The 72089-nt window shown below is 41.9% G+C and overlaps 1 protein-coding gene and 1 long non-coding RNA gene across 6 annotated transcripts; both read right to left on the reverse strand.

Annotated features, from left to right (window-relative positions):
- Window positions 1–1339: 1339 nt before the first annotated feature.
- Window positions 1340–30399, reverse strand: SLC25A30 (solute carrier family 25 member 30). Of its 5 annotated transcripts, none has more exons than XM_049853090.1 (11): window positions 30292–30396; window positions 20821–20951; window positions 19885–20004; window positions 18155–18302; window positions 14032–14126; window positions 13040–13125; window positions 9856–9951; window positions 9027–9151; window positions 7608–7746; window positions 5205–5285; window positions 1340–4253 (listed from the first exon to the last, which is right to left on the reverse strand). In XM_049853090.1, the coding sequence occupies exons 3-11, from the start codon at window positions 19946–19948 to the stop codon at window positions 4212–4214; spliced, it is 876 nt and encodes a 291-aa protein (XP_049709047.1). In that variant the 5' UTR covers window positions 19949–20004; window positions 20821–20951; window positions 30292–30396; the 3' UTR covers window positions 1340–4211. The 5 variants fall into 5 exon arrangements, with proteins under 5 accessions (XP_049709047.1, XP_049709045.1, XP_049709048.1 ...); XM_049853088.1 differs by having other exon boundaries at window positions 20821–21026; XM_049853091.1 differs by lacking the exon at window positions 20821–20951 and having other exon boundaries at window positions 30292–30399.
- A 30995-nt stretch (window positions 30400–61394) lies between these two features.
- On the reverse strand, window positions 61395–64385 carry LOC126058161 (uncharacterized). Its single transcript, XR_007513121.1, has 3 exons — window positions 64306–64385; window positions 63914–63950; window positions 61395–61472 (listed from the first exon to the last, which is right to left on the reverse strand). It is a non-coding gene; the product is annotated as an uncharacterized LOC126058161 (long non-coding RNA).
- Between the last annotated feature and the right edge of the window lie 7704 nt (window positions 64386–72089).

Consider the following 72089-nt stretch of genomic DNA (forward strand, 5'->3'; position numbering starts at 1 on the left):
TTCTTGGCAGCTGAGGAGAGCAAGATGGTGAATCTGTGCCGCTTTAGCTGATAGGGGACCTCCACTCCATAGCTGTCCTCACGATTCTCTGTTTCTTATTCCATTTGGTGCTTGGTTGAGTTCTTTATCCCTTCTTTTGACGCTTAGGATTCCTGGATTGACACTTGTCTGTTTTACTTAGTTTTTCGGGTCTTTGCTACGGAGGGACAGTGTGGTGCTTGTCTATAATGCCACGTTGGCTCCCTCCCCAATTATTTTTTACTGTGTTTAATTTAAATGTTAAGAAGATAGTCACTGTATAAACACAATGAAATACTACTCGGCCGTAAAGAGAAATGAAGTCCTGACGCATGCCACTACATGAGCTTTGAAAACATCATGCTGCGCAAAATCAGTCACAAAAGGTCAACTACTGCCTGATCTCATTTATATAAGCAAATATATAGAAACTAAAGATTCTTAGTGGTTGTCAGGGTGGGAGGGAGGGGGAAAGAGGAAGTTTTTGATTAGAGCATTGAGTTTATGTTAACAGTGGTGGAATGATTTAAAAAAGAATAGAGAAGGGTTGCAGAGCTTGAAGAATGTAATCAATGTTATTGAATTGTACATGCAGAAATTGTTGAGAGGTGTGTTTTGATACATACATTTTCAGACAATAAAATTAAAAAAAAAATAAGACAGGCACCTAGAAAACATTTTTAAGTGAAAAATTAAAGGAACTAGGTTTGCATTTAGTCCATTGGTTGTTTTCTGCCAACCAGCGGTGTCTTTGTCTGGTCTGTAGCTGGCCAAGAATCCCAGCATCTGCCTCTAGCCAACAGTAAACTTTAGGACTGAGTGACCTAGCTTGGCAGTTCACAGCAGTGATGTCATCACATTAATGTTCTGAATCCCCAGGCTGCCTTGACAAGCCAGCCCATGAATCAAGTGCCCTCGCCTGCACTGAGCTGGAGAGCAATTCCTATCATGGGAGGTCCCACAGGTCTGTGTGATAAAGATGATGACCCCAACAACTTCTCTATGCAGAGAAATGCCTGTTGCCACTTTCACCAACACTACTGCTACTCCAAGGAGCACTGGTACCACAACGGTTAAGTGATCAGCTGCTAACTGGAAGGTTGACAATTCAAACCTACCCAGCCGCTCCACAAGAGAAAGACCTGAAAATCTGCTTCTGTAAAGATTATAGCCAAGAAAACCTTATGGGGCAGTTCTACTTTGTCATATGGGGTTATTATGAGTTGGAATCAACTCAATGGCACCCAAAAACATTGCTACTACAGGCCTCTGGACTCTGCTCTGAGCTTAGTCTTTGTTTAAATGTTTCTATATATCTGAAATAACCACCAAACATTTTTTGTTATTATATATTACTCCAGTTTATTACATAAATGAAACAAGGTGTACACAACATATTCCAACACTGTTTAAATAAACAGTTCTACATATAAAGGCCTGTGAAAAACATATACTTTTTATATAACATATACTATCTCAAGTGTATGAATAAATATGGGGAACAGGAGCCTTTTTTATACCACAGATCAGCAACATTTAGCATCAGTGATTATACAAACCCATAAGCAAACAATAAAAACATTTTCTTCAACTTGGGTATAAAAACTAGAAACTCTTTTGCCATATTTAAGCAGTATCCAAAAAGGGTACTCCTGAAAAGAAGGCAACCAATTGTCCTAATTCCGCTGTCCCTTTGATAGAAGCCTCAAGAACTGTATGAACTCCTTTGGGAAGGAGAAAACAAAAGCAGATGAAGACTCTGTTCTATAGGGGGCTTAATAAATGAAGAATTGCTATATTTTTGTCTTAAAAATGTGCTCAAGTTTTAATTTCTTCTCATCTTGGTCTCAATATGTACATCATGTGAATAAATGGATATAATGAATATGGCCTGACAGTTACTCTTTACATGGTCTTTAAATGAACTTATTTCTACTCTTTCAGAAATTACAAGTACATTTAAAAAAGAAAATGTTTTCTACATTAAAACAAAACAAAACAAACAAAACAGTGGTTCATGAAAAGCAATTCTTTAAACTCAATGAACTCAAAAGTGAACGGCTGGCTATAGAAAGCCTTGACCCTGGGAAAGGAATGCTTGGTAAGAAAACACAATCTCTTGTCTCTGAACACGGGTTCAGTTTATCAGGGCTGAAGCCTGAATGAGCTCAGCTCTTGTGCATCACATGACCCTCCACTGCCATCAAGAGCAGGCCAGGATGACCTCCGGGATTTTCACCTTCGTCTTTTAGCAATGGAACACACGCCTGCCACCCCACCACCCTTCCTCCTTCCTTCCCCTTTTTAATGACTTTGTCTTAGCTCTTACTTTTGGAAATAAAATTCTGCTTCACAAAGTCTTTCAAAGGAAACATTAATAAAAAGAAGGCAAGGTGAAACTGACTGTGACGAAAACTGCCTGGTCCCTAAAAAGTCTGCATTCCTCCTATTCTGCCTCAATGGAAGAAGGTACCCCAAGGGCTAGTATTTTGCCCTGCACATTCTGTAGAAGTGGTCTGCCAGGGTGCCCCAGGGAGGGCATATTTAAATATTCTCACAGGGTAGAACTGAAGGACCCAAGCTAATACATTCACTTTCCTGTGGGTGTCCTCCACAAGTGTAAAGTTCAGGCCAAAACTAAAAACCAAATCAGTTGCCATCGAGCCAACTCTGACTCATGGTGACCCCATGTGTGTCTGAGTAGGCCTGTGCTCCACAGGATTTTCAATGGCTGAGTTTATGGAAGTAGGCGGCCAGGCCTTTTTTCCAAGGTGCCTCTGGGTGGACTTGAACCACTAACCTATTGGTTAGCAATGAGTGCATTAACTGTACTACCCAGCTACTAAGGGGTTCTCAGAGTCACCTTTTGTTTGAAAAGAATAGGATGAAGACAAGAAAGAGGGGGAACAATTTATCCTTACTGTCTTTAAAAGACAAAGAGAAATATGATGTATGTACTGTTACAAACAAGATAAAGAGGTGTACTAAAAGAAAGAGCTTTTAAAATTTCAATCATGTATTTTCCATCTAAACTAACTAGGAAGTCCAAAACAGGACATATTTTAACGTGACATGGCATGATCTAAAGTAAAGACTGAAAAGCTGGAAAAATCAACTCTTCAATTCACTAGCCACATTTTGACTGGCAAAACAAACTGAAACCTTAACTTACACGGTACTCTTGTCTTTCATCAAGGGCTTCCCTCACAATTACAGTGAGAGAACCATGATAATATGGCTCTCTTCTGTACATACAGTGTGTTCACGGGGGGTTATAGCTAGAAGACAGCCTGACATGGACACACCCTACAAGACAAGTGGCTGCATCAACATCATCAAAGAGGCGCAGCAGCCCGTCTTCTTCATTTGGGCCTCTATCCCAATATGTCATCATCCTCATTTTCTACGGAGCGAAAGAGATACAAGGAAGGCTAAGGAGCTTTGCTTAAAATCAGAGTGAATTACTAACATTACCTAAGGCAGAGCCCACACTCCTCGAAAACACCTGTGCCACCTTCCAAGCCAACAAATTACACCATGAGCTTATACATTAATACTGTGTAACAATTCCTCACAAAGGTCAAGTCTACAAAGGCTTAAAATCACTTATTATAAGTGAGAGATCCTGCCAAGATAGGAAGTTAAAACACAGTGCAATATTCCAAAGGTGGATTTCCTGTACTGCCTATACCAGTGGCTGGGAAGTCCAGGTCTTCACATGTGATGTTTCTTCAGCAGACTAGAAGCAAAAGCCCCAGATGGTCAGGGACAAAAATAGATTCTTGAAGGCTCCAACCCATGGTTCTGGTGAGCTTCTCCAGAGCAGTCTAAGAGTCTCTGCTAAGCACTGAGATGCACTGGGAGCTACTTTCCCCCGAAAAAACCGCCCACAGTTCCTGATTTTCTTGCAAAGTTTCTTGAGCAGAAACATGTATTTTGAAAGTTATCTTTGATGTCCAAGGGTACTTCAGTGGTAAAGACTAGCGTTTGGATGTTGCAGTTTATGTCATTAAACACTGGATGAGGCACGTCCAATGCCAACATAGCAACCTAAGCTAACCCAGTTGTCCTCTGTTGCTCACACCCAGGAATCTATGATGAGCCAAGCAGTGAGAAGCCGTGTGAACCACAGGAAGCTGTACTGTTTCGGAAGTTAGCATTTTCCAAGGGTATCTCATGCAGCCTGTGGCTTGTCACAAGTCCAATTTCTTCAACTGCTCGTATGTCACAAAGAACTGCAGGTATCGGTTAAGGCTGACAAAGAAAACGCCATCTTAACAACTCAAGCACATAAATACAAAGCTGCAAATAGCACTTCTGCTAGCAAGTACGTACGAACAGACCACGTGCCATGATCAAGGTTAAGTACGAGGGGATTCATGCTCAACCACTCCAAAGTATCTCCCCATAAGCCTTCCAGGTCAGCTTGGAATAGAAAGGTCAGAGCTGAGATACAAAAATCACCTAGCATCAGCTCCGTGACATGGCCTCTTCTAAGATGACAGCCACAGTGATTAGCTTTTGTGACTTCACTGGGGTAGGAAGAATTTACAGACAGCATTATGAGAGAGAGTTAACAAGCCCTGGGGAAACTATCCCCCAGGGTTTCTGCTAGGCAGACGCTCCTTGGGAGGAAGGAGAAGATAAAAACAAGCATGAGGGTGGTGAAAACCAAAAGCCCCTACTTCATAATTCTGCCTTTCCACGTCTGATAAACTGCTACTCCTTCCCTACCTCTCACAGTGGCACACGGGCAATAGTGCTGATCAGCCAAATAATCCTGGAGCTCAGCCCGGTTCATCCTGAGGCATCCTCTGACATCCCAGACACTGCTGCCAAGCCACACCCTTCCCACGGGTGGCTGGGGATAGGAAATCACTCCTGGTCTCTCTCTGAACTCACACAGACTAGGCCCTCAGCTTCTAGAACAGTCTAAAAATTATTTTTATGATAGCATTACCTTCCAATAGCACCATCATGGAGACAAGATTCACAGTGCTTAACACAGACTTTATATTTCCTAAAAAAAAAAAAAAGAAACTGGATAGACATTTCTCACAATCAGAGAAACTCAAAACAATAAGAACCTACTTCTAAATTATAGTTAATAACGTAAAAATTCATAAAAACAGTGTTCTTTTAACTACATTTTTTCTTTTCAGACCAACTACCACAGAAAAGGATACGATGATATTCCAAGGACCAAGTCTCAACCAATTTGGCCAAAACCCTTTATACAGAGCAAAAAACCCTTCATTCTTCCATGTCTGTTTTAAGAAGAAAAAATAAAACTTTACTTTCAAATTATGTCAAATACATTAATAATTAGTGGGCTAAACATAAAACTACCACATGACCCAACAATCCCAATCCTAGGTATATACCCAAAATAAAGCAGGCATGTAAATTTGTACACCAATGTTCATTGCAGCACTGTTCACAGCAGCCAAAAGGTGAAAAGAACCCAAATGTCCATCAATGAATAAATGGATAAACAAACCATGGTACAACAGGATATTTACTCCAGCATAAAGAAATGAAGTTCTGATACATGCTACATGGATAAACTTGAAAACATTATGCTGAGTAAAATAAGTCAGACAAGGACAAATATTAAATGATTCCCCTTATGTGAAATATCTAGAATAGGCAAGTATATAGAGACCAAAGTTTATTAGCAGTTTCCAGGGGTGGGAGAAAGGGGGAAAAGGGACATCTTAGCTTAGGAGGCACTGAAATTTCTCTTACTGGTGGTGGAATAATTTAGGAAGAGATAGTAGTGACGGCTACACAACCTGATGAACATAACCAATGTTACGTTCATGATGTTACATTTTGTTATGAATATTGTCACCACAATAAAATAATTTTTAAAATAATTTAATAACAATTTTTAAAAAATAGCAGTTGGACTGATTTATTCTTCTTGAAAATAAAATCCTGTTTGGAAGGACTCTCTAAGAAATCGTTGTGTGCTTTCTCCTTTTCAAAACAGGCGACTGAGAGCTTGACATAACTAACACCATGATGAACCCGTAAGTTCTGTTTTGCCTGCCTTCTCCTTTCTGCATACGTTTGTTTTGATGACTTTTAGTGACTTTGTTTTGCTCTGTCTGGCCACCTGTGACTTAGGACCCCCACAGGAAGAATCGAGCCCAGGTGTCTGGCATGTGTATCTTTAGCCCAATAAGGAGATGTCTGGCATATATCTCTTTAGTCTGATAAAGAGTCTCTTGTAACTATCTTGTAATGAATAACTCATATGGCCATGCCATCTGTGGGCTATAAAGACACTTCCATCCTTAGTAAAAATCATATATAAGCTCTAATGTAAAACTGCCTTTTGGGACTCCACAGAGACAGGCTGTGTTGCTGTCAGATTGCTCGTTGGTGTCACCTCCTAAATAAACTTTCTCTTTCTATCTGACTTGGAGTACATTTCATTGGCTCAACTGCTTCAGGGCACTGACCCTAATCAGGTAACAATTGGTCTGTCTCTTTTTTTGTTTTTTAAAGCTTCTGCATAGGTTGAAGACTAAGGCTCCATGCCAAATAACGCCACACAGAGTAGAACAGTGGTTGAAATTAGGCTTGATTCCAACTTTCATGCCATTTGGGTTCATAAATAGGTCTGAAAGAAGCAATGGTCATAAAGGTATACAGAGCACCAAGGTTTCATAAGATGTTGGATGGATAAAAATAACAAGTATCTTTGCTTCATTAAGCAAATATTTGAAGTCTGGAAAATGGAACCACAAAGGTGGTCCCAAATCACTGGCTGCTAGCAATCTAATGGGAAGACAGCCACAAGCTTTCACCCACTCATAAGCCGCAGCCCATTATTTAAGCTGAGAATTCCAGTAAGATCCATGAGGCCCTTTGAGAGAGACATCAGAATGAAGGATACTCATTCCAATTTGACTCCACAGGAAGGAGGTGGATTTTGGAAGGAGACACAGTTTTACTATGATCACAGTGATAATTTCATTACTCTTCAGAGCACAGCAAAGGTATAAAGAAAACAAATTTTCATTTCTAAATATTCACTGAGATTTTGTAGTTATAAAAGAGAACCCCAGTGTGGCAAGAATCGTGTACTGTATGTCCATCTCAAGGCTTTACAGCATCACTCATATTAGTTTTAAAAGCTCTCACCACTTAGATACTCTTAGGTAAAATCTATTTGTGGGGGAAGGGCTCATTGATTGAAGCAATCTGCTAGAACACTTAAGATCAAACAAAATAAGTTTCCTTATTTCATAACACTGTCCCTTATTATTATCAATAATAGTTACTAACTATTGAGGGCTTACTACATTCCAGGTGCTATGCTAACCACTTTACAGGCATTATCTCACTCTTCACAATGATCTGTGATGGAGGTGCTATTATTGTCCCCATTTTTAACTTATGAAGAAACTGAAGGACAGGGAGAATAAGTATCTTGACCAAAATCAATCAATTTATAAGTGACATATCCTTAGGTTTTTCTTACTCCAAAGTCTGTGTCCTTAAATTATTATGAGGGTAACACGGAAGCCAATGGACTATGAAAGGAACCATGAGCCTGCAAGGACATTCATCCTTACCTGTAATAAGCAATCCAGGGTACCTGTGGGGCCAGAACATCTACCGTCTCGAAGGACTCTCTGGTTCATCATGCGGGTTCTCACAACATCAATAGGGTTTGAGGCCAAGGCCCCCGCCAGACCACAGATGAAACTTGAGCTACAAAGATGATACCATTGGGCACATAAGCTACAACCACCACTACCAAAGGCAAGAAAGAGGCTCCTTCCAAACTATGTTAAAATACCACATGGAAAGACGAAATGAGTCAGGAGCAAGCTCCATATCTAGAAAGCTGCACAAACTTATTCAACACCAGCACTCTTCACACTGGCTAGAAATTTTAGCCACAACTAAGAATATTTTTGAGGTTCTGGAATGCCACAGAATTATGGAAACATGGAAGAAATGCCCTCTAAGGATGATCTATTCCATTTATCATAGGCACCAGGAGCCTGAGTGGCACAAGCAATTTCCGATCAGCTGTTAATCTAAAGGTTGACAGTTTAAAACCCACCCAAAGACTGTGAGGAAGAAAGGCCTGGGAAAGTGCTTCTGTAAAGTTTACAGCCAAGAAAACCCTATGAAGCATTCTTCTCTGCATACATGGGGTTGCCACGAGTTGGAATCAACTTGATAACGATGGGTCTGCTTTCTTTTTTTAGGTATCAGAGTAATTCTAGCTATATCCTAAGCATATTGTTCTCAAAGATCAGAAAAAAAAGACTTCCTCACTGTAATGCCCACCAGGGGTATAAACTTTCAGTCTCACAAGACTACTAGAGGCCACACTTGGTGCCAATTAACTTAAAACAGGGCTTCTCAACCTTGGTACTATTGGCATCTTGGACCAGATAGTTCATTGTCAGGGGTGGATCTGCATACGGTATGAAGGATGTTGAGTGGCATCCCTGGCCACTAGATGCCAGTAGGAAATCGCCCAAGCTGTGACAATCAAAACGGTCTCTGGACATTGCTATATGTCCCCTGGGGGACAAAACTGTCCCCACAATAAGTTAAATAAATTATGATATATTCATACAACATGATCATCTGTAGCTATTAAAAATAAATGACTAAATCTGTATGTACTAACATGAAAAGGTATTTGGACTGTATTATTAAATTTTAAAAAGTGAGAGAATGCAAAGCATGATCCTATTCGTGTAATAAAGTACATGTAATATACTTTTACAGACATATTCATATATGTATAGAAAATACCTGGAAGATACTTACATATGCTAAAAATGGTTATCTGTGTAAAAGGATAAGGACTTTTCCTTTTTCCTGGTATACTTCTTTATGGTGATTTGTCAAATATGAAAACATAATACTTTTATAATAAACTTTCTTTAAATTTCTAGAAATTTGTACCAAATTTCCACTTAACCTCATTCACACACAAAATAATAATTTTAAAAAAACTGCAAACATACAGGAAGTGGGTATATACAGTGTCTCCCATCAGGCCAGAGAGGATCAGATGCTTTTTGGTGATGTCATAGATAGGCAGCTCCACGCCAACAACAATGGCAGCCCTCTGAGCAGTAAGGGATACGCCCTGGGTGAAAATATTAATGAAAAAATGATTCAGATATTAGGTACTTTCTACAGAACACGCCCTGCAAATTTACAAAGCTTCAAATTCATGAACTATGAACAATTTTTATGTAGAGCAACATAGTGGTAAAGACTTGGGCTAGAGGCCAGAAGTTCCTGAGTCTAATTCTGGTTCTGGCACTAACCCTATGACCCTGGCCAGGACAAGTCACCTCTCAAGCCTCCGGTTTCCCTTTACAGACTGACGGATTGTGCTGAAATGACCTTTAGGGTCTATTCTATGAACTGATGAGTCACCAGAATCCTGGGCAGCAGCACTTCATCCCAGTGCTTGTCTACTAACACAGCCTTCATTTTAGAGCCATGGAACCAGAGAGATCAAAAATCCCATGGAACCATAACCCAGAAACCTTTCCCATAAGAATTAAAAAAAAGAAAAAGCAAGCAAACAAACAAAATTAAAAAACCACTCAACTATTCGTATATACAAATTATTCAAAAGGTACTTGACATCACGACTCAGTTCTTGTATTTCCATTTTGCAGACAAGGAAGACGTTATCTTTAAGAGCACATACTGTCACCTTCTCCCCTAATTCCGTTATGCCATTGGATTAAGATAAAAGGATGGAACCGGGAAAAATAAATTAAAAAAGGTAAGAAGGTAAGAAGCAATCAGTAGGTCGGATCCCTTTTCTCTGCTCACCTTCCACAGTCCTCTCGTTCCCTCTTGCTGGTAGATGTTCATGAAGTTGCCTATCATTCCTCCTTGAATGGTGCTGTTCTGGGCTTGCATTCGTATCTAGAGATTGTTTTAAAGACCAGCGTGAGAAGGAAATGAGCATGTTCCCCAATCCAGTATTCACCTCTGAAAACCATTCAATCAGTGCTTAATTATGATTAATGGAAAAAATTGTAAGTTAAGTATTACTACGATGCTAGCTTAAAATGTCCTCAGCAGGGCTGTGGGACCATGATCTCAGGGAACATCTAGCTCGGTTGGCATAACATATAAAGAATATGTTCTACATTCTACTTTGGTGAGTAGTGTCTGGGGTCTTAAAAGCCTGTGAGTGGCCATCTAAGATACTCTACTGGTCTCACCCCTTGGGAGCAAGGAAGAATGAAGAAAACTGAAGATACAAGGGAAAGATTAGTCCAAAGGAGTAATGAACCACATCTACCGTGGCCTCCACCAGACTGAGTCCAGAGCAATGAGATGGTGCCCAGCTTACCACCACTGATGGTTCTGACAGAGATCACAATAGAGGGTCCTGATAGCTGGAGAAAAATGTAGAACAAAATTCTAACTCAAAAAGAAAGACCAGACTTGCTGGCCTGACAGAGACTGGAGAAACCCTGACAGTATGGCCTCCGAGACCCTTTCAGCTCAGTAACGACGTCACTCCTGAGGTTCGCCCTTCAGTCAAAGATTGAACAGGCCCATAGAACAAAACAAGACCAATGGGGCGCACCAGCCCTGGGTCAGGGACCGGAAGACAGGAGGGGGCAGAAAAGCTAGTAATAGGGAACCCAGGGTTGAGAAGGAAGAGTGTTGACATGTCGTGGGGTTGTTAACCAATGTCATAGAACAATGTGTGTACTGTTTGATGAGAATCCAGTTTGTTCTGTAAACCTTCATCTACAGTATAATAATAATAAAAAAAGTCCTCAGCAGACCAAAAACAGGTAAGGATTGGTTCTTAGGAACTCTGGAGTCCTTAAAAAGCACCTAGCACACAGACCAGAGTCCTGTATATGGCAGTTCATTAACTGTCAAAAAAAAAATGATTTAAAAAAAAAATAGTCCTTTGAGAGGGAAAGAAAAGAGTGTATTTCCCTACAGGTTACTACATAGGAAAGAGAAAATGTTGGCAATTCTAAAGATTGTATATAATTAATAACAGCATTCGGTGTACTTGGCAGCACTAAGCATTTGCAAACGTAGTTCTTAAATTGGTTACTCTAAGTCACCACTATTTCCAGTCAGCTGAACCAAAAGGAATGCAGACGAGATGGCCACGAGATGGCCACGTGACGCCTGCTATGCTCCGTTACACCTGAACTTACTACCGAACTTCACAACGGCAGTGGACTCCACATGATCTGGATTCTGACATAAAAATAACATTTGATGTATCTCTTTGCAGTTTTCAGAATGAAAAGGGATTTCTCACCAAAAAATTAGTACCTTATTTTTGTTTAGGGCGTGTAGTTGAATAGTGTCCCCCAAAACCTCACATCCATCTGGAACCTCCGAATGTGACCTTATTTGGAAATCAAGTCTTTGCAGATTTTGACATGAAATCTAAACTCAATGTATGGTCTCCTTACAAGAAGCAACTGGAGAAGATGGAGGCAGAGACTGGGGTGGTGTGTCTACAAACCAAGGAAGGCCAAGGATTGCCAGCAGCCACCAGAAGCCAGGAGAAAGGCATGGGATGGTTTTCCCCTCAGAGCCTCCAGAAGGAGGCTGCCAATGCTTTGATTTCAGACTTCAAGCATCCAGAATGTTAGAGAATAAAATCCTGTTATTTTAAGCCACCAATTTTGTGGTAATTTCTTACAGCAGCCCTAGGAAACTAATCCAAGGAGCAAATGCATCACCTCTAACTTTTAAACCAAAAAAAAAACAAACCCGTTGTCACTGAGTCGGTTCCAGTTCACAGCGATGCCACGTGTTACAGAGTAGAACTGCTCCATAGGGTTTTCTTGGCTATAATCTTCACTGAAGTGCACCACTAGGCTTTTCTTCCACGGTGCCACTGGGTGGGTTCGAACCACCTACCTTTAGATTTAAAGTTAGGTGCAAACCATCTGTACCTCCTAGGGATCTCTTCAGACTTCTAAAAGGAACTGTTACTGCCATGCTAACGTTGGGAAATAAACCAAGACGTGGGAACTGCCTCTCCCTAAGCCCTGAGACATGCTGGAGACATTAATAGGAGCATGGATAGTTTTCTCTTGCTCTCCTACCCCAACCAGCATAGGGTAAAATTATGGCAAAAGTACCTGTGTTTCTTCTTCACAACACAGGCTACACCTTCACTGTGGTGTATGCATAACTGCAATGTACTTAACATGCTGAGTAACATTTCAGGGCTTCTCCAAATCCTCCATTAGACTAAAGGCTCCCTAAGGGCAGGGTCCTTGTCTTACTTTGCATTCCAAGCACCTAGTACACCAGATGATACAAGGTTACATAACGGGGGAAAGGGGAGGTAAAGAAATACCCGGAGAGGGTTAAAAAGTAACTCCTCCCCCATTTTTATTTTATAGAATGAGTTATACCCCTGCCTTACTCCAAAAAGGATTTAAGGAGGCTGTATTCCTTGTAGTCTCAATAAGGTCGCCTGATGTGTTACAGCTGGCTATAGCAGCCCATCCGTTTTCAGTGAAGCAATAAAATAAGAGATTTTTCAGTGAAAAAAGAAATTCAAATGTGCCTAAATCTAAACTATTTATTCCTGCTTAATTACCAGAAACCTGAGCTCTACTTTTGAGCTCATCTGTATCACTGGGAAAATCACCTAGTGGGTATATAAAAGTTACGGTCTTCACAGCATGTAAATTACAGATTCACATATACCTGAACCAAACCAATCCTGCTGCCACTGAGTTGATTCCAACTCATGATGATCCCATGGGTAGAACAGAGTAGAACTGCTCCAAAGGGTTTTATTGGCTATAATCTTTACAGAAACAGGTCACCAAGCTTTTCTTCTGCAGTGCTGCTGGGTGCGTTCAAACCGCCAACCTCTCTCTTAGTAGTCATGTGCAAACTGTGCCACCCAGTACACAGAAAATCTGCAGATTTTCATTATCTGAATATTGTTCTCAATAAAAAAATGTGGAAGGTAACTATATAAGATACAAACAGCACTGCTTACTTTTAAAACATCAGTTGGATTGGCAATGGCTGAGGATATGACTCCAGAGAGAATTCCACACACAACGTTAATCAACAGGGTTTCATCTGTAAACAAAGACATGTCATTATCTGCCCCAATATTTACAGAGTTTTCCTGTAAGTCATTCAAATACGTAATTTATTTACATGCCACTCGTTCAGCTTAAGATATTAAAGAAATTTATACTTTATGAATCAAGTAATTTAAAAAGGATTAGGAACTTTGCTAACTAAAGAGATTTTACTTAGAGAAATTGCTTGATACCTAAAAAGCATTGTGAATCATCAGACAAAGTGAGTAACCATCTATCATTTTATTCTTGTGTGTAAATTCAGACCATCCTAACCAAGATGAGACACATCTGCTAGGAGAATAAAAAAGACATGCTTCTGCAACTGGGAGAATCATTTGGCACAGGAAGTTTTAAAGCACATCTTATCTATTTCAAAATAAAATGAACACTATTGAAGTCCTTCCAAAGCATCTTAGCTCCTGCTCACCATTCTTATTTAACAGTGACTGGTGCCTGTTCCCTTGTAAAAAAGTAACAAAATTCTATGGATTAAAACAGAGTCACAGAACCAACCGGCAATAGAGTATTAGGACACAGAGTTGTTAATTCTAAGAAATGTACCCCTTGCTTTCCTGGAAAATAGGCAGTAATTCATATGACTTTAGGAACTTTTGAGTAGGAGAAAACTATAAAGATACATCCTCTAGTCTAGTTATTTTGGAAGTGAGGGCAACTATAATAAAGATTGTTCCCTGCAATCGTGACTTCCACCAGGTTCCCTACATTCAGCTGATGACTGACTTGCTTTAAGCACTGCTCGTTTTAGACCTGACACCCAGAGTTCTCAAGCAGTAGGTCGTCACAAATAAGCTGAAGAAAGTCTCATCCAAAACCACTTGAATAAAAAGGCCAACACCCCACCACCTGTCCACTAGAGGAAAAAGGATTCCCCACTCACCTTCTGGGCGTTCAACAAACAACCGCTTCAAGCTCTGGTAAGTGCCTATCTTGATTGTGCCATAAGAAGCCTGGCGTAACATTGCAGGGGCAATTCTGTCAAACCAATGTACAAAGGGACAAAAAAAACTCACTTAAAATCCTCTAGGAAACCCATACACAGAGATACAATCATGCATCTGCCTTTCACAATCAAACTATGCTAAAATACCCACTGCGGGCGAGTCAGTTCCAACTCAGTGACCCCAAAGGGTTTCCAAGGCTGTAATCTTTTATGGAAGGAGATTGCCACATCTTTCTCCTACAGAGCAGCTGGCGGGTTCGAACTGCTGGCCTTTTGGTTAGCAGCCAAGCACTTTAACCACCGTGCCACCAGGGTTCCTTATGCTAAATTACCAAAAACCCAAACGCATTGCTGTCGAGTTGATTCTGACTCATGACGACCCTACAGGACAGAGTGCCTCACAGGGTTTCCAAGTAGCAGATGGTGAATTCGAACTGCTGATCTTTTGGTTAGCAGCCGAGCTCTTAACCACTATGCCACAGGGTTCCTATGCTAAAATAAAAAATAAAAAACCACACCCACTACCATCGAGTCAATTACGACTCATAGTGACCCCATAGGATTTTCCCAAGGCTGTAAATCTCTACGGAAGCAGACTGCCACGTCTTTCCCCTGTGGTACCTCGGGGTGGTTTCGAACCTCCAACCTTTAGGTTAGCAGTCAACAGCTTTACCTACTGTGCTACAAGGTATCCTTATGCTAAAATAGTGCTCTTAAATTGCTAATCCAACAAAAACACAGGAGAGTTCAGTTAAATGTATGCAAATTATTAGTTCATTAAGTAAAAAATCAGCCCCTCTTATTTATGCTCAGTGAAAATGTAAATGAATATGGAGTTTAATATGCACCCCCCCCCCCCCAAAAAAAACCTGTTGTTGTTGGTTGAGTCGATTTGATTCTGACTCATAGTGACCCTATAGGACAGAGCAGAATTGCCCCCATAGGGTTTCCAAGGAGTGGCTGGTAGATTAGAACTGCTGACCTTTTGGTTAGCAGCCACTGCACCACCAGGGCCCCTCAATACTCCCATTCATGTTAAGATGAAAGAGCTTTCTCTTCTGAACGCAAAGCACTTCATGAAATCTGAAATCTGGCATCAGCACCAGCTAAGCATACTGCAAACACCTCTAATTCTTCCAGGGTTGCTCTGGAGCTCATCTCCTACCTCCTGGGTGGCCCTAATCCAGTTATCTCCTCTCCAGTTCCTTCCTCAATGCAATTCTGAACCAAGTTCAAAATCCAATAACCGGAAACACAAGCCTCCATCCCATATGTCCCTCCAGTGATGCCTGACCACCCCAAAACCGCCCTGTGGCATTTACACTCCCCAGCTCTCTGTCAGCACTTCCCACCTCCTCAGACTGTGATCTGGCCTCCCTTTACCTACTCCATTCACCAAAGTGACCAATCATCTTTGTCAATAAATTAAATGACACCTGTCAATTTGTATCTTATGTATTCTCTTTGAAATATGCACAACTGGCTACCCTCTGTCCTCCTCACTGCTGTCCCATAGGGTTTCCAAGGCTGTGATCTTTACAGAAGCAGACTGCTACATCTTTCTCCCACAGAGCGGCTGGTGGGTTCAAATTACAACCTTTCAGTTGGTAGCTGAGTGCTTAACCAGTGTGCCACCACAGCTCCTTATTGTAACATTACCCTCATTCATTTCTTCGCTTTCCTCTGCAGCAACTCTGGTGGTCCCTAAGATTCTATCCCACACTTTCTTCTCTCCTTTCTCAACACGCTCCCTGGAGGGCTCATCTACTCCCAGGGCTTCAACTGCTGCCCAGAGACAGATGACTCCTAAATCTGTCTCTGAGCCAAGGATGTATTCCCAAATCTTCTAGACTTCTCCATTTAAACGTCCCCCACACGCCTCCAGATCAAGTGGCCCAAACTGAACTCATTTTCTTCCCTCTCCAAGCAAGCAGCTTCCCCTCTTCTGTTTCCTAGACCAGGGAATGAATGACCATCCAGACACTGGCCAAAGCTAGAAACCTAAACACGAGCCTTGTCCCCTCCTTCCCCACTGTGTCCTACTATGTGAGGTTACTCAGTACTGTCGATCCTACCCTCTAAACAGCTTCCTAACTTGTCTCCCTCCTCTCTGTCCCCAAGACCAATACACAGTTCAGATCCTCGTCCTGGCTCTCTACACGAGAGTCCTGCTTCCAGTGTAATCTATCTTTAATTATTTCTCCATATGGCAGGCAGTCATCTTTTAACGATGGAAACCTCATCATGTCAGTCCCCCAACTTAAAACCCTTCTGTGGCTTATGTCCACAATAAGCACACACACACAAACCAAAACGAGCTGCCAACATGTTGACTCCAACTCATGGCAACCACATGTGTGTCAAAGTAAACTATATACCATAGGGTTTTCAATGACTGGTTTTTTTTTGGAAGTAGACTGTCAGGCCTTTCTTCTGAGGCACCTCTGGGTGGACTTGAACCTCTAACCTTTTGGTTAGCAGGCAGTGCATTAATTGTTTGCATCACCCAGGGACTCCTACCATAAGCACAGCAAATTTAAGTGTTACAGGTAGCCATGCAGACACCATAGTGAGTGAAGTGGGCTGGGTCTAACTACACACACATACACTATGTGAGTAGTAGAGGTCTTGGTAAACAGAGGAAGTATCCTCAACTCCAGCTGCTGTTGTCATACATGAATGCATGTGGACCTGGTGTGGAATTTTTTTGAGAAGATGAAACCCCAGATTTTTCACATGCAATTACACATTTTAAAATATTCGATCAATTGAAAAACAAAAACCTCTGGAGGTTGGAGAGCAGGCTCTGGGCCACCAGTTTGCAACCTCTGGTGTAGTGGATAAAATCAAGATGCTTAGCATGGCACAAGACTGTCCATGTCCCGAGTCCTTACCACCACTCCAGCTCCATCTCTTGCTCCTCACCAACCCCCATACTATATCTACGCAGAATTAAATTACTTGCAGTTCCTAAAATGTATCATGCTCTCTTACATGTGCTACTGGCTCTGAATGAAAACAGGTACCCTCTAACTTTACCTGGATAGAGCAGCTGAAAACCTCCCACCTCCCCTGTCCCCACAGTCTGGGCTTGATGCCCTGCCTCTCTAGACTCTGAAAGTGTGAAGTCCCTGTTCACACATCTGCAGCCCCCACTAAGCTACAGCTCCTTAAGGACAGTGTGCTGCTGAGTCTCCATCTATCCCCCAGATCTGTTCTCACCCGTCTCTGCCCAGCTCTGTGCCCTGAGAGGCTGATGCCTATGGACTATACCTACACACTGTATCACCCAGGCTCCCCTGCCAGCTGACTTCCAGGTGGACTCCACAGGGTGGAGACAGGAAGGAGGAGAGAGAAGTAGGGATTCATTTGCCAGCTCACTCCTTCCTGGGCTCTACCAAAGCCTCCTCTACAACTCCTGTTTGCGCTACGTGGGCTCTCCTGCCAGGCTCCCACCCTCAGTGGGCTCTGGTGACTCAAGTCCCTGCCCTGCCCCTTGGTCCTAGGGTTGACAACATTTCTCACTTTGTTAGTTTCTAGGTGCCTCAGCATCTTTCAACAGTTCCTTCATTTAAACCACCTGAGGAACCGTTTCCTGAGAGGCTCTGGTATAGGCAGAGTCTGATTCCCTTTCCCATCCAGCATCTATAGCACACGATTTCATTAAACGCTGAAGGAAAGAAAAGGAGTTCACTGCAGCTCTCGGCTATGGAGGACACTGTAGCATTTCCATTATGGCAAAAACATCAGCAATTCCGAATAGCTAAGGGGCAGGGCTATTTGCAGAGTGAAAAATTGAATTACGGGATATTTTAGAACAAATGTAATTCGTGCATTATTGACCATACTTAAGTATCATTAAGAACGTAGTTTCGCCAAAAACTTCCTACATAAAATACATATTTACAAATAAAGTTGAAAATAAAAGTGGAAAATCTACAATGCTGACTGTCCTTTTCCAATACACTTCAAATGTTTACTTTTTCTCTGTGAAGTCTGTCTTCAGTTGATACATCTGCAAGGGTCTACACTGAACTGTACTGCACAAAGGTCTACTCACCCTGAATACAGCGCTTTCAGCCCTTCTTCTCTGCCTATCCTCACCAATGCGTGCAACATGCCACGATACCTAATTTCTTTAAAGTTTGCATCGTTTGTCTGGCCTTGAATCTGGAGACGTGTCTTGGTTAAATCAATCGGAAATGTGCCTTAAAATTTTAAAGAAAGAAAAAAATTCATTTAATCAAACAGGAGTTCCACAAAATACAAGATACACAGTATTATATTACTGAGAAAACACTCAGGCTATAATATAAACCAAGAAACACAATTAAGAAACGGTAGCAGTATTTTTTTTTTTTTAATTATTTTTAGGAACCAAAAGATGAACAAAACTCAAAAAATACACACACATGCATTTTCCTATCTGTACTTTTAACATTTACACCCTGACTTATTCCCCACAGGATCTGAGTAGCCTACATTGCTGTCAATATTACCAATACATGGAGTGATTTATGCAAATGGAAAAGTCCATTAAAAAAAAGTTACTATTCTTTACATATGTGAAGGCTAAAACTGGAGGTTCAATATGAAGTAAAAAAGTTCACTTTCTAAATGATCCACATTTCTCACTTAAGAATGATTGATTTTATAGTCTAAAATTAAATCTGACACCTGCACCCATTGCCTTTGAGTAGATTCCAACTCTTAGAGACCCTACAGAACAGAGTAGAACTGCCCCACACAGTTTCCAAGGGGCAGCTGGTGGATTTGAACTGCCAACTTTTTGGTTAGCAGCCAAGCTCTTAACCATTAACGATGCAGCTAAAAATATTTAATATAGTACCTAATAAGACACCAAAAAGAAACTAAACCTGTTGCCACTGAGTCAATTCCAACTCATGGCTACCCTATGTGGTACAGAGAAGAACTGCTCCATAGGGTTGTCTTGGCTGTAATCTTAACAGACACAGACCATCAGGCCTTTCTTCCATGGTACCATTGGGCGGGTTCAAACTACCAACCTTTACATTAGCAGCTGAGTGCAAATTATTTGCACCACCTAGGGACCTAACAGGTAGCTCACTCAAATATATAAAGCCCATACTCAGAATGACATCAGTGGGAAACCCCACCAGCGGAGAACCTAAGCAGGTGGGTGGTTAACATGTCTCAACTCCTCCTCAGGGCGGCCGGTCCTCAGACAGCAGTGACTAGAGCCCTGGGAGCAAATCAGGCGTTCAGCCCAGCACCCGGCACTCAGTAGCTGCTCGATCAGTATCTGTCGAATGAATGAATCAAGAGGGGAATAAAGAGACAGCCAGGATCTGGTGTGCGACGCACCGGATGAGGAAGTCACAAACAGGACGTGGATAATGTCCATAAGCAGAAACACTGAATAATTACAGTCGGTCTACTCTGGCTTAAGGAAGACCCTTGAACACCTTAAAACCTTACGGCCAAATGTGTTAACTGCGGCCACACGAGGAAAAAGACAAGGCAAAAAGAGACTGATGCAATCCAAAAATGAATTATCAAACTTCTGTTTGATCCACAGGCTCAAATTTCTCTCCACTAAACTTTAAACCCTAAACTGCTAATAAGTAGACAAAATGACTGTTTTTGTCTTAAAAATATACCAAACAAGGAAAGAATTTGGAATTTTGAGATTAGGGTTTCACAGTGCACATTCTGTGCTGGCACCACACGCACACCAAATCCCAAAGTGTGACCTTAAATTTGAAACACCGTCACATGCAAAGTGACTCCAGCATGGACACAGCTTACCGCACTCGGCTGTGACGGAGGCCAGCCCTCCGTACACAAACGGCTTCCAGTTGGGGGCCGACATTCTCACCGACCTCCCTTCCCTGATTTACAGAAACATAGCCTCCAACAGCGTTTTTCCTGGACACAAAAGCAAGATATTGCAAAGCTGTAAATTCTCACACTGGTAGTTTCTTCTCTAAATTCCTTCATTACCCCCTGTAACAACGCCCCCCTCCACCCCCTGCTACAACGCCCCCTCCACCCCCATGACAATGCCCATTCACCCCGAGACATCGCCCCCCTCTACCCCCTGCAACAACGCCCCTCCACTCCCCCAACTGCATCCCCCTCCACCCCCTGCAACGATGCCCCCCTCCACCCGCTGCAACACCCCTTCCGCCTCCCGCAACAATGCTCCCTCTACCTTTGCAACAACACCCCCCTTCACCCTCTGCAACAATGCCCCCCTCTACACCCCACGCCCCCTTCTACACCCTACAAGCAACCTCCATCCCCTGTAACAATCCCCCTCCACCCCCTGCAACAACACCCCCTGCAACGACACCCCCCTCCACACCCTGCAACCTCCCTTCCATCCCTGCCACAATCCCCAAGGGGAGCCTTGCCTTGATAAGACAAAGAACCTCTAAGTCCTAAACCCCAAATCAGCAATTACTAATCTCGCAGGAAAAACTCCTTGCATAGTGATGGTGATAGTGCAGGGGCTGCTGTCCCTTCTGCACAGAGGAAGAAGGAAACATTTTATTTATATTTATTTACAAACACATACATATATTAAAAAAGGTTAGCAGCCGTTGCACTTAACCACTACACCACCAGTGTTTCCACATACATACATTTAAATATATATATATATATATATTTTATAGCCCTCACTTTATCAGCTGCCCTATTTTCATTCATGCCTTAAGAAGTAGTCCAGTATGCCGATACCTTGCTATGTGTGTATGTATTCAGTGTGGTGCAGCGGAGCCCGTTTTCCGGGTAGTCCATTTTATCTTACATCTGGTTCTTCCTCACCCAGTCAATATTTGCTGTTCTTTTGTCACTGTTGGAAAGAGTCCCTACAGGGGGACAGTGGAGGCTTGCATGTTGCTATGATGCTGAACAGGCTTCAGTGGAGCTTTCAGACTAAGAGACTAGGAAGAAAGGTCTGGTGATCTACGGCCAAAAATCAGCCAATGAAAACCCTATGGGTCACAATGGTCAGATCTACAACCAGTCACAGGGATGGTGCACAGCTGGGCAGCGTTTCCTTCCATCGTACCAAATCAGAGCAGCTAACAACAGGGGGCATCACACCCCTCAGGTACACTAAAGCAGGAAAATGATGCAAACCACTGAATTGTGTTCCCCCAAAAAGATTTATGGAAGGCTAACCCCTGGTACCTGTGAGGGTGGGCCCTAATCCAATCCAAGCAGAATTCTTAGAAAAAAGGAGAAGAAAGAGAGAGACAGAAGGATGGCCATGCAAAGATGCATCGACAAGCCCAGGGATATCAAGAGGCTACCACAAACTGGGAGAGACTTTGGGGAACACGCTGATTGGCCCACATACTGATTTGGACTACTAGCCTCCAGACCTGTGAGACGATAAATTTCTACTCTTGTAAGCCACCCGGTTTGTGGAATTTTGTTATGGCATACCTGGGAAATGAATATACAGTGTCATAAGGTAAAATGCAATCCAAAAATAAGTCCTAAAACTTCCATGTTGGTCAACAGGCTCAACTTTCTCCCCACTAATTAGCACAGTAAACTTTTATTCACACTCAATAAATGTAGTAGCTCTCTTCTCTTGCTCAAATTCGTTAGTAGTGGGGAGGCAGCACAGTGTGAAGGAAGGAGGCAGAAGCTGGGGTCAGAGCCACACCACTTCCTTCCTAGGGAAGCTGCTGCTAAACCTCAATCTAGGCTGTTTTCTTCGTCGGCATCATTGTCATCACAACAGCCAACACGATCAATTAGGGGTAGAGCCCATATCATTACGCTCAACGAAATGCCTAGCTTTTAGGCCTATTGTGTGGATTAAAAGGAGCCCAGCTGGTGCAGCGATTAAGTGCTCCGCTGCTAACCAAAAGAAAGGTCAGTGGTTCAAACCCACCAGCACTAGGCAGGAACAAGATGGGGCAGGCAGTCTGCTTCCGTAAAGATTTACAGCCTTGGAAACCCCATGGGGCAGCTCTACTGTGTCCTATAGGGAGGGTCACTACGAGTCACAATCGACTCAATGGCAGTGGGTTTGATTTTTGGTGGGGATTCGACATCACATATTTTAAAACCTAGCACAAAAAAGGCACTCCACAAATGTTGCCTTCCTTCTTCCTTTCCCTTAGTGGGTCCTCAGGCACTGTGGCACATATGCACCGTGGCATATACTCACACGCACGCCACAGCCCAGGACCTCCACGTGTTCTAAACCCGCTGCTGTCAAGTTGATTCCAAAGCATCGTGACCCTATAGGAACAGAGTAGAACTGCCCCACAGGGTTTCCGAGGCTGTACATCTTTACATAAGCAGACTACCACAACTTTCTCCGGCAGAGTGACTGTTGAGTTTGAACTGCAGAACTTTTGGTTAGCAGCCAAGCTCTTAACCACTGCACCACCAGGGCGCTTTCCCACGTGCACTAGATGTTCTGTAATTATGTGACTGGAGTTAATCTGACCTCATGCCCAGAGACAGGAAACATATACAAATTAATTCACTTTCATGTATATACCACTATCAACTAAAACTATGTTGTTTTAAAAGGAGATTCCTTATTACAGTCACCATGGCAGGCAATACACCCCATGTATTTGTTTTGCATGTTTCTGGGGATTTCACAAGTCTGCATTCCCAGGAGAGGTCCATCACGTCACCATTGCCCAGAATGTCTGCTCTCTACAAGGCAAGAGGGTTGTTCAAGAGAAGTCACAAGGACTCCATAGACGCTGAATACATCTACTGAGAGCTATGCCTAATTTAAGGGTATTAACCAAGATCAGAGTGGTCACAAATGAATAAGGCTGAAGGTTCCCTAAGCACAGATCTTGAAAATCGTCTCATGTTCTTACATACTTCAGTACTGAAGAACAAGCCCCTCTCTGCCTCCGCAAAAAACAAAAAACTCTCATCTCCCTATTGTCCCTAAAAACATTTAATACCTCTCCTTAACTAATTCTTTAAAAAAACAACAAAAAACACTCAGCTGCTGTTGAGTTGATTCCAAATCACGGCAACCCCTTGTGTGTCAGATAAGAATTGCACTCCATAGGGTTTTCAAGGCTGTAACCTTTCAGAAGCAGATCGCCCAGCCTTTCTTCCAAGGCACCTCCGAGTAGTCTCGAACTGCCAACCTTTCTGTAAGCAGTCAAGTGCTTACACATTTGTACCACCCAGGGACTCCTAATTCTTAGCCTCATTAAATTCATAGTTAATATAATGACTAACATGACAAGTTACAGATTATAAGAACACATTAATAATAAATCCAGTAATTCATTTATTGTCTACTACTACCTTCCTCAACCCATTTTTGGAATGTGCTGATTGCAAGTTAAAAAACAAAACAAAACCTACATCATAGTGCCATCTGGAGGTATTAGACCTTACCGTTAGAGCCCTGGTGGTGCAGTGGTTAAGAGCTAACAATCGCTAACCAAAAGATCGGTAGTTTGAATCCACCAGCCACTCCTTGGAAACCCTACTGGGCAGTTCTACTCTGTCCTGTATGTTTGCTATGAGTCAGAACAAACTCGACGGCAACAGTTTTTTTTTGTTTAGAGTTTACCATTACAGGTGATCTATATAAATAATTTCACTGGATCCCTTCCAACAAGTTTGGAGTAGGAGGACAGATAGTACCATTCCCATAAACAGACTAGGAAACCCAATCCCACACGGCTAATGGGAGAACTGGGCCTCTAACCTCAATTGTTCTGACTCCAACTGTAGGGATTTTTCTACTACAACCTGAGACTATACAGTATCAATAAGGAAGTGACGATGATTTTTAAAATAAAGAAATTGCAAGTAGATTGCAATGACTTAAGAGTCTCTACATTTTAATTAAGGAGAAAATATCAGTAAGCAGTTTCCAAAAGGTACTGCAGATAAGATGCATCTTACACACAATAAAAATGGGCTTAAATTAAGAAAAAAAATCTTGAGAAAAAAATAATATTCAACGGGAGGCGGTCAATCTAAATGGCACTGTTTTTTGCTTTTTTACAACACCTAGTATACAAAGGTAGTGCTTATATGATTCTTATTTTCTTAGGTATGATACCATACATGCAACAAGGCATCTATGTTGGACCCTTTTTTTTTTCCTCCAGTTGCCATTGAGTCAATTCCAACTCATGGCGACCCCATGTGTGTCAAAGTAGAACTGTACTCCATAGGGCTTTCAGTGGCTGATTTTTAGGAAGTAGATCCCCAAGCCTTCCTTCTGAGGTGCCTCTGGGTGGACTCGACCCTCCAATCTTTCAGTTACCAGATGAGCACGTTAACCGTTGTACCACTCACGGTTCCTTATTAGGAGTTCTTATCCTCACTGCAGAGCTCCTAAAGTGCAGACACCAGGGCCCCATCTATTGTAAGAGGATCTTAGGGACTCAGTCTAATTATCTACATTGTTATTGAAAATTAGTTATTTAAATAACTGACAGCCGATTCATGCAATGGAACAGGGTGCTGTCATTTAGATTCCTGTTTTCAGTAGATAATTCTGGATGATGACATTAGAGTTGTTTCTTCTTTTTATTCATCTTATTTCATAGTGATTTTTCTCTCTACAGTGTATATGTAAAATATACATACACACACACCATACACCCAAAAACATGAAGATTCCCAAAATGTAGTCAAAGATGTATGGGACATATGGAAGGGAAAGACCCCAGATAAATAACGCATTACTGAAAAAGAAGAACAAAGTGGGAGGCCTTACTTTATCTGATCTTAGAACCTATTATACCACCACAGTAGTCAAAACAGCCTGGTACTGTACAACAACAGATACACAGACCAATGGAACAGAATTGAGAATCCAGACATAAATCCATCCACATATGAGCAGCTGATACTTGACAAAGGCCCCAAAACAGTTAAATGGGGGAAAGACAGTCTTTTTAACAAATGGTGCTGGCATAACTGGATAAAACCAAAACCTGCAAAAAAAATCAAACAGGAACCATACCTCACACCATGCACAAAAATGAGCTCAAAATGGATCAAAGACCTAAATATAACATCTAAAACAATAAAGATCATGGAAGAAAAAATAGGGACAATGTTAGGAGCCCTAATACCTGGCATAAACAGTATACAAAACATTATTAAGAATGCAGAAGAGAAACTAGATAACTGGGAGCTCCTAAAAATCAAAGACCTATGCTCATCCAAAGACTTCGCCAAAAGAGTAAAAAGACTACCTACAGACTGGGAAAAAGTTTTTAGCTATGACATTTCCGATCAGTGTCTGATCTCTAAAATCTACATGATACTGCTGGTGGGAATGTAAAATGGTAGAATCACTTTGGAAATCAATTTGGCGCTTCCTTATAAAGCTAGAAATAGAACTACCATACGATCCAACAATCCCACTCCTTGGAATACATTCTAGAGAAATAAGAACCTTTACACAAACAGATATATGCACACCCATGTTTATGGCAGTACTGTTTACAATAACAGAAACACGAAAACAACCAAGGTGCCCATCAACGGATGAATGGATAAATTATGGTATATTCGCACAATGGAATACTATGCATTGATAAAGAACAGTGAGGAATCTGTGGAACATTTCATAACATGGAGGAACCTGGAAGGCATTATGCTGAGTGAAATTAGTCAGATGCAAAAGGACAAATATTGTATAAGACCACTATTATAAGAACTTGAGAAATAGTTCAAACTGAGAAGAAAACATTCTTTTGTGGTTACGAGAGGAGGGAGGGTAGGAGAGTGGGAGAGGGGTATTCACTAATTAGTTGGTAGATAAGAACTACTTTAGGTGAAGGGAAAGGCAACACACAATACAGGGGAGGTCAGCACAACCGGACTAAACCAAAAGCAAAGAAGTTTCCTGAATAAACTGCTTCAAAGGCCAGTGTAGCAAGGACAGGGATTTGGGGACCATGATTTCAGGGGTCATCTAAGTCAACTGGCATAATAAAATCTATTAAGAAAACATTCTGCATCCCTCTTTGAAGAGTGGCATCTGGGGTCTTAAATGCTAGCAAGCAGCCATCTAAGATGCATCAATTGGTCTCAACCCACCTGGATCAAAGAAGAATGAAGAACAACAAGGACACAAGGTAATTACGAGCCCAAGAGACAGAAAGGGCCACATGAACCAGAGACTACATCAGCCTGAAACCAGAAGAGCTAGATGGTGCCCGGCTACAACCAATGACTGCCCTGACAGCGAACACAACACAGAACCCCTGAGGGTGCAGGAGAGCAGTAGGATGCAGACCCCAAATTCTCATAAAAAGACCAGACTTAATGGTCTGACTGAGACTGGAAGGACCCCAGTGGTCATGGCCCCCAGACCTTCTGTTGGCCCAGGGCAGGAACCATTCCCGAAGCCAACTTATTAGACATGGATTGGACTGGACAATGGGTTGGAGAGGGATGCTGGTGAGGAGTGAGCTTCTTGGATCAGATGGACACTTGAGACTATGTTGGTACCTCCTTCCTAGAGAGAAGATGAGAGGGTAGAGGGGGTTAGAAGCTGGCGAAATGGACACGAAAAGAGAGAGTGGAGGGAGAGAGCGGGCTGTGTCATTAGGGGGAGAGTAATTAGGAGTATGTAGCAAGGTGTATATAAGTTTTTACGTGAGAGACTGACTTATTTGTAAACTTTCACTTAAAAAAAAAACTTTCACTTAGAGGACAATAAAAAAAATGTATGGGAAATGGGGTTCTAAATGGTTTTGAATTAAGTTTTTTTTTTTAAGATTATCATATGACCTAATACCATTCACAGATTAACATTCTAACTTCCTGTCACTGCTTTTATTTGTTTTGTTAGTTTCTTTTTCATGTGATTTGGCTACTTTTTCCCATCAATTTTGGTATTGGGTTTTTAGTTAATTAAAGGCCAGAAGCTCTGGGTTACACACCCATATGCAAATACTCACCTAGAGCTCAAATATGCGGAACTGCCTCCCGGTGGTTTGGAATCAGGAGCCCTGGTGGTGCAATGTTTAAGCCCTTGGCTGCTAACCCAAAGGAAAGGTCAATGGTTCAAACCCAACAGCCATTCCACAGAAGAAAGATGTGGCAGTCTGCTTCGGTAAAGATTTACAGCCTTGGAAACCCTATGGGGCAGCTCTACTCTGTTCTACCGGGTCCTTGTGAGTCAGAATTGACTTCATAGCAATGGGTGTAGTTTTTTTGGTTTTGGGTTTGAAATCACACACCCATTCCCTTCTAATTCAGATCCTGCCACAGTGAATTTGTCTTCTACAAATTAGTGTCCTCTCCTTATCAGTATCCCTGGTTAATCTATAAGAAAGTACTTTCTATTCAACTTCAAATTTTGAGAGGGTGAAAACGACTTTTGGGCTCTCCTCCTCCTCTTTCTGCATGCTAGAACTAGATCCCTGAGCAGTTAAGACTACCGGACCTTCCCACAGTTTACATTTGTTGAGCAAGAGGAAAACAGTTTGGCCTCAGGAGCTGGTCAAACAGCCAAACAAGAAAAGGTTCTGGCTAAGACTAGCATGGGGACCATGTACCCAGTAAGCTGTGCTGGGCAGAGCAACCTGTAACACGGCTTTAGTTATTTTAGGCTGACATCTCTGTTCAGTAAATTAAACTATTTCTTTGCATTTGGGCTCTCTTTTGAGGGATTCTCCTGACCCACATTCCTTAACTTCATACCACATTTCCTGGGAAAAATCCCAGTTCTATCTACTGAGGTGTATTTGGTCATACCCAGGGCAAGAGAGTCAGGGAGAGTGAAGTGTCCTTAGCAGTCAATAGTGTTTGGGTAACATCTCAGCCTGAGACTAGGAAAGGGATTAGGACTCTGCATAAATTCCAGAGGTGAGTGGCATAGAAGCGGCCCCTGGTCACTGACCACTGTACTCTCCTTTAGGTCATGCCCTCTAACAAAAAATAACCGTTGAGTCCGACTCATGGCAACCCCATATGTTGCAGAGAGGAACTGCACTCTGTAAAGCTTTCAAGGCTGTGATCTTTTGGAAGTGAATGCCAGGACCTTCTTCCAAGGGGCCTCTGGGTGGGCTTGAACTGCCAACCCTTCAGTTAACGGTCAAGCACTTAACGGTTTGCACCACCTAGGATCTGCTCAGGTCACCAGGCCCTTCTCCCAGGCCCTTCTTCTGAGGCACCTCTGAATGGGTCCAAACCGCCAACCTTTCAGCTAGTAGCCTAGCACATAATGGTTTGAGCCAGGCTAAAACCCACTGACCAGCTCTCTTTGCTGCATTATGAACACAATCTGAACAACAGCTGTCATTTACTGAATGCCTGATATGTCAGCCATTGCCGTACGTCTTCCACATTAGGGATTTCATTTCATGCTCACAACCCTATGCACTTGGTGTCATTTCACAACTAAGGAGGCACAGCCTCAGAAAGGAAAAGTGACTTTCCCAACATCACACAGCTACCAAGTATTCAAACTGAGGGATCGCTGAAGGAACACACCACCTTCCTCTATGCACTACACAGCCAACACTATCTTCTAAAGGCTGTTAAAAAAATACTGATGGATGGCAGAGTGAGGAATTCTACATATTCAGAATAAACACAAGATTTTTGTACAGGAGAAAATACGTCTATTAAAAAGCTAAGTGTTTTCAGAGTGGAAATGCCTGTACAAACTAAGAAATTCAAAGGGTTCTCCCTACGCTTAAGGTATGTGCTAAGTAACATGTCCTTTCTCCTATGTTTTTTCTAATATGGTTACTTAGCACTTATTTTCTCCTTACTTCTTTTGTACAGCTGCAGGAAAAAAAAAAAAAAAAAGCAAACCCTTTGCCCTTGAATCCATTCTAACTCAGAGCAACCCTATAAGACAGAGTAGAACTGCCTCATAGGGTTTCCAAGGAACAGTTAATGGATTTGACCTGCCAACCTTTTGGTTAGCAGCCAAGCTCTTAACCACTACACCACCAAGGCTCAGAAGAGGTCATTAAAGTACACTACTGCTGCTGGAACTTCCAAGTTTCTCAAAGCTTTCCAAGTTTCTCTTATATAATTCATTCTGGGTAAGCCCTTTCAATTTTACTTGGTGTTCTCCTTTCAGTCTGCAGTCATTCGCCATCAGTCTCTAAAGGTCTGTGCTCTCATAAATCTTGGTTCCCTGCAGGGCTGCCCTTTCCAGACTTTGCCTGTTCTTTTTACAGAGCCAAAAATAAGCTCATCATAGACTTATGAAATGTTTAAAAGGAATCTTAGAAATCCTATCTAGATCAACCCCTCATTTCACATGAATATTTTCATGGTCCATGGTTAGTGCAAACTTTTAACTACTTGGCTGCTGAACTAAAGGTTGGAGGTTTGAATCTGCCCAGAGATGCCTCGGGAGAAAGGCCTGGCAGTCTACTTCTGAAAAATCAGCCATTGAAAACCCTATGGAGCACAGCTCTACTGTGACCCACATGGGGTCTCCATGAGTGGATCAACTCCACAGCATCTGGTTTTTGGTTTATGGTCACAATTTTGGGAGCACAATTCATGCCTTTCAACTCTCAGAGGAGGAAAAATCTAGAACCTGCGGGCAGTTTGAACATTATTGGCTATTTTTGCGCAGGAACGATAATGCTGATAATTGCAACTACTTTACATGAAATTACTGAGACCTAGAAAAACCTTAAAATCCAGGGCCATATTAACTTTCCGAACACATTAATTCTCCCCGTCCTTACAAACGTGAGCTAACCTGCCATGTTCCAAAAGCAATTCAAAATACCGCGTCCCCTTTCCCAGGGCACGACGTTCGCTGGTGCTCCCGCTGCCCTGTAAATGAACCACTGGGTGGAAGGGATTCAGGGGACGGAAAAACACGCGGGGGAGCAAGGGCGCAAACGCCCAGATGCCAGCATGGGCTTAGATCTTGATGACATTATCATAGGTATCAATCACACCACCAACAATGACCAAACCTGCCTGACCGAAGGAGCGGCGAGCCGGGAGCAGTCCCGGATCCTGGCGCCCCACTGAGCCCTGCCTGCACAGGAACCGGAGAACCGCGAGCAGCCCCTGAGCACACCCAGCGGCACCAAGCTCTCCGAGACCGCCACCCCAACGACCACTTCCAGCCCGCGAGTCGAGGCCGCCCAGAGCAGCAAAGCCGCCGGCGTGCGCCGGCTCCAGGATTCTGGCGCTAGGGAGGGAAGGGGGGCGGGCCGGAGGAGGGTGAAGCGCGGCACTTACCCGGCGCGACGGCCTTCCACCTCCTCCCGAGGGCCAGCAGCCGGGACAAACCTGCGGCCGCGTAGGAGGTGGAGAAAAGGCCTTGGAGCGGCGGGGCGGCCGGGAGCCGGCACGGAGCCCCGCCCCAAGCCCCGCCCCGCGAGGCTCTGATCTCCGCCTCGGCGCTCATTGGCAGCCACCAGCACCGCCGCCCAGGCCCCGCCCCCCGAAGCTCCGCCCCTGGCAGCCGGCGTCGGAGCCGGAGGTGGAAGCGTTGGCCCTCCGGCTTCACGCAAGAGAAGGGTGGGAGCTTCCGGGGACTCTGTGACGCCTCCTACAGCCTCTGGTCTCCGCTGTAGCGTGACAGAGAAACTTCGGGAAGGCAACGAGAGCTCAGGGCCTAAACCGGAAAGGGTCATGGAAAAGGAGGTTTCTCCCTGCAGATTTTCTGTGTGACGTGAACCCCCACCGTTTTGAAGGAAGAAGGCCTGCGCCAGTTTTTATAGCTTTTTAGTTAGAAAATTTACAAACTGACCAAAAAGTTCAAAAGAGTAGTATTATGGAAACTATACCCTTTGGCCAGATTCACGGAATACTAACACTTCGCAGCGTTTGCCTTATCTCTTCATATATAGGTTTCTCTTCTCTGAACCATTTCAAAGTTAACAAAACACACGGCGAACACTCCTAAAAACCTCAACCATTATCACATGCAAGAAATTTAATGTTTCCATCATACTTAATATCTACTCTCCGCACTTAAATTTTCTTCGTCCCAAAATGTCTCACACACACATTTTTTTTTTCAATTTAGATATACTTAAGAGTCTCCTCTGGTGGCGCAGTGGTTAAAGCGCTTGGCTACCAACTGAAAGGTCTGGGTTTTAACCCACTAGCTGCACCGCAGGAGAAAGACGTGGCCGTCTGCTTTGATAAGGATTTACAGCCTTGGGAACACTATAAAATATAAAATACAGGCCAGTTCTGTTCTGTTTCACAGGGTTGCTAGGAGTCCGAATCCACTAGAGGGCGGTGTATTTGGTTCTGGGAAGATTCACCCACTGCATTTGCGTTTGGTTTTGTCTCTGTAGAAGCTCCTTCAGTGTAGAACACAACTCTCACTCCCCCCCGCCCCAAGTATTCCAGACTTTGACATACTGTATTTGAAAAGTTCGGGCCAAGCGTCTTGTAGAATGCACCATGTTCTTGGGTTTATCAAACATGTTTTCTCGTGTTTAAATTTAGGTTAAACTTTTTGGTAAAAAAAAAAAAAAGTGACGTGATGTCTTACACTTCCTGGTTCACATTGGGAGACACAGTGTGGGTTTGCCCTACTACGACTGATGCCAAATTTGATCACTTGGTCAAAGGGTCTGCAACAGATAATTAATCTCTGCAGGGACAGGCTGAAACCAGGTGAATATTTTGCCCCACCCCCAGCCCCACCCCAAGCTATCTTTCACTGATGAACACTTAACACAGCGATTATGAAATGGTGATTTCTAATTTATCATTCCTTCTACGTTTATTAGCTAGCATTCTCGTATAAAGAAAAGTAACCACCGTCTTTCCCTTCCTTTTGTATTTTTCTTTTCTCCTTTTTCCCCTCTCCCTCACCCTTCCCCTTCTCCTCCCTCCTCAACCCCTCCTCTCTCTTTTCAAGTATCAGTATGGACTCCTGGATTCTTTTTATAGTCAATTATTATAATCTAATACCGTTATTATTTTTGGTGCCCAAATTGCCCATATTTAGCCAGTGAAGTCCCCTCAACTGGCTCACCTGTCCTTTCACACCTGTTGCCATTGCTGTGGAGTTGATTCCGTCTCATGGTGACCCTAGGTATTATAGAGTAGAACTGAGCTCCATAGGGTTTTTTTGGATGTAATGTTTACAGAAGCAGATCACCAGGCCTTTCTTTCGCAGTGCCACTAGATGGGTTCAGACTACCAACCTTTAGGTTAGTTGGAGAGTGCAAACCATTTGTGCCACCCAAGGACCTGTATCCTTTCACATCTCTCATCAACCTTTGAGTACTTCCTTGTTTTCTGATACAAGACCTACTAGCTCTCTTTGTATTTTCTCTCTGTCCTAGGCAGAAAAAATCTAGTTACTTTTTAGTAGAAAATAGGGGCAAGAAATTAGATCTGAGCACTTGGTATGCTCATTTCTCCTGGTTTTCATTTCTTCTAGGACCTTCAGTGGACAAAGTATATGTGTAAGTGACCAGGATACCCTTTGCCAAAATGTTTGTTTAAATCATGAGTCCATACTGATAGCTTCAGTTCAAAATCCAACACTACAAAATTTCTCTTTCCGTATTTGTATCTTCTTTCTCCATCACTGAACATCCTGGTTCCCATCAGCATCACTATATATATTCATTTATTCTGTACTACAATATACACAAAATAGTTTCAGACTTACACACCAGTACTACCACCAGCAACACACTTTCTAGGCAAAGTTCAAGATGTCTTTGCAGTTCTTTTTGTCGTTTATGCTTTTATCTTTTTTTTTAATCCTTCTAAATAGTGTGTCAGAGTAACCATTCAGAGTTATTGAATTAATTTGCTTTTCGAGATGGTTATGTTATCAATTTGATATACTTGTTTGGCTAGTTATCTTTATTTGCATCAATTTTAGGGTTTACTTTCTCATCCTTTTTTATGTATTTTCATTTTTTGAGTGTATAAAACATTCACATGGTTCCAAACCAATTCTCGTAAAAGTTATAGTGGGAGAAATCTCACTCCCATTGCTGTTCCCTCTACTTCGTTCCCACTCACCCACTGTAAGTAACCATTGTCATTAGTTTCCAGTTTATTCTTACATTTTGCCCTCCCCCATTATATGTATTAGTTATTACTGTCACATAACAAAGTCCCCAAAACTTAAGAGCTTATCCAGCGTGTATTATCTCACCGTGTCTGTGCATCAGAAATCCAGGAGCAGCCTAGCTGTGTGCCTCTGGCTCTGGGTTTCTCACAAGACTGCAATTAAGATGTCAGTTGGGGCTGCAGTCAACTCAGATTTTGACTGGGGGAGGAGCTGCTTCAAGCTCAGTTCACAAAGTGACTGGCCAGCCTTATAAGAGCTTCTTTGAAGCATACTCACACGGCTGTTGGCAGGCCCCAGGTCCTTGCTGGCTATTAGTCAGAGATATCAGTCTCTTGCCTCATGGGCCTCTCCATGGGAATGCTCACAACATGGCAGCTGCCTTCTCCCAGAGAGAAAGAGAGGGGAAGTTTCCAAGGTGGAAGCCATGGTCTTTCTGTAATCTAATCTAGTAGCGACAACCCAGTACTTCTGCTGTATTCTATTTGCCCAAAGCAAATCAGTAAGTCCAGCTCACACTCAGGGGGTGGGGATGATACAAGACCAGGAGGTGCGGATGCTTAGGGGCCATTTTAGAGGCTGCCCACCACAATATACTTTTTTTTCTTGCTCCTTTCTTACATTATAAAAGCCAGTGCACGTTATTGTACCTTGTTTTTTTCACTTAACAATATATAATATACCCCAGAAATCACTCTTTATCAGTTCACTGACACCTTCCTCATTCCTTATTACTTAAGCATAGCTCTACACAGTATGGACGGACCTCACCTTATTCAGTCATCTTCCTGTGGTGCTATGTGCAGAATTCTAAGATGGCCGCCCAAGAGTTCTGGCTCCTAATATACACACACCTTCTCCCAGTTATTCAAACATTAATCTCGGTACTGCTGTGAAAGCATTAAGGTCCAAAATCAGTTGACCTTATGATAGGGAGATTACCCGGATGGGCCTGACCTAATTATGGGTACTTTAAAACCACAGAGTTTCCTCTAGCTGATCTCAGAAAGGGAAGTCAGAGATTCAAAACCAAAGAGGGATTTGACACGCCACTGCTGGCTTGAAGGTGGAGGGGGCCATGTGGCAAGGAATGTAGGTGGCCTCTGGGAGCTGAGAGTGACTCCCAGCTGACAGTCAACAAGGAAACAGGAACATCAGTCCTACAACTACAAGGAACCAAATTCTGCTAACAACAAGAATGAGCGAGAACTAAGCCTAGCTAATTAATACCTTAACTTCAGCCTTGTGATACCCTGAGCAGAAAACCCAGACTTCTGACTACAGAGCTGTTAGCTAATAAATGGATGTTATTTTAAGCTGCTCAGTTTGTGGTTGTTTGAGGCAATAGAAAACTAATATATGTGGAATATGGGTTGCTTGCAAAATTTCACTATGACAAATAATGCTGCAGATGAATAAACTCATGCATTTGTTGTTTTGTATCGGTGGAGGTGCATTTTCAGGGTAAAGTCCAAGATGTGGGATTGCTGGGTCAATGGGTGAAAGCTTATGCGTAAAGCTTGCATCTACTGTATGCTAGGTGCTACTTCAGGAATCTTTACATTCATTAGTTCATTCAAGCCAGTGTTATGTCCATTTTATAAATAAGGTAATGTGCCAGAACCAGGGCCATCTCCCTCTCATTCCCTCCTCCTGTCTCCAGCTCAAGCCCCAGGTTAGGCTTACTCAATCCCTTTTCTGCTCTCCACCTGGAACTCTAGGTGAGTCCGTGGATTCCTGCCAATACACTGTTTTGAAATAAATGCCGTTTAGACTGGTATGAACTATCACCTGACTCTTGGCCATAAAAACCAATCCCCAGCCTGTGAGGAAGTAACTGGAATGCTCCCTTCTAGGGCAAGGAAATAAAGACACGACTTTTCCTACCTGTCACGGATTAAATTGTGTCCCCCAGAAATATGTGTCAACTTGGCTGGGCCATGATTTCCAGTATTGTGTGGTTGTTCTCCATTTTATGATACGTTGTAAATCCTAGTCTCTATGCCTGTGGTTATTGTCCCATTTGGGACTGAACTGTCACTATGTTAGTGAGGCAGAATTAGGTAATGAGGAATAGGATGGGATGCAATACCATTACTCAGGTCACAGCCCTGATCGATGTAAGCAGGGTTTTCCTGGGGTGTGGCCTGCACCTTTTATCTTACAAGAGATAAAAGGAGAGAGAAGTGAGCAGAAAGGGAGGAACCTATTGCCACTAGGAAAGAAGAGCCAGGAGTGGAGCACATCCCTGTGCTGAGAACCTTCTAGACCCAGGGGAAGATTGATGGGGACCCTCCTCCACAGCAGACAGATAGAGAAAGCCTTCACCTAGAGCTGGCACCCTGATTTCAGACTTCTACCTCCTAAACTATGAAAGAATAATTTTCTGTTTGTTAAAGCCATCTACTTGTGGTGCTTTTTTTTACAGTAGCACTAGATGACTAAGACACTACCCCACCCTAACCTCATCAAGACGTTTCCGGACTCATGACTATGCGGCACCTGTACACAGAGGTACTGGATTCCTCTTTTTCCTATAGATCCTTTAAATGTCAAAACTCCACCATTACTCTAAGCGCCACTGGCCTGTGCTGATACACACATAATATTTAGTAATACACAGAGATTTTCAATCTCTCAAGTATGAGGATCCTTTATCACCACCACCACCTAAATCTTAAAAAAAAATTGAAGTCTCTATAAAATAGATGGTAGTACTTTCACTGTAATGGGGCAGTGGTGGTTCTGTGGTAAAATCCTCACACTTCTTACAGGACAGCCGGGTTTAATTCCTGGCCAATGCATGTCATGCGCAGCCACCGCCCGTCTGTCAGTGGAGGCTTGTGTGTTGCTATGATGCTGAACAGTTTTCCGTGGAGCTTCCAGACTAAGACAGGCTAGGAAGAAAGGCCTGGCAATCTACTTCTGAAAATCAGCCAGTGAAAACCCTGTGGATCATGATGGTTCAATCTGCAACCATGAAACCAAAAGAACTGGATGGTGCCTGGCTACCATTGCCATTATGTTTTGATCAAGGACTCAATAGATGAGTTCTGATCAACAGGGGGTTAGGGGGAAATGTGGAGTAGAATTCAAAATTTCTTATAGAATCCAGACTAACTGGACCCACTGAGGCTGGAGGAACTCCTGAATCTGTTGCCCTGGGAAAGTTTTTGAACCTCGAACTGAAACTACTCCCTGAAGTCTTTTCAAACTAAACAATAGTTTAGCTGAATTAGTAAAGAATGTTTGCCTTGAGCGTTGCACTCTTTTAAAGAATTATCTATATCAGATCAAACTGATAATAAACCCATTGCTGTCAAGTCACATAGCAACCCCATAGAACAGAGTAGAACTGCCCCATAGGGGTTCCAAGGAGCACCTGGGGAATTCGAACTGCTGACCTTTTGGTTAGTGATCGTGGCTCTTAACCACTACGTCATCAGGGCCTAAGTCAGTAGTGGTGAAACAACATAAGGCGAGATAACCAGAATGGTGACAATGTGAAGAATATAACCAATGCCATTGAACTGTACATGTACAAACAGTTGAATGGGTATATGATCTGCAGTGTATATTTTAATCAAAAATAAATATTTTAAAAAAACCACAAGTATAAATTGCACATTTCAGATTGAAATCATAAGGTAATCTGTCCAATTCCCGAAAGAGCGTACTTTCTGTTTTTACTATTACAGATGCTTCACATAAATAGCAAACACGTGTAGATTGTCTTAAAATTAACGGTTAGTACTAAAATTCTTAGTACTAGGAGTTTGATTTAGCTCATCGTTTCTCTGTTTAATCCTAAATCTTTCCGGGATTATATAATCACGTACCCAACGAAGGACAGATTTGCTTGCTCTGGCCAGCTGAGGATTTAGATGATGGAAAAAAAAAAAAAAGGACATTGATAAGATTGTTTAATGTTGAAGACAAAAGATTTGAAACTGGGACTCAGGACCCAGGAGCTACACTGCTATCTGTCCCTTCTTTATAGAGGACGTTATAGAGACCGAGACAAGGACCTCACGTCTAAGCCTTTCAGCAGGAGTTTAGTTCCTCCACTTTCATCCTTGAACATTTCCCTCAGTTGCACCCTTGCCCAGTTAACTTGTGTCCTGTTTTAACTTCTTTAGACTCATCTGCGTAGGTGGAGTCCTGCAGCTCCCCAGCTGGGTTCTGCGAATGCCTTTACCACTTGGCTATATTCTGCATGCCTTTCATACTTTTCTCTCCGGCTCTTGGCTATAACTAGATGACATTTTTTTTTAAATTGTGGTTTAGGTGAAGGTTTACAGCTCAAGTTAACTTCTCAGACAAAAATTTACACACGTATTGTTTTGTAACATTAGTTGCAATCCCCACAATGTCACAGCATGTTCCCTCTTTCTTTCCCCACACCCCCCACCCCCTTGCTTCCCTGTGTCCATTCAACAGTTCCTGTCCCTTCCTGCCTTCTCATCCTGCTTTTGGACAGGAGTTGCCCATTTGGTCTCATACATCTGATTGAACTAAGAAGCACATTCCTCACGTGTATTATTTTTTTGTTTTATACTCATGTCTAATCTTTGCTTGAAGAGTGGGCTTCAGGAATGGTTTCAATTCTGGGTTAACAGTGCATCTGAGGGTCTAGTTTCAGGGGTTCCTCCAGTTTCTGTCAGATTATTAAGTCTGGTCTTTTTACATGAATTTGAATTCTGTTCTAAATTTTTCTCCTGCTCTGTCCAGGATTTTCTGTTGTGTTCCCTGTCACGGCGGTCATTGGTGGTAGCTAGGCACCATCTAGTTCTTCTGGTCTCAGGCTGGTGGAGTCTCTGGTTCATGTGGTCCTTTAGTCCTTTGCGCTAATAGTTTCCTTGTATCTTCGGTTATCTTCGTTTTCCTTTGCCCCAACTGGGATGGGACCAATTGACATATTTTAGATGCCCACTTCCAAGCTTTTAAGACTCCAGACTCCACTCACCAAAGTGGGATGTAGAACATTTTCTTAATAAACTTTGTTATGCCCATTGACCTGAATATCCCCTGAAACTATGGTTCTCAGGCTCCAGCCCCAGCTACTCTGTTCGTCTAAGTGTTTGGATGTGTCCAGGAAACTTCTTAGCTTTTGCTTTGGTCCAGTTGTGTTGACTTCCTCTGTGCTGTTTGTCCTTCCCTTCACCTGAAGTTGATCCTTGTTTACTATCTACTTAATGATTTTCCCTCTGCACCCCCCCCATAACCATCAAATAATGCTTTTTTTCTGTGTTTAAACCTTTTCATGAGTTCTTACAATAGTGGTCTCATACAATATTTGTCCTTTTGTGACTGACTAATTTCACTCAGCATGATGCCTTCCAGATGCTTACTCCTTGTGAGATGACTCGTGAACTCATCATTGTTCTTTATGGTTGCATAGTATCCCATTGTGTCTATGTACTATAATTTGTTTATCCATCCATCTGTCAATGGGCATTTAGATTGTTTCCATACTTTTCCTATTGTGAATAATGGCTGCAATGAACATGGGTGTGCATATGTCTAGTTGTGTGACAGCTCTTATTTCTCTCGGGTATATTCCTAGGAGTGGGACTGCTGGATCGTATGGTATTTCCATTTTCAGCTTTTAAAGGAAGTGTCAAATCGTTTTCCAAAGTGGTTGTACCATTTTACATTCCCACCAGCAGTACATAAAAGTTCCAATCTCTCCACAACCTCTCCAGCATTTGTTATTTTGTGTTTTTTGGATTAGTGCTAGCCTTGTTAGGGTGAGATTATATCTCATTGTAGTTTTGATTTGCATTTCTCTAATGGCTAATGAGTGTGAGCATTTCCAACCTGAGGAAATGTGAGATACCTATCTGTTAGCCCCTGAATGTCTTCTTTGGTGAAGTATCTGTTCATATCCTTTGTCCATTCTTCAATTGGGGTATTTGTATTTCTGTTGTTGAGGTGTTGCAGTATCTTGTAGATTTTATACATTAGGCCCTTATCAGATATGTCGTAGCCAAAAATTTTTTTCCCAGTCTGTAGGTTCACTTTTTACTCTTTTGGTGAAATCTTTCAATGAGCACAGTGTTTGATTTTTAGGAGCTCCCAGTTATCTAGTTTCTCCTCTGATGTTGTGCATTGTTAATTATGATTTATATACTATTTATGCCATGTGTTAGGGCTCCTAGCGTTGTTCATATTTTTTCTTCCATGATCTTTACTGTTTTAGATTTTATATTTAGATCTTTGATCCATTTTGAGCTAGTTTTTGTATATGATGTAGATATGGGTCCTGTTTAATTTTTTTCACAGGTGGATATCCAGTTATGCCAGCACCATTTGTTAAACAGACTGTCTTTTCCCCATTTAATGGACTTTGAGTCTTTGTCAAATATCAGCTGCTCATAGGTGGATGAATTTATGTCTGGGTTCTCAACTCTATTTCGTTGGTCTATGTGTATGTTGTTATACCAGTACAAGTCTGTTATTGTACCAGTACAAAGCTGTTTTGACTACCGTGGTGGTATAATAGGTTCTAAAATCAAGTAGTGTGAGGCTTCCCACTTTGTTCTTCTTCTTCAGTTATGCTTTACTTATCCAGGGCCTCTTCCATTCCATATAAAGTTGGTGATTTGTTTCTCCATCTCGTTAAAAAATGCTGTTGGAATCTGGATCGGGATCGCATTGTATCTATAGATCACTTTGAGTTGAATTGACATTTTCACAATGTTGAGTCTTCCTATCTATGAGCATGGTATGTTTTTCCACTTACATAGATCTCTTTTGGTTTCTTGCAGTAGTGTTTTGTAGTTTTTCTTGCATAGGTCTTTTGTATCTCTGGTTAGATTTATTCCTAAGTATTTTATCTTCTTGGGAAGGGGGTATTGTAAATGGTATTGATTTGGCGATTTCCTTTTCAAAGTTCTTTTTGTTAGAGTAGAAGAATCCAGCAGATTTTTGTATGTTTATCTTGTATCCTGATTCTTTGCTGAAATCTATTATCTCCAGTAGTTTTCTTGTGGATTCTTTGAGGTTTTCTGTGTATAAGATTATATCATCAGCAAACAGGGATACTTTTGCTTTTTCCTTGCCAATTTGGATGCTGTTTATTTCTTTTTCTTGCCTTATTTTTCTGGATAGCACCTCCAGCACAATGTTGAATAAGTGTGGTTATAGAAGACAGCCTTGTCTGGTTTCCATTCTCAGGGTGAATGCTTTCTGTCTCTCCCTATTTAGAATGATGTTGGCTGTTGGCTTTGTATAAATGCCCTTTATTATGTCAAGGAATTTTCCTTCTATTCCTATTTTCCTGAGAGTTTTTATCATGAATGGACCTCGAACTTTGTCAAATGCCTTTTCTGCATTAATTGATAAGATCGTGTGGTTCTTATCTTTTATTTTATTTATGTGATGGATTACATTGATTATTTTCCTAATGTTGAACCATCGTTGCATACCTGGTATGAATTCCACTTGGTCATGATGAATTATTTTTGATATGTTGTTAAATTATATTGGCTAGAATTCTGTTGAGGATTTTTGCATCTATGTTCATAAGGGACGTTAGTCTGTAATTGTCTTTTTTTGTGGTGTCTTTACCTGGCTTTGGTATCAGAGTTGTGCTGGCTTCATAGAATGAATTCAGGAGTATTCCTTCCTTTTCTATGCTCTGAAATACCTTTAGTAGTACCGGTGTTAACTCTTCTCTGAAAGCTTGGTAGAATTCTACACTGAGGCCGTCCAGGCCAGAGATTTTGTTGTTGTTGTTGAGAGTTTTCTTTAATTACCTCCTCAATCTCTTCTTTTGTTACCAGTTTATTTAATTTTTCTAACTTGGTTTGTGTTAGATTAGGTAGGTAGTGTGTTTCTAGAAATTTGTCCATTTCCTCTAGGTTTTCAAATTTATTATCGTACAGTTTTTCATAGTATTCTGTTATGATACTTTTTGTTTCATTTGGGTTTTTTGTTTCCTCTCCTGTTTTTCTTGTATTAGTTTGGCCAATGGTTTGTCGATTTTGTTGATCTTTTCAAAGAACCAACTTTTGGTCTTGTTGACTCATTCAGTTGTTTTTCTATTCCTATTTCATATATTTCTGCTGTAATCTTTATTATTTCCTTTTTTCTGGTGCCTGAGGGCTTCTTTTGCTGCTTTCTTTTTGTTTAGGTTGTAGGGTTAATATTTTGATTTTGACCCTTTCTTCTTTTCGGATTTGTACATTTATTGCTATAAATTGACCTCTAAGCACTGCCTTTGCTGTGTCCCAAAGGTTCTGGTAAGATTTGTTTTCATTCTCATTCATTTATATGAGTTTCTTTATTCTGTCCTTGATTTCTTCTAAAAGCCAGTAGTTTTTAAGCAAGGTGTTGTTCAGTTTCCATGTATTTGATTTTTCTTTTCCTTGACATTTCTGTTATTGATTTCTACTTTTATGGCATTATGGTCAGAAAAGATGCTTTGTAATATTTCATTGTTTTGGATTCTGTCAAGGCTTGCTTTGTGGCCTAAAATGTGTTCTATTCTGAAAAATGCTCAGTGTGCATTGGAAAAGAAAGTATACTTGACTGCTGTTGGGTGGAGTGTTCTGTATATGTCTATGAGGTCAAGTTGATTGATTGTGGCATTTGATCTTCCATATCTTTATTGAGTTTCCTTCTAGACATTCTGTCCTTCATGGAGAGTGGTGTGTTGAAGTCTACTACTATTGTGGAGCTCTCTATCTCTTTTTTCAATGCAGTTAGAGTTTGTTTTATGTATTTTGGAGCCCTGTCATTGGGAGTATATATATTTATTATGGTTATTGACCCTGGGGTATTGACCCTTTAGTCATTTTATAGTGTCCTTCCTCATCCTTTATGGTGGATTTTGCTTTAAATTCTATTTTGTCAGAGATTAATATTGCCACTCCTACTCTTTTTGGTCATTGTTTGCTTGATGTATTTTTTTTTCCATCCTTTCAGTTTTAGTTTACTCGTGTCTTTGAGTCTATAGTGTGTCTCTTGTAGGCAGCATATAGGCAGATCATGTTTTTTAATCCATTCGGCCACTCTTTATCTTTTTATTGTTGCATTTAGCCCATCTACATTCAGTGTAATTATAGATAGGTATGAGTTTAGTGCTGTCATTTTGATGTATTTTGTGTGTGTGTGTGTGATGTTGACAGTTTCTTTGTTCCACTTAATTTTCTACGCTGAATTGTTTTTATGTATTTTCTTTTCATCTTTTTCATTATTGATGATTTTGTGTTTGCTGAGTCTTTATGTTTTTCTTCTTTTTTATTTTGATGGGTATATTTGTTAGCTTCCTTTGTGGTTACCTTAAAATTGACCGTTATTTTTTAAGTTTAAGTGATCTTTTATTTTTTGATATAGCCTTAACTTCCTCTCCATATGGAAGTTCTATGACTACGCTGTTTATTTCCTCTTTTTTGTTTTGATGCTGTCATTGTTTACATATTGACGTCTCTGGTTCCTTATTTTCACTCTTTTCATTTTGACTTGTTTTGCAGCTTCCCTATCTCGTTAATAACTGGTTGATCTGTCCTATGTTCTAGTCTTGGATTGTTGTCTAATATTGTTAATTCTCTAATTGGAGAACTCCCTTTAATATTTTTGTAATTTTAGTTTTGTTTTTACAAATTCACTTAACTTCTGTTTATCTGGAAATGGCCTAATTTTACCATGGTATTTGAGAGATGGTTTTGCTGGATATATAATTCTGGGCTGGCAATTTTTTTCCTTCAAGGCTTTATATATGTCATCCCATTGCCTTCTTGCCTGTGTGGTTTCTGCTGAGTAGTCAGAGCTTAGTCTTATTGGTTCTCCTTTGTAGGTGACTTTTCGTTTATCACTAGCCACTCTCAGGGTTCTGTCTTTGTCTATGGTTTGGGCAAGCTTGATTATGATATGTCTTGGTGACTTTCTTTTGGGATATAGCCTGTATGGGGTATGTTGAGCTTCTTGGAGAGATACCTTCTCGTCTTTCATATCCGGGAAGTTTTTGCCAGCAAATCTTCAACAATTCTCTGTGTTTTCTGCTAAGTTACCCTGCCTCCCATTCTGGTACTGCAATCACTCATAGGTTTTTCTTCTTGATAATGTCCCACATAATTCTTACAATATCTTCACTTTTTCTAAATTCTTTTTTTCCTGATTTTTCCTCAAATAAATTGGTGTCAAGGAATTTATCTTCACTCGCACTAACTTTGACTTTCTTTACCTCAGTTCTGCACCTATAACCTTCCATTGAGTTGTCTAATTCTGAAAGTTTATTGTTACTAGAGCACATATTGGGGGTTATTGAAGCTGATCCTTGGGTACCTGGTGCTGCTGGCTGGAGGGACTGGGAAGCATCACTTATTCTCAGACCCCTGTTGTGGGTGGCTAGATGAGGTGGGTGGTGCTGCCAGCCCTCAGCTCCTAGTGTGGGTGGGTGAGGCCCCTGATTAAGGCACAGGGTGGTGTCAGCTGTCACAAATCTGCAGCTCCCCATTGGCTTCTGCAGTTGAAAATGAGCCTCAGGTGTATGCCCTGCCGTTTTATGTTAAGGCAGCATGCAGTGTTGAATAGGCCTGCGTAGGTCTAGGCAGGGTAAAGGATGCTGCAAGTCTGTAGACCTGTTATGCCAGTGCCTAGACAAAGGGGCAGGACCTCCCAACCTGCCCTGAGTTCCATGCTTAAGGGACATGGCAGTTGTTGAATACTGCTGGGCTGGTGTAGGAGCAGAGCTGGGTGGGGAATGGGAGAGGGGAAGGAAGCACTTCTCTGCTGTGAAACTCTGGCTGGGGGGCGGGGGTTAATTTTGCCCCTTTGTGGTAGGTTAGATGCTTACACTTAACTTTCACATGTCTGGCGTTGATTCCACCAGGCTTTGGAGGTGTGTGCAGACTTGCTGCCACCAGGCCTCTTCCGACATGGTAAAACACGTTCCTAATGCTACTGCTTACCTCAGCCAATGTGTGCCAGCCGATCCAGCCAGTGGGGTGCCAGCAGCCTCACAGCTAGCACTTCTCCGCTGCTTTTGAATTGTCTCTCCTTCCTCCTGCTGCTCAGTCCAACTCTTCAGCTTTGTCTTTGATGATCAGGACTCCTAAATTTTCATATATAATCGATTCGCTTGTTTTTTCAGGCCTTTGTTGTAAGAGGCACAACAGGAAGCATCTGACTATTCTGCCATCTTGGTCCCACCTACTGGGTGACATTTTAATGATAGGTTTAATAGCAGTAAGTCTGTTGTATTTGGCTATAAAATAGTGGTTTATCTTTTAGATCCAACCAGACAACTCAACTCATTGCCATTGAGTCAATTCTGACTCATAGCAACACTGTAGGACAAAGTAGAACTGCTCCATAGTTTCCAAGGAGTGGCTGGTGGATTTGAACTGCCAATATTTTGGTTAGCAGCTGTAGCTCATTGTAGCTCTTAACCACTGTGCCACCAGGGCTCCCTTTTAGATCCAGTGTATACATATGATAGCTCATTCATTCATTCATTTATTCATTCATTCTTTCTAGTACTGAGCACCAACTTGGAATACTACAATTCATGATACAGTTGATACAAATGATACAGTTTCTTATCATTTATTACATTAATACCAAATAGCATGTATTCAGCTTTCTTCAATGATATTTTCATGTAAATAACTGAACATTTTGCCTTTTATCCAGATGGGTTTGTCATCATCTTGATAAATTGTCCTGCTGAAATTACAGAGATTTGTGTTAAAATTCATCAAACCTCAAATCATTATAATTAACATTTATTGAGCATTTTTTAATACCATGCAGAGCACTGAGTACTGAGACTACAAACAACATCTGCTTTTAGAGGACTTTTGGTGCAGCTATGGACACACCCTCATCAGACCCACCTCTACCTTCACTTCCCGTCTAATGAGCAGATCTTTCACAGGTCATCATTATACCCATTCCCTTATAAATACCCTCAACTCATTTTCTCCATCTCCCTCCACTATACTCACTTTGAAACCCCCCTAACCTGGGCTAAATCCAGGTACCTTTTTGGGGGCCTGAATCTGTACACCTAAAAGCACACGCACATTCACACGCACACAGAGGGGCTTCACTTTAATTCACGGTTACAAGTCTCAAATGGTTTGTACCTAACACTTCCTGCAAGTTCTACTATACTTCCTTGGTATGTTTGCTTTCCAACTCTCTGAGATGACTATTTGATTGCTTCTCTTATTGTAAAAATTTCCTATCTCCTTATTCTCAGCTCGTGATGCAATTCACATTGTCTTGAAATAATAGAAGGAGTTGAGCATGAATTTCCTCGTCTCGGCACTGCTAACTCTGTAAACCTAGCTGCCTCTGTCCCCATTGTCTCTGCCTTCAGTCCTTCCTCAGGGGGAGAGGTGTCCCTGCTCCTGCACAGGCCGTTACACTTGAGCTCTAGATCTCCTGTCACTTCCCCAAGGGCTTCACTTCTGCAATTGTCTCGTTTCCCTCTTTAATCTCTTCCCCACTTTCTCCTTCATTCCTATCAATGCACAAGTATGTTTTAATATATTTTACCTTAAAAATGAAAACCAAACTCCTCTGCTGACTTCATACTCCCCTTTAGCTACTATCTCATTTCTGTTCCCCTTCACAACAAACTTTCTCCAAAAAATGGCTACACTTGGCTCCCTTCACTTTCTCTTTCCATTGTCTCTTTAACCCACTCCAATCTGGCTTCTTCTTCACAACTCCACAGAAACTTCTCCTTTAAAAGTCAGCTACTACCTTTGATTGGCCAAACCAATGGTCACTCCTCTGCTCATTGAACTTTCAGTGGCATTTGGCCCGGTAGACGACTCATGTCCAATCAAATGTGAATCACTTCTGTTTAAACACAGGGGATTGAATGCAGGAGCTTATCAGCACCCTCTCCTAAAGCCTCCCTGTAGTGACAGTAAACGGATTTAAAAAACCAACAGCAGCAACAAAAACAACAAAACAAATGCATTAATCCAAAAGAAAAAGAGAATGCTAAAGGAGAGCAACAAAATTTTGGAAGCTGGAGAACAAATGAAAAGTTTAGATTCAACTCATGGCAACCACATGTTTGCAGAGTAGAACTGCTCCATAGACCTCTCTTCCAAGATACCTCTGGGTGGAGTTGAACCATCAGCCTTTCACCTAATAGTCAAGCACTTAACCACTTGCACCACCCAGGGACTCAAACAGAAACTTTAACTGACTAAGCAGAATGGAGAAAGCTGATAATGGTGGAAGCCAAAGAGAAAAAGTTTCACTCAAGGAACTGGGAATCATAGTCACTTCAAACTTCTCAACAGCTACATGGGAAGCTAGAAGACAATGAAGCAATGTCTTAAATTTGAGGGAAAATTATTGCCAAATTGTAAAATCAAGCTAGCAACGAGAGAATAAACAAAGCTAAAACATGCAAAATCTTAAGGAATTGACCTCTCATGCATGTGCCCTCAGGAAAGCTAGTGGAGGACGTACATCTCAAAAACTAAGGAATAAACTAAGAAAAGTAAAGTTCAGGGGTCCACAACATAGGCTATCCAACACAGGAGGGTGGGGAAAGGAATTCCCAGGGTAACAGTGAAAAGAAATCTCAGGAAAACAGCTGTGTAATAGCCCAAAACTAACAAGTCCAGATTGGAGGAAGAGAACAAAGAGGTTCTGGAAATATACTGCCAAGAAAGGAAAAAAAAAAAAAAAAAGATGGAACTGATAGATTACCTGACGTTTGTGAAATCACTGATGAAAGACTTTATACTGCTAAAGGAGAGCTTTGGTGTGCATTAAAATTAGGTACCCAACCAACAAGAAAAGGAAAGTACAGATCAATATCCCTTATGAACACAGATGCAGGATTCTTCAAGAAAATACTAGCAGACTGAGTTCAGCCACATATTAAAAAGATTATAAACCATGACCAAATGGAATCAGTCTAGGAATGCAAGAGTGGTTCAATCTAAGAAAATCAATCAAAGTAATATGCCATATCAATAGAATGAAGGATAAAAAAAACCACACGATCATCTTAATCGACGCATAAAAGGCATTTGACAAAGACAACAAACTTCTATGATAAAAATACTCAGCAAACTAGGAATAAAAGGGAAATTCCTCAATATGATAAATGGCATTTATTAAAAGCCCACAGCTAACATTATACCCAGTAGTGAAAGAGTAAAAGCTTTTCCAAAATCAAGAACTAAACAAGGATGCCCACTTTTGCCACTTCTATTCAACATAATACTGAAAGTCCCAGCCAGAGCAATTAGGCCACAAAAAGAAATGAAGGGCATCCAAATTGGAAAGGAAGAAGTAAAACTATCTCTACTCACAGATGATGTAATCTTATATCTAGAAAAATTACTACTCAGAAAACAAAGCCAAATTTTAAAAAATGAGGACAGTTGTTAACTACAGGGAAAACTGGAAGTTATTTAAGGAAGAAAATATTATCATAGTATACTAGATGGCTCAGCCATGAATAACATTTACAAGCTCAGAGGAATGAAAATACCACGGATCAAGTTAACTAAAAATTAAAATGTAATTATACTTAGAGGCTAGTGAAGAAGTCTTGTCTGTGTGAGTATAAGGGTGTGCGAGGTAAGTCTGGGAAGACATAAAACAGCATGTGTTTGTCTTCAGTAGAAGGAAGTCTACAGATATAAAATCAAGAAATGGAAGAAACAGCAGATAAAACAGCTATTTCAGAATTATGGAGGTAAATACCAGAAGAAACAGCTAAAGGAGTTGAAAGCAATTGCCTCTGGGAATCAGGGATCAGTAAGCGGAAGGGTGAAGAACCCTATAGAAAAATTTGACTTTTAAAGCCATGAACATGTGTAATTTGATTTAAAAAATTAAGATTAAAAAAATGTTAGAAATGTACTCCTAGTTTTCTTCTATCCTCATTGGCCAACTCTTTTTGTTCTCCTTCATTGGCTCCTTCTCTCAGTTGTTGTTTTGTGCTGTCCAGTCAATTCCGACTCACGGTGACCCCACGTGACAAAGTAGAACTGCCCCCATAGAGCTTTCTTGGCCATAATCTTTACGAGAACAGATAATCAGACCTTTCTGGGGAGCTGCTGGATGAGTTTAGATCCCAACTTTTGGTTAGAGCCAAGTGCTTAATCACTGCACCATCAGGAGTTCTTTCTTTCTCTCTATCAGATCTCTAAAATTAGAAGGCTTCAGAACTCTGTCCTGAGCTATTTCCCTTCTCTAACCGTCTCATCTCCCTAAAGGTCTCATCTAGTCCTATGACTCTAAATATCGGCTGATGATTACAAATTTCTATTTCTACTCCTGTTCCCTTCACTACACTAGACTTACATACCCAACTCCATCTTTCACTCCTCCTGTTTGATGTAAATAGCCGTTCGTGATGGTTAAGGTTGTGTGTTAACTTGGCTGGGCCAAGATTCTCAGTGGTTTGGCAGTGATGATGTAGTTTGGTAGCTATGTAATAAAGTAATCACCTCCATGATGAGATCTGTTATGAGCAACCAATCAGTTGAAAAGGAGTTTTATTGGGGGCGTGGCCTGCATTCAATATAGGTGGACTTTTGGGCAAGGCTGGTTGGCTCTTGCTTGCTCTGGATCCTGCAGCTGGCTCCAGTTTATCTGACCTCCGGTTCTTGGGACTTGAGCTAGCAGCTTACTTGGCTACCTTGGGATTCGTCAGGCTTCAGGGCCTGTGAGCCAGCAGGCAATCTTGGGTTCACCAGCCCCTGCAGCTACGTGAATCAGGAGAAGCCTTGGGGTCTTGTCTGCTGATTTGGGGATTCATTGATCTTCACAGCCTGTGAACAAGAGCCCTGCTCTCCGATTTACTGATTTTGGGTTCGCCAGCCCCTGCAGCTACAAGAATCAGGAGAAGCCTCTATCCTGATCCATGGACTTGGGATGTTCCAGCCCCTACAAATATGTGAGTCATTTTCTTGACATAAATCTCTCTATATACATATTTATACACTTTACTGGTTTTGCTTCTCTAGAGAACCCAGCCTAAGACAGTCACCATCATCTACTCTAGCTCAAACCCAAAACTCAGAAGTCATTTTTTATTTTTCCATTCTTTTTTCTTTTTTTGTGCTTTAGGTGAAAGTTTACAGAGCAAATTAGTTTGTCATTAAGCAGTTAATACAAATATTGTTTCGTGACATTGGTTGCCAACCCTGTGATGTGTCAACACCCTCCCTTCTCTGCCGCAGGTTCTCTGTTTTAATTTGTCCAGTTTTCCTGTTCCTTTCTGCCTTCTTGTCTTTGCTTTTGGGCTGTGTATCCATTAGCCTCCTATACATGAATTGAACTACAAAGCACGTTCCTCACATGCGATTGTTGGCCCTATAGACCTGTATAATCCTTAGCTGAAGGGTGAACCTCAGGAGTGACTTCAATACTGAGTTAAAAGGGTGTCCTGGGGCCATACTCTCGAGGCTTCTCCACTCTCTATTAGACCAGCAATCCTTGTCTTTTGTGTATGTGTGTGTGAATTTGAATTTTGTTCTACATATTTCTCCCACTTTTTCAGCTCCTTCTAGTTTTTTCCATTCTTTAAGCCCTGTGGTCTCTATATTTAAATGCGTCTCAAATCTGGTCATTTCTCTCATTAACACTGCCACCAATCTAGTCCAAGACACCAGAACCTCTCTTCTAGACTCCCACAATAACTAGCCTCCCTGTTTCCACTCTTGCTAAGTGTATTAGTTTCCTAAGGCTGCTGTAACAAAGTACCACAAATTGGTTGGTTTAAAATAACAGAAATTTATTGTCTCACAGTTCTGGAGGATACATGTCCAAAATCAAGGTATCAGCAGGGCCACGCTCTCTCTGAAGGCTCTATGGGAAGATCCTTCCTTGTCTCTTCCAGCTTCTAGTGGTTCTGGACATTCCTTGGCTTGTAGATGCATCACTCCAATCTCTGCCTTTGTCGTCACATGGCCATCTTTCCTCTGTGTGCCTCTCTGTCTCTTCTCCTCTTTTGATAAGTACATGTCTTTGGATTAGGATCTACTCTACTCCAGTATGACCTCATGTTAACTAATTACATCTTTGAATGCCCTGTTTCCAAACAAGTTTACTGTCTCAGTTATCTAATGCTGCTATAAAAGAAATACCACAAGTGGGTGGCTTTAACAAACAGAAATTCATTTTCTCACAGTTTAGAAGTCCAAATTCAGGGCACCGGCTCTAGGGAAAAGATTTCTGTCTCTCAGCTCTGGAGGAAGGTCCCTGTCTTTTCTGAGCTTCTGCTCCTGGGCAATCTTGGCCTCTCTCTTCCCCCATCTCTGCTTCTCTCTCTTGCTTGTTTGATCTCTTCCATATTTCAAAACAGGTTGACTCTCTACACACTCTACGGTAATCCTGTCTCATTAACATAACAAACACAGCCCATTCCCAAATGGGATTATAACCACAGGCATAGGGGTTAGGGTTTAAAACACATATTTTGGGGGGACACGATTCAATCCATAACAGTCACATTCACAGATACTAGGGATTAGGACTTCAACATATCTCTTTGGGGTGAAAATTCAACCCACAATACCAACCTCACCTTGTACCACTCTACCTTTCTTATGCTCAAGCCAGTGGCATTAGCTAGGAAGACAGCAGCAGAAAGCAGTGCTTCCTACGAGTACATTCTCTTCCAGACCTTTGACCCTTCTAGAAGGTTCACCAAGACTGAGGCCTCTTTTTATGAATCCTTCCACAATGGGAATCTGTGACCATGCTCAGGTCTCAGCCACATTGGCCACCTTTTTTCTCCTACCAACGTGTCAACCACTTTCCTGCTCAGGGTCTTCACATTTACTAATTACTCCCTTTGCTCAGAATTTTCTTCCTTCTTTCTTCTCACAGCTGCTTCTCCTCATCTGACAGGTCTCAGATCAAATGTCACTTCATGAGAAGTGCCTTTCGTGACCACCCTTTTTGAAGTAGCATCCCTTCTAGTTATTCTCCACCACCTTACGTGTTCATTTCCTGAAGAGTTCCTATTCATCTGTCTCCCTGTATATTAGTCAGGATTGGCTATCTATTGTAAGAGACAACTCCAAAATCTCAGTGGTTTCACAGGGTGAAGTTTATTGCTCCCTCTCACCCATACCAATCAGGATAGTTGTTGTTAGCTGCTATTGAGTCAATTCTGACTCATGGTGGCCCCATGTTTATCTGAGTAGAACTACTCCATAGAATTTTTAAGGCTGTGACCTTTCAGAAGCAGATCACCAGGCCTGTCTTCTGAAGTGCCTCTGAGTGGGTTCGGATGGCCAACCTTTTGGCTAGTAGCTGAGTACTTAGCTGTTCACACCATCCAAGTGGGGCTTTATCATTCAGACACCCAGGTCCCTTCCTTCTTGTAATACATCCATCTTCATACATGGCCTCCAAAGTCTCCATTGAAAGGAAGAGCTAGAACATGGAGAAGGCACACTTGCTCTTTATTGCCTCTGCTCACAATCCATTGGCAAGAACTAGTCATAAGGCCTCATCTAAATTCAAGGATGCTGGGAAATACGATTTCACTGTATGTCCAGGGAGAGAAAACAGACTTTCTCTTTCCATCCCACCACAGGGTGGAATATAGAGGAGGCATGTTCCACATTCCATGAGGGCAGGCATACAATCATAACTAGTCTCCCAAGTCCTCTCTTGCTTCCCCATCCATCCTCCACAGAGCAGTCGGAGTGATCTGTATAATGTCTTCTTGCTGCTTAAAAGTCCCCAATAGTTTTCCATCATACTTAGCACAAAATCTCAAATCCTTAACATGGCCTAGGAGGCCTACATGGTCTGGCCTCTCTTCTCTTTCCCCTTCTTCACATTCTGAACTCTGGCTATGGCTTTCTTTTAGTTCCTCAGATGTGCCAAGTTCTTCTTCACCTCAGAGGTCTTACACAAGTTGTTCCCTCTGCTAGAAACACTGCCTCTCCTGCTCCCTCTTTCCTCAGCCTGACATTTACTTCGCGCTTTTGTCTTGGGTAAAATGTTGCTTTCTTCAAAAGGGCCCCTGTGGTAAGCAGAATAATGACACCCCCCCACCACCAAAATGGCTATATTCTAATCTCTAGGATCTCTGAATGTGTTCCATCACATGGCAAAAGGAAATTAAGATTGAAGATGGGATTAAGGTTATTAATCAGCAGAATTTAAAATGCAGGGATTTTCTTGAATTAGCTGAATGGGGCCTGTAAAAACCTACTGCACTGAGTTGATTCTGATTCATAGTGACCCATATGACAGAGTAGAACTGCCCCATAGGATTTCCAAGGCTGTAAATCTTTACAGAAGCAGACTACCACATCTTCACCTATGGAGCCGGCTTTTCATTTAGTAGCCAAGTGCTTAAACCACTGCACCACTGGGGGTCCTTTGAGTGGGTCCAAGTTTCCTTAAAAGTGGAAGAAGGGGACAGGAGAGTCGGAGAAGAGATGTGACTATAAAGTCAGGTGAAGTGATTTGACGTGAAAGAGACTCAACCAGCCATTGCTAGCTTTGAAGATGGAAGGAGACCACCACCCAAGGAATATGGGCAGCCTCTAACCAGTTGCCTGAAAGTCGATTCTGACTCATAACAACCCCATGTGTGTCAGAGTAGAGCTGTGCTCCATGGAGTTTTCAATGGCTGTGAACTTTCAGAAGAAGATCAACAGGCCTTTCTTCCAAGATGCCTCTGAGTGAATTTGAACCTTCAACCTTTTGGTTCGTGCATAAGCGCTTAACCGTTTGCACCATGCAGGGACTCCTGGGCAGCCTTTTGAAGCTGGAAAAGAGAAGGAAAGAGATTCCCCCTAGAGTCTTTAGAAAGGAAAGCAGCTCTGCTTACGTCTTAATTTTAGCCCAGTGAATCCAGTGAGACCTGTGTCAGACTTCTGACCTCCAGACTGTAAGTTAATACATTTATGTTGTTTTAAGCCAAAGCTTGAGATAATTTGTTATAGCAGCAAGAGGAAACTAATACACCTTACCTGACTCACTGACTCGCTCATCACCCCGCCATGTGAGTTGCATCCACATCTTATTCTTTCTTACAACAAGCCCTCTGTTCTTCTTCCCTTGTGGGCATGGATCACAAGCGGGTTCATGCCTGGGCCTTCTGGGGCATGCTTCTGTGAACCTGACTGTCTTAGTCATCTAGTGCTACTATAACAGAAATACCACGTGTGGATGGCTTTAACAAAGAGAAATTTATTTTCTCACAGTAAAGTAGGCTAAAAGTCCAAATTCAGGCTGTCAGCTCCAGGGAAAGGCTTTCTCTCTCTGTTGGCTTTCTCTCTCTGTCGGCCTTCTCATCAGTCTTGCCCCAGAGTAGGAGCTTCTCTGTGCAGGGACCCAAGTCCAAAGGATGCACTCTGCTGCTCCTGGCATTGCTTTCTTGATGGTTTGAGTTCCCCCATCTCTCTGCTTGCTTCTCTCTTTTATATCTCATGAGACTGCGTCAAGACACAATCCACTCTTGTAGGCTGAGTCCTGCCTCACTAACACAATTGCCGCCCATTATTCCCTCATTAACATCATAGAGGCAGGATTTACAACATATAGGAAAATCACACAATACTGGGATTTATGGCCTAGCCCAATTGATACACATATTTTTGGGGGGGGGACATAATTCAATCCATGACACTGACCTTGGCTTTCCCCCATCTCACTGTAAATACTCAGGAACGTGGCTTCCCTGACCCCAGTTATTTGCAGCTGGTGAGTGGGCATGCACAACAGTCAGGCAAGGGGGAACTGACAAAGTATTAAGCCCTCTGTGAAAACAGTCGAAAGAGCTTCTCATAAGTGACTGAATCCTCTCTCTCCATAGCAAGAGACTCTGGCATTCTAGCAATGAGAAATTTTAAGAAAATGACTTATCCTCTTTGTAATTCTCAGTTTCCTTAATAGAAAAATTAATCATCATACTATCTTCAGAGGATTTTGTAAGAATTTAAGAAAATAAATGCAATAATTCACAGTGCCCAGCATGTAATAAATGTTACTATTGTCTTTACTGGAGCCCTTGTAATGCAGTGGTTAAGAGCTCAGCTGCTAACCAAAAGGTTTGCAGTTCAAATCCAACAGGTGCTCCTTGGAAACTCTATGAGGCAGCTCTACTCTGTCCTATAGGGTCACTATCAGTTGGAATCGACTGAATGGCAACAGGTTTGGTTTTTTAGGTTGCCAATGTTAACTATCAATATCGCCGTCTTCATCATTATTGTCATTCCAAGAGTCTCTTTCGGGTTATATACAAAAGGCCCACAGTGTTTAGGTCAAATCATCCCTGCTAAATAACCTGAAGTAAAAGCCCTTACTATAACCCAGAGGGTTTGTTCCTGAGGTGTATGCTCATTGTTTTTAATTTTTATTAAGCAATACCGTTTCAAAAATCCAGTATTAATAGAAACCAGAATGGCCACTTACTTGTTGTTATGCCTAAAATATACATGGGACACTAACAAAACCGGTCATGGGGGTAAAAAATATCAGTCTGAGCCTTCACTGGAGTTGTCTACATTATTTTTTAAGACAATCATTTGACTAAATATTTTACTCTCTCACCTTCTCATAAGCATCCTTTGAGAAAAACTACCAGGCCAAGGTTTCTCAGGAAGAAAATTAAAAAGGCAAATTGCAATCTCCAACAGATGGGATAAATGACTTCTTCCATGAAAAAGAGTTTGGGGAACTGTAAGTGATCTGTAACACCTATGCTGAGAGGCACAACTATTAAAAAAAAGACAGGTGGCTTCCACAGGGTAATTTTAGCCAGAGCCCTGCAGTTGGGACTCAGACTTGTTGGGAGGTCCACATCTTGCCTCTGGCTGCAGAAATGCCTGGAATGTTCAAGTATGTTAGCAGAATAACTGGGGAGTGCATCGGGGGAAGGTCAGCAAAACCAGAGCTGACACTGTTCTTATAATTGGAAAACTGGAAAAGTTGGACAACCCTATGAGGGCTGTGTCCTCAGTTCTTGGAACTCACTCTAGGCACAGACTGTCATGTGCAATTTTTGTCCCCGGTAAAGAGAGTTCATGAGCTTAGCACAAGGACTCTGAACACACCCATGACATTGCCATCCAGTAATGTTTGCAGGGTCAGGGCAGTGCACCTGAAGCTGGCAATGAAGACAAGTCTGAGTAATGCTGATAGGTCTATAGCTGTTTGTGTTTGGGCTTTCAAACTTGTTAAACTGTAACCCACGGTAAGAAACACATTTTATATCATGAGTCAGTACACGCACATATGTACACACACACACACTCGCTCACTCACTCCTACATCACTGATGGAAGCGTTTCAGGAAAGAATACCTGTCATGACTACAGTGCACTCTGATATTTATTATTCTAGTCAAGTCTATTTCATTTTTTGTTCACAGTGTTCATGACTGCTAAATTGAAAACCTACAGTTTACAAAATGCTGGTTGTGGAAGTCAATCAAATCAAATCATACTCCTTCTGAGCTATTCTATAGTTTGGGGGCCCAAATGGCCCCTTTTCTCATCTCTGTAGAGTTAGAGAAGGTGTTGTTGTTAGCTGCCATTGAGTTGCCCACAGACTCATGGCAACCCCATACACAAATGAACAAAATGCTGCCCGGGTCTGCTCTATCCCATTGATTGATGATTTTCACAAACAGATCACCAGGCCTTTTTTCTTAGCTCAGCTTAGTCTGGAAGCACCATTGAAACTATTCAGCATCATAGCAACAGTCCAGCTGACACTGACAGGCGAGTGGTGGCTGTGTATAAGGTACATTGGTTGGGAATCAAACCCAGATCTCCTGCATGGAAAGGTGAGAATTCTAACTCTGAACCACCACTGTCCCCTAGAGAAGGTGACTGAGTGGTAAAGAGAAGCAGGTGTGGTAAGGTAGTGTCTTAGGCTGGGTTCTCTAGAGAAGCAAAACCTGTGAGGCATATAACTATATACATAGACTTATATCAAGGAAATGGCTTACATGATTGTAGAGGCTGAAACGTCCCAAGTCTATGGATCAAGATAGAGGCTTCTCCTGATTCTTATAGCTGCAAGGGTGGCAAACCAAAGATCGGCAGGTGGGAGAGCAGGGCTCTTGTTCACAGGCTGTGAAGATCAATGAATCCCAAGATGCGCAGGCAAGATCTCAAGGCTCCTCCTGACTCACATAGCTGCAGGAGTTGGTGAACCCAAGATCAGCAGGTTGGAGAGCAGGGCTCTTGCTCACAGGCTGTGAAGATTGATGAATCCCATGATTGGCAGATAATCTGCTAGCTCAAGTCCCAAGAACAGGTCAGATGAACGGAGGCAGCTGCAGGATTCAGAGCAGCCAAAAGCCAGAACATATACTTGTATTCAGATGCAGGCCACACGCCCAGGGAAACTCCCTTTCAACAGATTGGCTACTCACAGCAGATCCCATCATGGGGGTGATCACATATAAACACTGAAAATCATGGCCCAGCCAAGCTGACACACAACCTTAACCATCACATGTAGCCACTGCTTGACTGTGGGCAATGCCCTCAGAGCCCAGTTTCCTTACCTATCTATAAGATGTTGTTACCTTACTTGGTGTCTTAGGCTGCATTCTCTACAGAGGCGAAACCACATACATACAAAACAAACAAACCCATTGCCGTCAAGTCAATTCTGACTCACAGAGACCCTATAGGACAGAGTAGAACTGCCCCACAGGGTTTCCAAGGAGCAGCTGGTGGATTTGAATTGCCAACCTTTTGGTTAGCAGCCTGAGCTCTTAGCCACTGTATCACCGGGGTATATGTATATGTATATATATAGAGAGAGAGAAAGAGAGAGAGAGGATGAGAGAGAGATTTATCTCACAGAAATGGCTCAAGTGGTTGTAGAGGTTGGCAAGTCCCAAGTCCATCGGTCAGGCATCAGGCTGGAGTCTTCTTCTGACTCACGTAGCTACAGTGGCTGACAAATTCAAGATCAGCAGCTAAGATAGCAGGCTGCTGGCTCACAGGCTACGGAGGCCAACAGATCCCAAGACAGGAAAGCAATACGACAGGGAGCTGGCTCAAGTTCTCAAGAACTGGAGGTCAGATGATGACAAGCTGGATGTAGGATCCAGAGTGAGCAAGAGCTAGTGAGTTTTACCAGAACATCCATATATATTGGATGCAGGCCACACCCCCAAGGAAACTCTCCTTACAACTGATTGGCTGATCACATCAGATCACATTATGAGGTGATTACATTATATCACAAAATGGAGGATAACTACATCATTACATAACTTCCAAACCACTGAGAATCATGGCCCAGCCAAGTTGACACATAACCTTAACCATCACACCTGCCCTGCCTGCCTCATGGGATTGTGTGAGGATCCGAGAACAAATTCTGTGACACTGCCTAGGAATTGTAAAGGATTTTGGAAAGAAAAGTTATTGTTAAGGTTGAATGGTAGTAGCCTGACCTTCTAATAACTCATCTTGAGGCCTTAACCTGGAAAATTCCACTCCTTAAGAATAGACAAGGAGCCCTGGTAGCGTAGTGGTTACGTACTTGGCTGCTAACCAACAGGTTGGCAGTTCGAATCTGCCAGCCACTCCTTGGAAACGCTATGGGGCAGCTCTACCTTGACCTATAGGGTCGATATGAGTCAGAATCGACTCAGCAGCAGTAGGTTTAAGAGCAAAGGAGAGGTTCTGTTTTCATGTCAGGTACTCACGGCCTTGTACACTAACTTGGTCATCTGTTAGTTTTCACGTGTGGATTCAACTGCTATTTAAGCTACCACAAAATGGTTAAATAGCAAGTCCTCAGAAAACGAACAGCTTCTAAGCACAACTTCTGCAGGAGAGGGCATCAGAGAATGGGAGAGCACAAGTTTTCTGAGAATTGGGAGAGTTGCCCGATAACATTTGGTCAGGAAGAGAGCTTTCTCCTATGTAAAGTCAATAAAGAAGATTAGGTCTATAAATCTGTAGTTCCTGGGGTCAATCTGGTAGGCAGCATTGGCAGGTCTTTTCAAAACAGAGGACAAGATCATAACCAACATTTACACACACTTGTTCAAAAACAGGAGTCCCTGGGTGGTGCAAATGTTTATCGCACTCGGCTGTTAACCAAAAGGTTGGAGGTTCGAGTCCACCCAGGAGGAAAGGCCTGGCGATCTACTTCAGAAAAAAAAAAAATCAACTATTGAAAACCCTGCAGAGTATAGTTCTACTTTGACCCACATGAGGCCGTCGTGAGTTGGAAAAACATGTAGGAATACATACTACCAAAGCAATGAACATGCAGATTTTTCTGTTGCTTTATTTATTTGTTCTGGTTTTCTGGCATTTTGGGTAATTAAAGCAGAATTAGGGCTTTAACTTTGAGCAAGGATCCCTGGTGGCGCAATGGTTAAGCTCTCAGCTGTTAACCAAAAGGTCAATGGTTCCAACCCACCAGCTACTCTGCAGAAGAAAGACCTGGCAATCTGCTCCTGTGAAGATTACAGCCTAGGAACCCCTATGGGGCAGTTCTACTCTGTCCTATAGGGTTGCTATGAGTCAGAACCCACTCAGTGGCACACAACAGCAACAACTTTGAGCAAATGAAGATAGCCAGACTGATAACTTTTTGTAAATAGTAAAGCATGGGCAATACTGAATGGAAAAGATAAAATTCCTACTTTTCACTTCTCTGCCACTTCTGTTCTGACACCAGCACTTCTTCCTCTGACCCTGACTGCCTGGACCTCACATGTCAAACGGCACAGTTCTCCAGACTGCCAAACCTAACCACCTGGACCTCACATGTTAAAAGGCACCATCGTCTAGACTGCCAAGACTGCCCAAGATCTCAGATGTCAGGTGCAACCTTGGGAATCTCCACGACACCCTCATTTCTGACCTGCTGGTTACAAATTCAGGGGTTGCTCTACCCTCCTCAGGATACCAATTGTAAGCTCCGGGGTCCCCAAAGGTTCTTCACTTCTTACCTGGTGGCTCCCACTATTCCCTTGGATTTGATAATTTGTTAAAATGACTCACAGAACTCATCAAAAGTGCTATATTTATGATGACAATTTTTTTTTTACAGCAAAAAGGATACAAATGTAGAGACACGTAGGGTGAAATCTAGAGGGCTCCCAAAGCAGAGTTTCCATGTCCCAAAAAGGGACATGCTACCCTCCTATGTGCATTGATGTCTTTCACCGGCCGGGAAGCCCATGGAGCTTCTGCGTCCAGGGCCTTTACTGGGGCCTCATTACCTAGTTGTGATTGATTGAATCAGCTCACCACCCCTGAGGTCAGCTGATACCAGGAGGTAGTCTTTCTGGCCTGGCTAGCCCCCACCTGAGTCACCTAATTAGCATTAACTCTTAGGTGTGGTCCAGAGGCCTACAGATAACAAAGACACCCTAGCTACTCAGGAAATTCCAAGGGTTTAGGATTATCTCTCAGGAACCAAGGACAAAGACGAACCTATTTTAGACAAAGTTAATGTAAACCCCACAAATACAAAAAAAATGGCCAAGTTGACTCAGGTCAGCATACAACCTAGACCCACGGGGCCCAGGACTAGCCGTTCTTTCCGTACTTCCTCTGGAGAGCTTCAGGGAGCCTCTCTCACCCTGAAGGCTCTTTCTGCAAGTGACCAGAAATGGTAGTATAATCCATCACCCTGGTCACACTAATAGAGCAGGGCACCCATTTATAGGCCTGCCTTTATAGGTCTGAGGTGGGAACTCTGGATCCAGAATGAGAACTCTGCCCGGTAGGGACACCTCTGATAAATGGTGAATGGCTATCCAACCAGATAATCTCTTGGGACATTTGATATAAGACTTAAGGAGAGAGTGTGTTAGTCAAAGCAGGAGTAGTTGACGAAGAGGCAAAATATCTGAGTCACTGTCATGGTGGAGCCCCAGAGCAGATATTCACGGATGCCCGATTCTGAAGAGTCCCCCTACTAAGTGTTGCAGTGTCACGGAGCTGTGATTTGAGTAAGGGAGCTGTGACTGCATCCTTAACCACATCCTAGTTTCCACAAAAGCCTGACCATGTGCCCTGAGACAACTTCCTGCCTCCTTTGTTTCCCTAGGTAGCCTTGTAATTAATCCTCATTCATTGAAGTAACCTGAGGGTACCTTGAAACCTGGAAGATTCTAATTTACGTAAAAGTGCCACAAAAGGAAGCAACCAAAAGGGTTCTTGGCACTCCTTGCTTCCCTAATGAAGGACTGATGGTTGATGCCAGCACCCCAGAGTGGTTACATCTGGACTTTTGGTAGGATAGCTTATTCCCAATCTGCTTCTCCCTTGCCAGCCTCCACCACAGAAACTGAAAAAGCTAAATATGTATTTCCCAGCCTTTCTTGATGCTAAGCTCCATCATTTGACAAGCTCTGGTCAATGAGACAAAAGTGGAACTCCTGGGGGAGAGGGACCTGAGAAAGCTTTTCTTGTTGTTGTGAGCTGCCTCTACTCATGCTTGCGGTGCATAGGGTTTTCATTAGCTGATTTTTGGAAGCAGATCTCCAGGTCTCTTGCCTTAGCCTGTCTCTGAATTTTGCTTAAACCTGTTCAGCATCATAGCAACACTCCAGCCTCAAATGCAAGATGGGTGGAAGCTGTGCATGAGGTGTATTGGCCAGGAATTGAACCCAGGTCTCCTACCTAGAAGGCAAGAATTCTACAATTGAGAATGAAGAAAACCAAAGACACGGGGGAAGACTAATCCAAAGGACTAATGGACCACAACTACCACGGCCTCTACCAGACTTAGTCCAGCACAACTAGATGGTGCCTGGCTACCACCACTGACTGCTCTGATGTGGATCACAATAGAGGGTTCTAGACAGAACTGGAGAAAAATGTGGAACAAAATTCTAACTCACAAAAAAAAGACTAGACTTACTGGCCTGACAGAGACTGGAGAGACCCCAGAGAGCATGGCCCCTGGACACCCTTTTAGCTCAGTAATGAAGTCATTCCTGAGGTTCACCCTTCAGCCAAAGATTAGACAGGACTATACAACAAAAGGAGAATAAATGGGCACACCAGGTAAGGACAAGAAGGCAGGAGGGGACAGTGTTACTGCAAATTGCAGATTCGAGACCCCTGCTGAACAGCCAATACTGAGACAGGAGGAGGTAAGCAGCAAGAGGACTTTATTGAACACTGTGTTCAAGAGACAGAAAAATAAATAAATAAAATTTTTTCCCCCAAAATTCTGTCTGCCTCAAAAGGGCTGACTAGAGGGTTTTACAGGGAGAGGTTCAGGGTTTAGAGATTTCCAGGAATGTTGATTCTTCTTTGAGGTGGACGTATTGACGAAGAGACCTATCGTTGACGTCTAGCAGGTCTCTTTTCGCCATCCTAGTTTCAGTCACAAGATGGACTGGACTTTGCTCAATTATCTCGGGTCCTGATGGTATTGCTCATTGTCTTGTCCCCTGGTTTAATCAACAACGAAAATCTTGATTACCTTGTTTTTCTACAAAGGAACAATCATGAGACAGATTCCAGAGCAAGTAATTGACATTTTCAAAGACTAAAGATTTAATCACAGCTTATACAGCTAAGGAAACCCTGGTGGCATAGTGGTTAAGTGCTACAGCTGCTAACCAAAGGGTTGGCAGTTTGAATCCACGAGGCACTCTTTAGAAACTCTATGGGGCAGTTCTACCCTGTCCTATAGGGTCGCTATGAGTCGGAATCGACTCGACGGCACTGGCATTGGTTTTTTGGTTTTGGTTATACAAAAACCCAAACCAAACCCACTGCCGTCGAGTCGATTCCGACTCATAGCGACCCTATAGGACGGGGCAGAACTGCCCCATAGAGTTTCCAAGGAGCGCCTGGCGGATTTGAACTGCTGACCTCTTGGTTAGTAGCTGTAGCACTTAACTACTACGCCACCAGGGTTTCCATTGGTTATACAGCTAAACAAAAAAAAATATATTCTCTAATTTTGATACTGAAACACTAAAGAAAATGTATTTTCTCTACTTCAACAGGAAAGCTGGTAATGGGGAACCCAAGATAGAGATGGGGAGAGTGTTAACCTGTTATGGGGTTGGCAACCAATGTCACAAAACAATATGTGTGTTAATTGTTTAATGAAAAACTAATTTGCTCTGTAAACTTTCATCTAAAGTACAACAACAACAAATTCTACCACCGAACCCCCACTGCCCTTCTGAAAAAGCTTTTACTTCTCTATAGACGGGCCGTGCATAGGTACAGTGGTCCTGGCCCTACCACTTTACCACCCTCCTTCCTTGAATACAAGCATGGTTCCTGGAGCTGTGGCAGCCTTTTTACAATCACAAAATGTCAAGCATGCTTACCACAGACCCACTCGCTCGGAATGGCAGGACTAAAGAGAGAAAGAGTGAGCCCTGGTGGCGCAGTGGTTAAGCACTCGGCTGCTAACTGAACGGTTGGTGGCTTGAACCCACCAACCACTCTACAGGAGAAAGATATAAAAGTCTGCTTCTGTGATGATTTACAGCCTTAGAAACCCTACGGGGCAGTTCTACTTTGTCCTATAGGGTCACTATGAGTTCAAATTGACTTGATGGCAGTGTTTTTTAAGAGAGCAAAGCAGGTTCCTTATTGGCATTGTTGAACAGCTGAACCAACACTAGTAACTTCCTACTTCTAGACTTCCTGTTCTATAAGAAAAATACCACTCTCTGTATTGTTACTTGTAGCTTTCCTAACTGACAACACTATAAGTAAAACTAAAATATATATATAAAATGAAACCCATTGCCATCTAGTCAATTCCAACTCATAGCAAACTTGTAGGACAGAGTAGAACTGCCCCTTAGGGTTTCCAAGGAGAGGCTGGTAGATTCGAACTGCCAACCTTTTGATTAGCAGCTGAACTCTTAACCACTGTGCCACCTGTATCAGAGATTTATAATTTCCTTATGTACATTTTTTAGCAAATTGCGTAGAATTCATTACACAGTTAAAAAAAAAAAAAAAAGGGTTCAGTTACTCCGAGCACTCTTCACACAATCTCAAATTTTAAAAATCCCTGTAGCTTTTGTTAAAGAGAGGCAGGCTGGGGTACACACTTGTGCATATGTGAGTGCTCACACTCTGTTGAGGGGCCTCAGAGGGGAACAATTTCATATTTGAATGTGCCTCATCTTGCACGGACACTGTGCGAGCTGCTTTATGTATGTAATTTTATGTCATAAGCATATGAAGACCTGAATCGTATATACAATTCAGCACTGTTATGGATTGAGTTGTGTCCCCAAAAAACATGTATTGTAAACCCTAACCTCTATGCCTATGGTCATGACCTCATTTGGGAATGGGCTGTCTTTGTTATACTAATGAGACAGGAATAGTGTAGAGTGTGTCTTGAATCAATCCCTTTTGAGATATAAAAGAGATTAAACAAGTGAGAGAAGCGGAGATGGAGGAAGAGAGATGCCAAGTCACATGAAGAATGCCCAGAAACAGAAGCTCTGAAGAAACAAGGGCCTTCCTCTAGAGCTGACAGAGAGAAAAAGCCTTCCCCTGGAGCCGGCACTCTGAACTCAAACTTCTAGCCTCCTAACTGTGAAAAAATAAATTTCTGTATGTTAAAGCCATCCACTTGTGGTATTTCTGTTATAGCAGCAGTTTGTTTTTTTTTTTAAAGCCATCCACTTGTGGTATTTCTGTTATAGCAGCAGTAGATAACTAAGACAAGCACATTTTCTAATTGCTTGATGTCCCTGGGTGGCACAAAATGGTTAAGTACTCAGACTACTAATTGAAAGGTTGGTGTTTCGAATCTACCCAGAGGTGAATCAGAAGAAGGCCTGGCGATCTACTTCCCGAAGGTCACAGCCATGGGAAAATCGATGGAGTATAGTTCTTTTTTTACCTGAGGTTGCCATGAGTTGGCGTTGTCTCAGTGGCAACTGGAAAAAAAAGAAATGCGAAAGTGAACTAAGATAGAGTCAGTGCAGCGTGACAAGCAGGTATTTAAGGATGGTTCCTAGAGGCAAACATAGGAACACAAGTTAAACACCACCCCCACCCCCCACCACGTTCAGTATGTTTACAAGGACATAATCTAACCAGCGAATACTTAGCTAGCCCACATAACGTGAGCTCTAAATAGAACGACAACAAAAAAAATGCTGGGTACCTAACACTGCTCTGCACAGGGACAGGACAGTCCCACCCCATGCTCCTGCTGGAGCTGATAACAGTGTGGTGTCAGGTTTCTCCCTCCACCACGTCCTCCCCCAGCAGGTCAAGGCTAGCTCTTACTTTATGGTGTGAGTCACACAGACATGCGTTCCTCCTGGAGAGAACAAACACCAAAATTACTCTGCAAATATCACAGAAGGGTTCTGAATCCAGAGAGTATTTCATGTGACCTGGAACTCCTGTTCTTCATTTGGATTTTCCAACAGCCTGGGAAAGGTTCTGCAACCAGAGCTATGAGTGCATTACCACCATCACCCTCTCACCCACTTACCTAAAAAGGATAGCTGGACCTTGGCGAGGGTTTGTTGATCTAGTTCAAGATTATGCTCACTGCACTTTGACACAACATCTAGTTCCCATCCTTGGAAAAAAGTCCTACATAAATAAACAGGATGACCCTTTCCCCAGATAGGTTCACTTTAATTTGATAGAGCTATCATCAGAGTTTGGAGTCCATGGGTGGAGCAAACTGGTTTTTTGTTTTTTACTGTGCTTTAAGTGAAAATTTACAAGTCAGTTTCTCATATAAAAACTTGTACACACATTGTTATGTGACCCTAGTCACAACGTGACAGCACATTCCTTCTCTCCACCCTGTATTTCCTGGGTCCTTTCAACCAGCTTCTGTCTCCCTTTGCCTTCTCATCTCACCTCCAGACAGGAGCTGCTCACATAGTCTCATGTGTCTGCTGGAGCTAACAAGCACACTGCCACCCAGTATCATTTTATGTCTTATAGTCCAGTCTAATCTTTGTCTGAAGAGTTGGCTTTGGGAACGGTTTTAGTGTGGGGCTAACAGAGAGTTCGGGGGCCATGACTTCTGGCATCCCTCCAGACTCAGTGAGACCATTAAATCTGGTCTTTTTTACCAGAATTTGAGTGCTGCATCCCACTTTTCTCCTGCTCCGCCAGAGATTCTCTGTTGTGTTCCCTGTCAGGGCAGTCATTGGTGGTAGCTGGACACCATCTAGTTCTTTCGGTCTCAGGATGATGGAGTCTCTGGCTTATGTGGCCCTTTCTGTCTCTGGGGCTTATATTTTCCTTGTGTCTTTGGTGGTCTTCATTCTCCCCTGCTCCATGTGGTTTGAGAGCAATTGATGCATCTTAGGTGGCTGCTCCCTAGCTTTTAAGACCCAAGACGCCACTCACCAAAGTGGGATGCAGAACACTTTCTTAATAAACTTTGTTATGCCAGTTGACCCAGATGTCCCCTGAAACCATGGTCCCCAGACCCCTTCCCCTTCTACTCTGTCCCTGAAAGTGCTTGTTTGTATTCAGGAAACTTCTTAGCTTTTGGTTTAGTCCAGTTGTGCTGACTTCCCCTGTATTGTGTGTTATCCTTCCCTTTACCTGAAATAATTCGTCTCCCATAATTATTCACTAATTAGTGAATACCCTTCTCCCTCTCTCCCTCTCCACCCTCATATCAAAGAATGTATTCTTCTGTGTTTTAACCTTTTCCTGAGTTCTTACAATATTCTCATACAATATTTGTCCTTTTGCGACTGTCCTTAATTTCACTCATGAGTCGGAATCGACTCGACGGCACTGGGTTTGGTTTTTTGGTTTAATTTCACTAAGCATAATGCCTTCCAGATTCTTCCATGTTATGAGATGTTTCACTGATTCATCGTTGTTCTTTATCATTGCATTCCATTGTGTGAATATACGATAATTTGTTTATCCACTCATCTGTTGATGGGCACCTTGGTTGTTTCCATCTTTTTGCTATTGTAAACAGTGCTTCAATGAACATGGGTGTGCATATATCTATTTGTGTGAAGGTTCTTATTTCCCTAGGATATATTCCAAAGAGTGGGATTGCTGGATCCTATGGTAGTTCTATTTCTAGCTTTCAAAGGAAGTGCCAAATCGATTTCCAAAGTGGTTGTACCATTTTACATTCCCACCAGCAGTGTATAAGTGTTCCAGTTTCTCCAAAACCTCTCCAACATTTACGATTTTGTGTTTTATTTTTTGGATCAATGCCAGCCTTGTTGGAGTGAGATGGTATCTCATTGTAGTTTCGATTTGCATTTCTCTAATGGCTAATGATTGTGAGCATTTCCTCATGCATCTGTTAGCTGCCTGAATGTCTTCTTTGGTGAAGTGACTTTTCATATCCTTTGTCCATTTTTAATTGGGTTATTGTCTTTTCGTTGTTGAGGTCTTGCAGTATCTTACAGATGTTAGAGATTAGACGCTGATCGGATTTGTCATACCAAAATTTTTTTTGCCAAAAAGACAATCTGTAGGTTGTCTTTTTACGCTTTTGGTGAAGTCTTTGAATGAGTGTGTTTGATTTTTAGGAGCTTGCAGTTATCTAGTTTGTCTTGTGGTGGTGTGCTTTGTTAGTAATGTTTTGTATACTGTTTACACCATGTATTAGGGATCCTAGCGTTGTCCCTGTTTTTAGTCCCATGATCTTTATCATTTTAGATTTTATATTTAGGTCTTTAATCCATTTTGAGTTAGTTTTTGTGCATGGTGTGAGGAATGGGTCTTGTTTCATTGTTTTGCAGATAGATATCCAGTTATGCCAGCACCATTTGTTAAAAAGGCCGTCTTTTCCCCATTTAACTGACTTGGGGCCTTTGCCAAACCTCAGCTGCTCATATGTGCATGGATTTATGTCTGGGTTCTCAATTCTGTTCCATTGGTCTATGTGCCTGTTGTTGTACCAGTACCAGGCTATTTTGACTACTGTGGCAGTATAATAGGTTCTAAAATCAGGTAGTGCGAGGCCCCCTGCTTTGTTCTTCTTTTTCAGTAATGCTTTACTTATCCGGGGCCTCTTTCGCTTCCATACGAAGTTGGTGATTTGTTTCTCCATCTCATTAAAAAATGTCATTGGAATTTGGGCCGGAATTGCATTGTATGTATAGATGGCTTCTGGTAGAATAGACATTTTTACAATGTTAAGTCTTTCTATCCATGAGCAAGGTATGTTTTTCCACTTATGTAGGTCTCTTTTGGTTTCTTGCAGTAGTGTCTTGCAGTTTTCTTTGTGTAGGTCTTTTATGTCTCTGGTTAGATATATTCCTACGTATTTTATCTTTTGGGGGGCTATTGTAAATGATATTGATTTGGTGATTTCCTCTTTGAAGTTCTCTTTGTTGGTGTAGAGGAATGCAACTGATTTATGTATGTTTATCTTGTATCTTGATACTCTGCTGAACTCTTAGTTTCAGTAGTTTTCTTGAGGATTATTTAGGGTTTTCTGTGTATAAGATCATGTCATCTGCAAATAGAGATATTTTTACTTCTCCTTTGCCAATTTGGATGCTCTTTATTTCTTTATATAGCCTAATTGCTCTGGCTAGGTCCTCTAGCACAATATTGAATAAGAGTAGTGATAAAGGGCATCCTTGTCTGGTTCCCGTTCTCAAGGGAAATGCTTTCAGACTGTCCATTGAGGATGATGTTGGCTGTTGGCTTTGTATAAATGCCCTTTATTATGTTGAGGAATTTCCCTCCATTCCTATTGTGCTGAGAGTTTTTATCAAGAATGTGTGTTCGACCTTGTCAAATGCCTTTTCTGCATCAATTGATAGGATCATGTGATTCTTATCTTTTGTTTTATTTATGTGGTGGATTACATTGATTGTTTTTCTGATGTTGAACCATCCCTGCATACCTGGTATGAATCCCACTTGGTCATGGTGAATTATTTTTTGATATGTTGTTGAATTCTGTTGGCTAGAATTTTGTGGAGGGTTTTTGTGTCTAAGTTCATGCGGGTCATCGGTCTGTAATTGTCTTTTTTGTGTGTGTGTCTTTATCTGGCTTTGGTATCAGGGTTATGCTCTGAAATATCTTTAGTAGTACTGGTGTTAACTCTTCTCTGAAAGTTTGGTAGAACTCTCCAGTGAGGCTGTCAGAGCAAGGTTTTTTTTTTGGTTGGGAGTTTTTTTTATTACCTTTTCAATCTCTTCTTTTGTTATAGGTTCATTAGTTTAGGTAGGTACTGAGTTACTAGAAATTTGTATATTTCTTTTAGGTTTTCAAGTTTGTTAGAGTATAATTTTTCCATAATATTCTATTATGAATCTTTTAATTTCAGTTGGGTCTGTTGTGATATCGACCATATCAGTTCTTATTCAGGTTATTTGCTTCCTCTCCTGTATTTCTTTTGTCAGTTTGGCCAGTGGTTTATCGATTTTTTTGATCTTTTCAAAGAACCAACTTTGGTCTTGTTAACTCTTTTGACTGTTTTCCTAGTCTCTGTTTCATTTAATTCTGCTCAAATTTTTATTATCTGATTTCTTCTCATGCCCGAGGGTTTCTTTTGCTGTTCTCTTTGTATTTGTTCAGGTTCTTGGGTTAATTCTTTGATTTTGGCCCTTTATTCTTTTTGTATGTGTGCATTTATTGCTATAAATTGACCTCTGAGCACTGATTTTGCTGTGTCCAAAGGTTCTGGTAGGATGTGTTTTCATTCTCGTTTGATTCTATGAATTTCATTATTCCATCCTTAATTTCTTCTATTACCCAGTAGTTTTTTGCGCAAAGTGTTCAGTTTCCATGTGTCTGATGGTTTTTTCCTAGGTTTTTCTATTATTGATTTCTACGTTTATGACTTTATGGTCAAAAAAGACGCTTTGTAATATTTCAGTATTTTGGATTCTGTTAAGGCTTGCTTTATGGCCTAATATGTGGTCTGTTCTGGAGAACGTTCCACGTGTGTTGGAAAAGAAAGTATACTTGACTGCTGTTGGGTGAATGTTCTGTATATGTCTTTGAGGTCAAGTTGGTTGATTGTGGCATTTAGATCTTCTGTGTCTTTACTGAGCTTCTTTTTGGATGTTCTGTCCTTCACTGAAAGTGGTGTGTTGAAGTCTCCTACTATTATTGTGGTTCTGTCTATCTCTCTTTTCAATGCTGTTAAAGCTTGTTTTATATATTTTGGAGTCCTGTGATTGGTTGTGTAAATATTTTTTTGATTATGTGTATTGACACTTTAATCATTATATAGTGTCCTTCCTTATTCTATGTGGTGGATTTATAGTCTATTTTGTCAAGAATTAATATTGCCACTCCTGCTCTTTTTTGATTGTTGTTTCGTTGATGTATTTTTTTCTATCCTTTGAGTTTTAGTTTGTCTCTTTAAGTCTAACGTGTGTCTCTTGTAGGCAGCATATAGATGCATCGTGTTTTTTATCCATTCTGCCACGCTCTGTCTCTTTATTGGTGCATTTAGTCCATTTACGTTTGGTTTAATTATGGATGGGTATGAGTTTTTTTTTATGAGTTTAGTGCTGTCATTTTGATGTCTTTTTTTATGTGTTGTTGACAGTTTCTTTGTTCCACTTAATTTTCTGTGCTGAGTCGTTTTTCTTCATATATTTTCTTTTTCTCTTTTTCATTGTTGTTGATTTTGTATTTGCTGAGTGTTTATGTTTTTCTTGTCTTTTTATTTTGATGTGTAGGATTGTTAGTTTCCTTTGTGGTTACAATAAAAATTACCCCTATTTTTCTAAGTTTAAACAAGTCTTTTATTTCTTTATATCGCCTTGACTTCCTCACCATATGAAAGATCTATGACTACATTTTTTTAGTCCCTTTTTTTTTGTTTTCATGTTGTCATCTTTTACATAGTAACATCACTGTTTCCCTGTTTCGAGCGTTTTAGCTTTGATTTATTTTTGTGATTTCTGTATCTGGGTTGATATCTGGTTGCTCTGACCTGTGTTCTAGTTTGGATTGTTATCTGATGTTACTGACTTCCTAACCAGAGGACTCCCTTTAGTATTTCTTGTAATTTTGGTTTGGTTTTTGCAAATTCCCTGAACTTCCGTTTGTCTGGAAATGTTCTAATTTTGCCATCATATCTGAGAGACAGTTTTGCTGGATATATAATTATTGGCTGGCAATTTTTTTCCTTCAAGGCTTTATATATATGTCATCCCATTGCCTTCTTGCCTGCATGGTTTCTGCTGAGTAGTCCAAGTTAGTCTTATTGACTCTCCTTTTCTTTTCTTTTTATTGTACTTTAGATGAAGGTTACAGAACAAACTACCTTCTCATCTAACAGTTTTGTAAACACTTTGTTCTATGACACTTAACACCCCAATGACATGTCAACACTCTCCCTTCTCAACCCTGGGCTCCCTATTACCAGCTTTCCTGTTCCCTTCAGCCTTCCAGTCCCTGACCCAGGGCTGGTGTGCCCCTTTAATTTCATTTTTTTCCATGGGCCTGTTCAATACTTGGCTGAAGGATGAACCTCAGGAGTGAGTTCATCACTGAGATGAAAAGGCGTCCAGGGGCCATACTCCTAGGGTTTTTCCAGCCTCTGTCAGGCCAGCAAGTCTGGTCTTTCTTTCTGAGTTAGAATTTTGTTCTACATTTTTCTCCAGCTCTGTCCAGAAACCTCTATTGTGATCTCTATCAGAGCAGTCAGTGGTAGTAGCTGGGCACCATCTAGTTGTACTGGACTCAGTCTGGTGGAGGCCATGGTAGATGTGGTCCATTAGTCCTTTGGAATAATCTTTCCCTTACACCTTTAGTTTTCTTCATTCTTCCTTGCTCCCAAAGGGGTGAGACCAGTGGAGTATCCTAGATGGCCACACACAAGCTTTTAAGACCGCAGACACTACTTACCAAAGTAGAATGTAAACATTTTCTTTATAAATTATGTTATGCCAATTGAGCTAGATGTTCCCCTAGACCATGGTCCCCACAGCCTTCAGGCCATCAATTCAGTCCCTCAGGGAGTTTAGATGCATCTATGGAGCTACCGTGACCTTGTCTTATACAGGTTGTGCTGGCTTCCCCAGTATTGTGTACTGTCTTACCCTTCACCAAAGTTTCCACTTACCTTTTGTCTATTAAAAGTGTTTTTCCATTCCCACCTCTCCCCTCCCTCATAACCATCACAGATTTTTTCATTTTGTATGTAAACCTTTTCACGAGTTTTTACAGTAGTGGTCTCATACATATTTGCCCTTTTGTATTGACTTATTTCATTCAGCATAATGCCCTCCAGACTACTCCATGTTATGAGATGCTTCACAGATTCGTCGTTGGTCTTTATCATAGCATAATACTCCATTGTGTATATGTACGACAGTTTGTTCATCCATTCATCTTTGATGGGTGTCTAGGTTATTTCCATCTTTTTGCTATGGTGAACAATGCTGCAATAAACATGGGTGTGCATATGTCTGTTTGTGTGATGACTCTTATTTCTCTAGGATATATTCCTAGGAGTTGGATTGCTGGATCACATGGATTTCTATCTCTAGCTTTCTAATTAAGTACCATATCTTTTTCCAAAATGGTTGTATCATTTTGCATTCCCACCAGCCATGCATAAGAGTGCCAATCTCCCCACAGCCTCTCCAACATTTGTTATTTCCTGTTTTATTGATTCATGTCAGTAATGCCAGTTTGAGATAATATCTCATTGTGGTTTTGATTTGAATTTCTCTGATGACTAGAGATTGTGAGCATTTCCTCATGTGTCTGTTGGCTGCTTGAATGTCTTCTTTGTTGAAATGTCTGTTCATTTCCTCTGCCCATTTTTTAAAAATAATTTTTAGTGTGCTTTAAGTGAAAGTTTACAAATCAAGTCAGTCTCTCACATAAAAACTTATATACACCTTCCTAGATATTCCCAATTACTCCCCCCCCATGAGACATCCTGCTCCCTCCTTACACTCTCACTTTTCATGACCATTTTGCCAGCTTCTAAGCCCCTCTACCCTCCCATTTCCCCTCAAGGCAGGAGATGCCAACATAGTCTCAAGTGTCCACCTAAACCAGGTAGCTCATGCCTCACCAGCATCCCTCTCCAACCGATTATCCAGTCCAATCCATGTCTGATGAGTTGGCTTCGGGAA

Source organism: Elephas maximus, chromosome 14 (assembly GCF_024166365.1).
Source record: "Elephas maximus indicus isolate mEleMax1 chromosome 14, mEleMax1 primary haplotype, whole genome shotgun sequence".
In the NCBI taxonomy this organism is placed as follows: Eukaryota; Metazoa; Chordata; class Mammalia; order Proboscidea; family Elephantidae; genus Elephas; species Elephas maximus.

Excerpts from the sequence above, each read along its gene's own strand:
- SLC25A30 (XM_049853091.1), bottom strand. The coding sequence starts at position 19,948 with ATGTCGGCCCCCAACTGGAAGCCGTTTGTGTACGGAGGGCTGGCCTCC. Across the intron at positions 13,126-14,031 it reads GTTTGTTGAACGCCCAGAAG|ATGAAACCCTGTTGATTAAC; the intron begins GTGAGTGGGGAA and ends CTTTGTTTACAG. Across the intron at positions 9,952-13,039 it reads ATCCAACTGATGTTTTAAAA|ATACGAATGCAAGCCCAGAA; the intron begins GTAAGCAGTGCT and ends AACAATCTCTAG.